General features: G+C 43.7%; 1 protein-coding gene across 1 annotated transcript; it reads left to right on the top strand.

Moving 5' to 3' along the window:
• Positions 1-41,037: 41,037 nt before the first annotated feature.
• Positions 41,038-63,052, top strand: LOC126203021 (larval cuticle protein 16/17-like). The gene is made up of 3 exons (XM_049937258.1): positions 41,038-41,185; positions 55,773-55,903; positions 61,653-63,052. Exons 1-3 carry the CDS (start codon positions 41,174-41,176, stop codon positions 61,954-61,956), a joined length of 447 nt encoding a protein of 148 aa, XP_049793215.1. The 5' UTR covers positions 41,038-41,173; the 3' UTR covers positions 61,957-63,052.
• The last annotated feature ends 9,037 nt before the right edge of the window (positions 63,053-72,089 follow it).

Here is a 72,089-nt window from a genome sequence, read left to right as displayed (position 1 = left end):
TTTGAACCTGAATATTGTTTTCAAGCCTTATCCTTTCTTCAAAATTTTAGCCCCCCCCCCTCCCCCGCCCCCCATCCCATTCTCCATTACCAAACTGACGATTACTTGGTGCTTAAAAATATGTTCTATCAAACACTCACTTATTTTAATCAGTTTGTGCCACAAATTTCTTTCTTCTCAATTCAGCTTCTCGATCTACCCAATTAATTTTCAACGTTCTTCTGTAGTGCAGAATTTCAGAAGCGTTTATTCTCTTCGTGTCTGAACTGCTTATCATCCACGATTCACGTTCGTGCATAGTTATAATCCCCAAAAATATCTTCAGAAAAGACTTAAATTTTCATTACATGTTGACAAATTCTTTTTTCCGGAAGGGCTTTCCTTGCTTTTGCCATTTCGCATTTTATATCCTTTCCACCACAACCATTGCCAGTTATTTTGTTGCCAAAATATCTGAGCTCATCGACTACTTACAGTGTTTCACTTGCTACTTTAATTCTATCAGCATCTGCCGATTTAATTTTCCTACGTTCCATTATCCTTGTTTAAATGTTGTTGACATTCTCTCGTAACCTCATTTTAAGACATTGTCCATTTCGTTTAACTGCTCATGCAAGTTGTTTGCCGTCCCTGAAAGAATTACCATATCATCGGCAAACCACAACGTTATTATTTCTATTCACCGAACTTTAATTCTCTTTTCAGATTCCTCCTTAGTTTTCTTTATCGATTTCTCAATGTGTAGACTGAATACCACTGGGGAGAGACTACAGCCCCGTCCAACTCCTTTGTCAAATATTGCTTGACTTTCACACCTCTCGACTCATAACTGCATTCGGTTTCTGTTCAAGTTGTAGATAAATTTTTGCTCTACAAACTTTAATCCTGCTACTTTTAGAAAAAAAATGAAATGAACTGATCGTGTGGCATTGATGGCCACATTTGGGGAAGTTCCACCTCCGGCTCAAGTTTTAGTTCAGGTGGCGTCACATTGGGGGACTCGCGAATCGGTGAAGATGAAATGATGGTGAGAACAGCACTAGCGGAGAAAATCTACAACATGGTCCGGCATTGAACACAGGCCCGTTGCATAGTAGGCAAACACGTTACTACTCAACTAAACAGGCGTATGCTACCTTCAGAGTTTCAAAAAGAATGTTCCAGTCAGTATTGTGAAAAGCTTTCTCTAAATCTACAAGCAGTTTTGCCTTTCTTCAGACCACCTTTTGGGATGAGTCTGTCAGCGAGGCCTCGGATGTTCCTGTGTTCCTCTCTTATCAATGCCGGATGTTAAAAACATATCCAGCTAAGGATTTTGACTCTTGTAATATACACTAAAAAAAGAAAAAAAGAGATGCACCACGAAGGAATCATCCGACGGGACGTAAATCGATAAATGTAATCGATAGCGTTTTTGGATGTTCTCCGGAGGGGTATCATGCCAAATTATGTCCAACTGGCGCTTTAGATCGTTAAAATCCCGAGCTAGTTGGAGGACCCTACCCAGAATGCTCCAAACATTCTCAATTGGGGAGAGATCCGGCGACATTGCTGGCCAAGGTAGGGTTTCGCAAGTATGAAGACAAGCAGTAGAAATTCTCGTCATGTGCGGGCGAGCGTTATCTTGCTGAAATGTAAGACCAGGATGGCCTACTATGAAGGGCAACAAAACGTGGCATAGAATATCGTCGACGTATCGCTGTGCTGTGAGGGTGCCGTGGATTCCAACTAAAGAGGTCCTGCTATGGAATTAAATGGTATCCCAGGCCATCATTCCTGGTTATCAGACCGTATGGCGGACCATAGTCATGTTGATATCCCATCACTATTCGGGGCGTCTCCAGACAGGTCTTTGCTAGTCATCGGGGCTCAGTTCGAGACGGAACATACCACTGCGTAGAGAGGTCAATGGTAGTCGGCGCAAGAGGTATCGTTCCCTCAACCTGCTTTCTGTGAGCCGCCTATTAATGGTCCTTGTGGTCACTGAAGCACCAGTTGCACGTTGTATCGATGATAATGAATTCGGGGCTCTGAATGCCTCTCTGGCGACTGCTCGGTCGTCACGTTCTGCTGTCTTTGTAGGTCGATCGCTTCCCCTTTCGCTATGTTTGGGTCATGGTTCACCCATTCTTGTCAACATCAGTGAATAGAGGCATCGCTCCTCTTCAAATGTCAATCCATTCTCCGATTACTCCAACTGGCTTCTATCAGCCCAACAACACATCCTCTCTGAAATGCTGATATCTGCGTATATTGTTCACGAGCCTGTGTGTGAGGTATAATTACTGTCCATCTGAGTACACATGCAATGAAATTCGCAAGAACTTCATGACCTTCCAAGATGCTGCTCCAGGCGGGTGTAAAATGAATGTTCGCAACGGAAAATGCTGAAACCGAACATCAAGATTTGGCCCTGGCTGACTATCCCCTGAAGCAGATCTTACGATATCTTAATTGTGATATTATTTCCTCCTTCTTGCTCTTTAACATATAAATTACAACCTAAACATAAATTAATGATTAAGAGAACTAGTAACTACTAAATGATAAATGTTGTTTCTCATTATACATTTATTGTAGATTATAAACCCCTGTACATTACAAATGTTTATATTTCCTAACTAATATTACTGTTCAATTGCCCAAATCTGCCCTTTTTTATGGCTACGATCTTTAATATAAATAACTCGAGGTGACTGAAATCGTCTATGTATGAAACACTAGAAGACACTACTTTCAAAGATGATCTACAGTGGTGTGCAACCTCAGTGGAAATAAAACTTACGTGATTACAGCTGATTAGCCTTATAGTCCTAATAAGCTGAAGCATTTAGCAATATCACCGTATGTACTGCGTCCGGTGCGTCGGAGTGATGCTTCTTGTACACGTCTGCGACGATGGAAGAACTCCAGGCACAAAATAAACTCTTCACTAGGACGGCAGAATGCGGTCCTCTGACTAGTATAATACTGTCCTTGTCCTCTCTGTGTTCTACAGACAAGAAACGTGAACTCCCAGCCACAAGGACTGAATTCAGATAACGTCTCTACATGAGTATGGACGGAAGAAGTGCTCTCAGACACTGAACGCTGTGTACTCAACGACGACTCCCTACCTGGAGGCGAAGTCCAGAATCGTATAAGTTCGCATCAGTACAGCGCCTAACCGTTCTAACTATAAAATCTCCTTAGAGCAGAGACAGCATCTGTACCAACAAATGTTGATACTGAGCGACCGTCAAACATGGGCGCTCAGAATGGAAGACACCATTCTCTCCACCGTTGGCTTCCCAGCAATCCTCGGCTTCCCTCCCTCGTAACTGCAGAAGGTGAATCACATTCTCGAAACCACGGGATATTCTCCCTCTCTACAGATTCTTCCGAACGCCGACCAACCATATTTCAGTCTTTTGTAGTCCAGCGCGAAACGTTTCCGAGGAAATACCAATCCCTGTTAATTAGGAATTCATACAATGGTACGCTTCTCAGAGTAAAAATCCTCGGAAATAACCCTGCCTGCGTGATTTCCGAGGTAACGCTTCCTTGTTCCTCTCTGCTGCGTCCAAAATTTTCCGGTTATCCTTTCCGGCCTACCTACAATACTGGCTAGCCGCCACTCTTTTGTGCCTCAGCTCTCAGGTGCCCCGACCGTCCGACTTGGGCTACTTCCTGTTTTTAGCAGGACCAGCACACCTGTGCGGGCTTTTCCACCCAGGGCCTGAGTTACGCCTGTCTTTTCATTTCCACTGGCGTTCCAACCTCTGCTGGTATATGCAATCATTCATTACGCCGTTTTGATAATAGAGACAATCCATCACCTTTCATGCAATAAGCACTAACAACTATTTACAAGGCGTACGTGACAAGGTCAGTCTCCTTTAAACATGCAAATAAACGATGTACAAACAATGAAATGATGCCTAATTCCGGTTGCAAATCACTGCAAATTATGTGGATGAGTGCTTATAAGGTGTGAAATTATAGTCACCTTACAAACTGGTATCGCCATTTTCCCTGTTTACTATCCTTACGGTGAAACTGCACTATAGCTTCACAGATTCATGCATCATCCGCCAATGTTTACAGTTTTGCATTTTCAGTCGATACCTGTGTGAATATCAATTTTTGACCAGTCTCCATAACTCCTTCATGATGTGTGATGCGTCGGGGGCTCTTTTTTATCTTAGGGAGTAATAGCTTCCTTCTGGGTGGCGCAACGAACAGATGCGGATTATTATACCGCTTGGCAGCATCGTTGGCAGATTGTAGGCGGACCACAGAGCGACGAGGTGGATGTCGTCAGTAGCGTCATTTCACGCCTATGGAAGGGGACACTCCAGGAGGGAGGAAGCATTAAACAGCAGTACAGGCAGGGCAGAGCAAGAGGTACTAGCCAGCACCAGCACCGCTTTCTTGCCTCAGAACTTCAAGACGACCATCCGTGGTTGAAGAATTCACGGCAACCTCTGGGTCACACGTCTCCATTGATACTGTATATTGTCGCTTTCAATATGTTGTTTGTAACCCGGGGACCCCTAATCCATTCATTCCAGCCAAAGGCCCTACTTGTCATGACGAATGTAGTGGCCTGTCGACTGATCGGTTCCAAAGACAGTGTACTGGTGCCCTGTTCTAGGTGAGTCTTGGATTAACGTGCAGTGATGTGCACACGTAGTATAGTTGGGAAAATACATCACTAAATCTGTACCTGCTTTTCGGGGTGTACCCTGTAGCCCCCTCTCTCCCTTCCGTTCCCCCAAAATTTAATAATGTGCTGTGTACAGCTACGGCATACAATGATATTGAAACTGAAAAAAAGGATACGAAAAGATAAGGCCAAAAAATGCAGAACAGATATTAGACAATTTTGTATATACAGGGTGGTCCATTGATAGTGACCAGGCCAAATATCTCACGAAATAAGCATCAAACGAAAAAACTACAAAGAACGAAACTCGTCTAGCTTGAAGGGAGAAACCAAATGTCGCTATGGTTGGCCCGCTAGATGGCGCTGCCATAGGTTAAACGGATACCAGCTGCGTTTTTTAAAATAGGTACCCCCATTTTTTATTACATATTCGTGTAGTACGTAAAGAAATATGAATGTTTGGAGTTGGGCCACATTTTTTTCTTTGTGATAGATGGCGCTGTAATAGTCACTAACGTATAAGTACGTGGTATCCAGTAACATTCCGCCAGTGCGGACGGTATTTGCTTCGTGATACATTACCCTTGTTAAAATGGATCGTTTACCAATTGCGGAAAAGGTCTATGTATGGATATTGTGATCAAAATGCCCAACGGGCGTGTGCTATGCATGCTGCTCGGTATCTGCACGACATCGTCCAAGTGTCCGGACCGTTCGCCGGATAGTTACGTTATTTAAGGAAAGAGGAAGTGTTCAGCCACATGTGAAATGTCAACTACGACCTGCAACAAATGATGATGCCCAAGTAGGTGTTTTAGCTGCTGTCGCGACTAATCCGCACTTCAGTAGCTGACAAACTGCGCGAGAATCGGGAATCTCAAAAACGTCGGTGTTGAGAATCCTACATCAACATCGATTGAACCCGTACCATATTTTTGGCCCCCATTTTATCGATGGCAATCTAAATGGTGCAATGTACGCTGATTTCCTACGTAATGTTCTAACGATGTTACTACAATAAGTTTCACTGCATGACAGAATGGCGATGTACTTCCAACATGATGAATGTCCGGCACATAGCTCGCGTGCGGTTGAAGCGGTATTGAATAGCATATTTCATGACAGGTGGATTGGTCGTCAAAGTACCATACCGTGACCACACGTTCACCGGATCTGACGTCCCCGGATTTCTTTCTGTGGGGAAAGTTAAAGGATATTTGCTATCGTGATCCACCGGCAACGCCTGACAACATGCGTCAGCGCATTGTCAACGCATGTGCGAACATTACGGAAGGCGAACTACTTGCTGTTGAGAGCAATGTCGTTACACGTATTGCCAAATGCGTTGAGGTTGACGGACATAATTTTGAGCATTTATTGCATTAATGTGGTATTTACAAGTAATCACGCTGTAATAGCATGCGTTCTCAGAAATGATAAGTTCACAAAGGTACATGTATCACATTGGAACAACCGAAATAAAATGTTCAGACGTACCTACGTTCTGTATTTTAGTTTAAAAAACCTACCTGTTACCAACTGTTCGTCTAAAATTGTGAGCCATATGTTTGTGACTATTACAGCGCCATCTATCACAAAGCGAAAAAAGGGATCCAACTAAAACATTCATATTTCTTTACGTAGTACACGAATATGTAATAAGAAATGGGGGTTCCTATTTAAAAAACCGCAGTTGATATCCGTTTGACCTATGGTAGCGCCATCTAGCGAACCAACCATAGCGCCATCCGGATTCCCCCTTCAAGCTAGACTAGTTTCGTTCTTTGTAGTTTTTTCGTTTGACGCTTATTTCGTGAGATATTTGGCCTGGTCACGATCAATGGACCACCCTGTAGTAGTTACATAGAGATCATAAGATAAGGAGGAAATAAGAAAAGATGAGGACAACATAAAACCCGCGAGAAGACTGATTACAACTGCGTTATTTATCGTACGTAATGATTGTAAGAGAATGCTAGACGTGAGAGATCGATACGTTTTGATGTATGGAGCCTTCACCAATTACATTCACTTGATCGGACGTGCTTCTACCCGCAGAGTTTCGGACGCATAGACAGAGTCAAAGTTGTGTGGAAATTGGTACTTGCAGCACACGCAACCCAACAACCGAAAATATTTCAGACTGCGCTATTAATTTGGGGCATCATTGAATTCCACAGATTGATGGCGTGAGAGAGTAACTTAGTATATTCAAGGGATATTTTTCAGTGTAACTGCTTGCAGGAAATCACTAAATTTCGATTAGCACCAGACGACGTAGGATTCGTGTTCGGAACGAGCGGATTCAATATATCTTCCCATATATATTTAGATTCTCCGCTCCGACCCTAAATCATTTTATTCCGGTGCCAGAGAGATGCCCGCACCAAGGTTGCGATTCTGTTCCTAAATCACCGAGCTAACTGACTCAACATTTACGTTTCTACCTTTCTTATTTCCACTGCTCTGGAATCTCGATCTTCTACAACATCTGTTTACCGACGCTGCACGTCTCATTTCGGCCTCCAGAAATTCTAGCTAAACGCGCTATCAAAATGCTAACAGGTCTCTCAAGCGATGGGCATTAATTAAGAGATTATAATACACTCCTCAGATTGACTAACATAAGGACAAGGACGCTTCGAGATGATACGAATAAAATATTTAAATAGCAAGCAGCAAACAACTCGTCGTCTTGAAGAAGGCAGCTGCCGGTTTATGATGGGGAACATCGAGTCATCAGTGTGACCTTCGGCGCCATGTAGAAACCGCTGATGTTACAGGAGCTGCCTCTGATGTGATTAGCCAACTGCCTGGTCTGCCTCAGAGTCGCGACGTGCTCTACGCCTTGACCCTAATCACTGGGCCCAGAGATTTCGATAGACGCTTCCCCTCCACACATCATTCCACCGACACTGTCGCTCTTCTGGCCATCCGAAAATGGACACGGGTTTTCATTGAGTATCTATTACCGCTCGATCGTACTTCGACTTTGGTGCTAATTCTTCGATTTGGGACATTGACTCACGTGTTGAGACAAGGTGAAAAGTCTCTGTTGGATTCCTTTCATGTTTAATTTCTTAAATCTGTTGTCATTTACGGCATAAATTCCTCTTCTAAATTTACTGTGGCGTTTCTGACTATCTGGGAGGAGACTGAGTAGTGGAACGTGTTACTTTTACACATAAACAAGAACGATCTGTCACACTACTACACTTTAAAACACAGTTTATATGTAATTCATGTCACACAGTCTCATACGGAACCTACATCCGCATTCTTTTATATACTGTATATGATAAGATACTGTCATCCCCCTTCCCTTCTGTGTGAGAGGATGAATGAGCAAATGTGTTTCTAGTTGCATGCTGGATGGTAGCAGACAAGCCTGTCTGCTAGAGAACAGTAGGACCAACGTCGGAACAAGTAGCTACGCTTTCTAAAAGCAGAGAGGTTTCTATGCTTAGTATGGTTCTGTCCGTCCGTTGTCATGTTGTTATAGGAAGCTGCCCCTCTGGCCACTTCCGTTTGTATTGGTGAGCCACCCTCAGGAAGCACGCTCGGTAGGAGCGCAGGGCAGTCGGTCCGTGGCGAGAGTCTGAAGTGGTAAGATCTCCGGCTAAGCACGTGTCTGCTAAGTCCGTAGGACAATGAATTTCTTAAGTTCAGCCTAACTGAAAATGTAATCACCTTTATTTCAGGTTTAGCTCTAAAATATCTAATGTTATCTTAAATTGCAGCGCAGTGTAATTCTCGTGTGAAGTTCAGATTATTTTTCGGTAGTTGCTTTGGCACTACTTTGTGAGTAAAGTGGAACCACGTGTTGATCAGTAACTCTAACTAAGATCAATCTTAAATGCGAATGCTTGTGTGATTATAACGTCTCGTCTTGACAATATTTTTCAATATAGCAACTTTTCTTTATGTTCAACCTACGTGGGGTGTACTTTGCGAGACCAGTACCACGTGCTTATACAATTGTTTGACCCATCAGGTTAACAGTAAGACGTTAGTAACCAGTTCGAGGTTTTTCTTTTGTAAATTGCTTTTCGATCTAATTTATTTTAATTATCAAAATTATTGTGGAGTTATACGCTTTGTGTAAACCAAGTAGACCACGTGAAGCATGTGGTGTAATCATCAAAGTAGCCCTCAGCTATTCTTTTTGGGAAGATTTCACAGAGAGTTAGTATGAATTTAGTATACCAGTGTGTGGTAATTACATGACGGACAGGATTGTGCTACGAACGTAATTTCTTTGGGTGAAAATTGAATCGGTTGGTTGTGGTTAATTTCCTCTTGCATATGTTTCAACGTTCTTCGTGTGTTATTTTATGAATGCAGTGTTGTATGCAGTCTCCCAATCTTGGCTCCATATTTGATGTGTTCCGTAAGATTACAATCTCACATTTTCACAATCCTAAATAAGGCACCAGCTGAGTTATGAATCGAGTTTAATATGCTGAAATTTCAATGATCAATCTTAAAATAAATTTCCAAATATAAAATGATTTCTTTCTTTTTATTTAAATTCTCTTTTATATATGTATATATATTACCGGTTGTTGTATGACTATTAAAAGATTATAATTAATGTCAGTCTGTTTGGGAATTTGGTAAACCTAGACTAGATACCTGGTGAAACAGTTGCGCAGTAATGCACGGTTAACTTCCCCAGACAGCTCACAGCTTTTAACCCACTTTTATGGTCTTGAATAGCAGCACCGCTTGCAGATCAAATTAATGCAACAACGTTACAAAGGTTCCGAAGCCAACCGCTAGTATCCATGCCTCGAAAGGCTGTTCTGACGACTGTAGGTAAAACTTTTTAACGAAAACGGGACTTTTGTAGTTAATAAATGTTGTATTCAGAGGTCAAGACATGTTTCAGAGTTAGCTATATGTATCTATACAGACTGAAGCGGCGAACGAAAGTATGTACCAAGGCTGGGATTCGAACCCGGATCTCTTGCTCACTAGGCAGATGTTAACGACTACGCCATCCTAGTACTGTGGTTTCGCACAGCTGCACGTACTGCCCGCATCTCGTGGTCGTGCGGTAGCGTTCTCGCTTCCCACGCCCGGGTTCCCGGGTTCGATTCCCGGCGGGGTCAGGGATTTTCTCTGCCTCGTGATGGCTGGGTGTTGTGTGATGTCCTTAGGTTAGTTAGGTTTAAGTAGTTCTAAGTTCTAGGAGACTGATGACCATAGATGTTAAGTCCCATAGTGCTCAGAGCCATTTTTTGAGCTGCACGTACTAGAACACCTCGTTCTTCAATCCTAATTCCCATTCACACCTCAGCCCACTTGGTATTCCCCCTAAACGCCAACAGCGTTGAAACTTGGGAAGGTCTCTCGAACTATATAGTTTCATTTAATATAGCTACATGGTTAACTGACAGTATTGCTCCCAGAGTGCGAGTGCGTCACAAAGAGTCTTCGGAACACACTGTTCAAAATGGCTCTGAGCACTATGGGACTTAACATCTATGGTCATCAGTCCCCTAGAACTTAGAACTGCTTAAACCTAACTAACCTAAGGACAGCACACAAAACCCAGTCATCACGAGGCAGAGAAAATCCCTGACCCCGCCGGGAATCGAACCCGGGAAGGAACACACTGTTAATTTATGCTGTAGTGCCATGAGTTCGGCTATAATAGCACTCCGTCTTCAGGCCACAAGTGACCCATCGGTACCATCCGACCGCCGTGTCATCCTTAGCTGAGGATAGGAGGGGCGTGTGGTCAGCACACCGCACTCCCGGTTGTTATGATGGTTTTCTGTGACCGGAGCCGCTACTATTCGGTCGAGTAGCTCCTCAATTGGCATCACGAGGCTGAGTGCACCCCTCGGCTATAATGGTTTCCCTAAAAATTATTAATTGTACACGTGATGTCTCTGTGCAGCTTATTCGTGTTTCAGTTCTTGCGGTATAGCATGTGTGAAAGAAAAATTACGAAAGCCTTATCTTTCGACTGAAAAACCGTCGAAAGGCCCCATACCTTAAAACTCTTGTCAATCCTGCACTTGCGTTTGTTTTGGTGCAGAGCAAGGTGCCGCAATAGTAAGACACTGGCAGACAACGGTTCAAGTCCCCGTCCGGTTTTCCTCGATTTCTTTAAATCATTCAACGTGAATTCTGGGACGGTTCCTTTGAAAGGGTGCGGCAGATTTATCTTCCCACACTCCCCAAATCCAAGTTTGTGCTCCATCTCCAAAGACTGCGAGGTCGACGAGACGTTAAAACCTTATCTTTCTTCCTTCGTTTATTTTGGTCGTCACTGAATATAGTCACGAAGAGCAATATTGAGCGATATCTTGAACTCTTTTACTCCAATCTGGAGCTCTTAGATAATGAACGCCGCTACCCTGCCACGAAAAAAATGCACAGCTCTAATGTTACAGGGCCAGTGCCACCCGAACGTATGGCGAGAGATGTTTTCACCGTAGATCTCGTCTTCCAGGGGCAGATATGGCCTTTGACCACAATTTATTTGTTATGAACTGTAGATTAACACTGAAGAAATTGCAAAATGGTAGTAAATTAATGAGTTGGGACCTGGAGAAGTTGAAAGTATTGAAGGAACCAGAGGTTGTGTGAGAGTGTCGGAGGGAGTATTAGGCAACGGTTGACAACAACAGGGGAAGGGAATAGAGTAGAACAGGAATGGGTAACCGTAAGAGATGAAATAGTGAAGGTAGCAGAGGACCAAATAAGTAGAAAGACAAATCCTGTTAGAAATTCCTAGATAACACAGGAGATCTTGAATTTAACTGATGGAAGGAGAAAATATAAAAAAAATCCGCAAATGAGGTAGACGAAAGGGAGTACAAACGTCTAAAAATGCGACTGAAAGGGAGTGCGGCATGGCTGAACAAGAGTAGCTATAGGACAACTGTAAGGATTTAGAAGCATATTTCACAAGGGAAAGATAGATACTACCTAAAGCAAAATTAAAGACGCCTTTGGAGACGAGAAACAACTGTATGAATATGAAGAGCTAGATGGAAAACCAGTCCTAAGAAAAGAGGGGAAAGCTGAAAGACTTAAGACGAAACAAGGCACCGGGAGTAGACAACATTCCGTTAGAGTTACTGATAACGTTGGGATAGCTAGCCAAAACAAAACTCTTCCATGTGGTGCGCAGGATGTATGAGACAGGCGAAATACCCTCGGACTTGAAGAACAACGTAATAATTCCAATACCAAACAAAGCAGTTGCAGACAGAAGTGAAAATTACCGAACCATCAGTTTAATAAGTCATGGTTGCAAAATACTAACACGAGTTCTGTACAGAAGAATGGAAGAACTGGTAGAATCTGACCTCGGTGAAAATCAGTTTGGCCTTTGGAGAAATGTACAAGCACACGAGGCAATACCGACCACACGACTTGTCTTAGACGACAGGTCAAGGAAAGACATATCAATGTTTGTAGCGTTTGTAGACTTTGAGAAAGATTTTGACAATGTTGACTGCAATACTGTCTTTGAAATTCTGAAGGTACGGTGGTAAAATACAGGAACCGAAAGACTGTTTACAACTTGTACAGAAACCAGTTGGCAGTTATGAGTCGAGGGGCATGAAGAGGGAACAGTGGCTGAGAAGGGAGGCAGGGTTGTAGCCTTTCCCCGATGTTATTAATATGTACATTGAGTAAGCAGTAAAGGGCACCAAGAAGAAATTTAGAAAACGACTTTGAAGAGCAGTTGAACGGAATGGACAGCGTCTTGAGAGGGTAAGATAAATATCAACAAAAGAAAAACAAGGATAATGGAATGTAGTCGAATTAGGTCAGGTGATGCTGAGGGAATTAGATAAGAAAAAGTGACACATTGAGCAGTAGAATAGTTTTGCTATTTGCGCAGCGAATAAATGATGATAGCCGAAGTAGAGAGGATACAATATGTAGACTAGTAGTCAACATATGTGCTTGAAGAAGAGAAATCTACTAACGTCTAAAATAGATTTAAGTGCTAGAAAGTCTTTTCTGAAATTATCTGTATAAAGTGTAGGAAAGTATGGACGTGAAACAGGGACGATAAACAGTTTAGAAAAGAGGAGAATAGAAGCTTTTGAAATTTGGTTCCACAGAAGAATGCTGAATATTAGATGGGTAGATCACGTGACCAATGGGGAGCTACTGAATAGAATTGGGGAGGAGAGCAGTTTGTGGCACAATTTGACTAGAAGAAGGGATCGGTTGTTAGGACACATTTTCAGACAGAAAGGGATCATCAATTTAGTATTGGTGGAACGTGTGGGGGGGTAAAAATAATGGAGGAAGACCAAGAGATGAGTACAGTAAGCAGATTCAGAGGGATGTAGGCTGCAGCCAGTCGATCAACTTAACATCTTACGCATCCAAGTTGCTGACGAGAATAATATACAGAAGAATGCAAAAAAAAGTTTGGCTTTAGGAAAGGTAAAGGCACCAGAGAGGCAGATCTGACGCTGAGATTGCTAATGGAAGCGAGGCTAAAGAAAAATTAGACACGGTCATAGAGTTTGTCGATCTGGAAAGAGCGTACGACATTGTAAAATGGGGCAAGTTGTTCAAAATTCTGAGGAAACTAGGGGTAAGCTATAGGGAGAGACGGGTAATGTAAAACATGTACAAGAGCCAAGAGGGAATAAGAGGACTGGAAGATCAACAACGAAGTGCTTGGACAAAAAAGGCTGTAAGATAGGGATGTAGTCTTTCGCCCTACTGTCAGTCTATATAGCGGAGAAACAATGATAGAAATAAAAGAGGTTCTACAGTGGAATTAAAATTCAAGTTGAAAGGATATGAGTGACGAAATTCGTTGATGACATTGCTGCCCTCAACGAAAGCGAAAAGAATAACAGGATCTGCTGAGTGGAATGAACAGTCTAATGAATACAGAATATGGATTGAGAGTAAATCGAAGAAAGACGAAAGTAATGAGAAGTATCCGAAATGGGAACAGCGAGAAACTTAACATCGGGATTGAAGCTCACGAAGGAAATTAAGGAATTCTGCCAGCTAGGCACCATAACAACCAATGAAAATCAGAGCAGCACTGGCAAGATGGAGATTCCTGGCCAAGAGAACTCTACTAGTATCTAACATAGGCCTTAATTTGAGGAGAAATTTCTGAGACTGTACGTTTGGAGCACAGCATTGTACGGTAGTGAAACATGGACTGCGGTAAAACCGGAGCAGAAGAGAATAGGTGAATATGAAATATGGTGCTAAAGACGAATGTTGAACATTAGGAGGACTGATAAGGTTAGGAATGAGGAGGTTCTGCGCAGAAGCGGAGAGGAATGGAATATTTGAAAACTACTGAGAAGGAGAAGACAGGATGATAGGACATCTGTTAAGACAGCAGAGAATAACTTCGATGGTACTAGAGGCAGCTGTAGAGGATAAAAACTGTAGAGCAATAACTGAGGACGTACTTTGCAGGTGCTACTCTGAGATGAAGAGAGGTTGGGACGGGAGAGGAAGCTGCGCGGGCTAGCAGCGTGGTCTGGGGCACCTTGCCACGGTTCGCGCAGCTACCCCCCCCCCCCCCCCCCTCCCCCCATTGGAGGTTCGAGTCCTCCCTCGGGCACGGGTGTGTGTGTGTTGCCCTTAGCGTAAGTTAGTTTAAATTATATTGTGAAGGGACCGATGACCCCAGCAGTTTGGTCTCATAGGAACTTACCACCAACACAAGAGAGGAATTCTTGGAGGGCCTCATCAGACCAGTCAGAAAACTGAAGACTCAAAAACAGGGTTGCAGTAGTTATTTGAAGACGAGGAGGCTGAGACTTGCTCAGGATACTCTACTCTGTCATGGAGAGCTACATCAAACAAGTGTTCGGACTGAAGATTACAAGAACAACATGACAGAGTGCATTGTCATGGCGATACAAGCAGTCGTTTCCGAACTTCCTCTATTGTACGCAATACATATTGCTATAGATGTGTTCATATCCTTCGTTATTTAACGTTTTATTAGGCGCAATAAACTACACCCTAATCACGAAAAACAAACACCCCAATACCGTAACATTACCTCCGCCGTACTATACTGCTGGCATTACACATGATGACAGGTAACGTTCGCCAGGCATTCGCCAAACGCAAGGGCTTCCTTCGGATTGCCGCTGAGTACAGCGTGATTCATCACTACAAATCACTCGTTTCTAATCATCTAATGCTAAGGGGTTATAGCACAAAAAACTTCGCCAAATAGTGACTGAAGGTGCGGTCATGAGGAGTTGCTCGACCATTGTACAATATTAACTCCCAACACACAGTCTTTGTGCTAGCCAGAACTTACGAATGAGTCCTTCCGCTGATTTCATGTAGTTTTTTCGGGCTACCCTCAACTATGCTAGACGGTCTCTCTCCGTCAGTGCATGAGCCCGGCCTGCTCTTGATTTAGCTGTGGTTGTTCCTTTACGTTTCCACTTCAGAGTCACATCACCAACAGTCGACTTGGGAAGCTTTAGAAGGGTTGAAATGTCCCTAATGGATTTGTTACTCAGATGACATCCAGAGACCAGTCCGTGTTCGAGGTCACTGAGTCTCGTGACCAATCCACTGTGTTGTTAATGCGTCTCTGCTGGCAGCACAAAACTCTCTGACTTCATTTATACTGGCACGTCCGCCTCTCGTTTCATCTGATGGTCAATTCCGCATTGCATAGTCGTGTCCGGATATTTTTGATCCCATAGTGTATTTGTTCTGGAATATTAGCGCTTCATTGTTTTTATCCTTCTTTGACGCAGTGGAGAGTTTCAGCAGAGTAGCAGTGGAAAACCATTTTAGCACAGTCATGTTTTTACGCTCCGCCCAAGGTAAAAACGGTAGAGCTGTAGCGCGGACTCGGGTAAATCATCGTGCAGGTGTGCTCTGAGCAGTGGAGGCAGCACGTATAGACGTGTGTCGACTCGGTTAGTTATTTGCATGTCTCGTGGGTCGTAATTGCAGCCTCTCACTATTGTGTGGAACGAGTCAATTTCAGGATTCTATAAGGTTTGTAACTTTAATAGTGATAAAATACATTTTTGAAAATTTTACTGTCCTTCAAAGTAGTGGCCAACATTAAACTGAGGTGACAAAAGTCGAGGTACATCTCTTAACATCGTGTCGACCTCCTTTTGCCCGGATTAGTGACATGGACTCAGTAAGTCGCTGGAAGTACGCTGCTATAGAAATATTGAGTTATACTGCCTCTATAGTCGTCCTTCTCCTTCTTCTTCTTCTTCTTCGCGGATGGATCACTTAGGACCACGCGTAATCAACATTTGTTGGCCTTTCTTTTGGCCCAGTATTCCTTCATAAACAACGAATGGGCTAGCTTTCGTTGAGTAGACCATGTATGTCTGTTAGTTTTTCTCTCTTCTTCCTCAAAACCCCGTGTGTTTGTGATTTTTCTGATTTCATTTCTATCATGTAGATTTGGAGACCCTAATTCTCTCAGGTCTTTTTCCGTCTGTTTGTACCAGTTCGGTCTTGTAGTTTTGTTCTTTAAAAATGTATGGATTTTGTGCGTTAACCTGTTTGAGTCCATTCTTTCTAAGTGCCCCATGAATTGGATTCTTCTCATGCGCATTGTGTTATTTTGGAGATATTTTTATATATTTCTGCAATGGGTTTTGGATAATGTACCCCATCTTCAGTTCTTGGTCCTAAGATTTTCCTCATTATCTTACGTTCTTTCACTTCTAATTCCTCTTTTAGTGTTCTGTGTTGAAGGTTTAGTGTCTCAAATGCGTAGAGAGCTTCGGGTCTAATTACTGTTGTATAGTGTCGTATTTTGCAGTTCCACGAGAGACTCTTTTTGTTGTAAATGTTTTTTGTTAACTGAAACGCCGTCTCCATTTTCTGGACTCTTGATCTGACAGATTTCTTTTCATTACAATTTTCTGCAATCCATTCACCTAAATATTTAAATTCTTTTACTCGAGAGATGTAGTTATTACCAATTTTGAGATCAGAAGGTGCATCCTTGATGTCAGTCATAAATTTTGTTTTTTCAAATGAAATTTGTAATCCTATTATAGCTGCCTGTTCTTGTAATAATTCTAGCTGTTTCTGTGCATCGGTAATGTCTTGTGCGATCAGTGCCATGTCATCAGCAAATGCTAAACAGTCTAATTCTATGTCTTGGTCCCAGTCTGTGTGCTGGTGCACCTGTTTTTCTCCATTCTCTAACAACTTTTTCAAGAGCACAATTGAAGAGCACTGGGGACAGTACATCCCCTTGTCGTACTCCTGTGTCTATTTCAAATTTTGTGCTCAATTCTCCCATAAATTTTACTTTGGATTTGGTCTCCGTGAGTGTTTCTTTTATGACGTTTGTTGTCTTTTGATCTAGTCCAAATTCTGTTAATACTTCAAAAAGGAATTCTCGGTCTATACTGTCATATGCTTTTTTAAAGTCGACAAACGTGATGACATAACTTTTGTTTGAAGTACTATGTAAATATTTCATTGAGTTGTTCAAGTTAAGGATTTGTTCTACGCATGATCGACCTTTTCTGAACCCACCTTGGTATTCGCCTAGTTTTGAATCCAGCTGAGGTTCTGCGCGGTTTAGTAGGGCTTTAGACAGAATTTTGTATGTTATTGACAATAAAGAAATTCAACGATAGTTGTTGGGGTCTGTTTTACTTCCTTTTTTGTACAGAGGATGTATGATTGCAGTCTTCCAATCTGTGGGGATTTTTTCAGTTTTCCATATTTCATGTATAATTTCTTTGAGTTTTGCAATAAGATTTTCTCCTGCATTTTTCTCATGTTTCATGAATTCTACTGTATTTACGCGGGAGATCATTACATGATCCATCTGATATTCACCTAGTAAAGGATTAGGTGAGATCCAAGTTTTCGTTTTCGAGGCTCTTTTCTTTAAAAATGTTGATTTGAAAAATAGGTCATCGTTTTTGCAGATTTCAATGAGTCGCATGCCATTCCGGTTTACCTACCCAGTATCGATATTTCTTTTCTTTACCGATTTCTGCATTGAAATCGCCCATAAGGATTTTGACATGGTTATTTGGGATTTTTTGGAGAATATTATCTAATTGGTTCCAGAATTCTTCTACTTCTTCTATTTCGTTTTTGTTAGTGATGTTAGTTGGTGCATGTCCGTTGATTAGGGTGTATATCTTATTAGCTGATTTTATTGTCATCGTGGAGAGCCGACCCGAGTAAGATTTGAAAGTTGCGACTGAATCAAGTATTGATGTATCTACTATAAATCCAGTTCCAAATTGTGGACAATTTGCCATGGCTCGTTTTTCCAGGTTTTCTTTGTATATCCTGTATCCATCCGAATCAAAAGGATTTTCATCTGTATATCGTGATTCCTGAAATGCAATAATTTTGATTTTACGTTCTCTGGATTTGTCCAGGATGTTTTTTAGTTTTCCCATTTTTAAGAGAGAATTTACATTAAATGTCATTAGCCAAATTCTAGATTTTGGTTTGATTTTGTTATTACGGGGTTTTGAGGTACTCCGATTTACCTCCATGCACACTTCTGTGGTCTCCCCAGAATCCGAATAGACCACTTGCGGTTTTTCAACCGTGGGATTTGACCCTCTGGGGTAATTTGTCTTTGAAGGTGCTGTATCCATGTTGATTTAATTGGACTGGGTATGTGACTGAAATTGAGATTTCACTCTGGTTAAGCTCAGAGTTCCACTTCTGAGTTTTAGATCAGCCGCCACTAACATGTGGAACAGACGCTGTAGGGTTACCGCCACTAACCTGTGGAACCGTCGTGCCCTTTATCCAAATAACCTTGGACGATAGCTTTTATAGTATCCTAAAAAGCAAGAAAAAGCAAGGTTGCCTCTTCCGCCAGTTCCGCCGTACCGATGATCTTCATCTCCGCCTTCACTGCCGTTGAGGTCTTCACCGTGTCCCTGTCAAGGGGCCCTCACGAGGTACTATCACCTGCGCCAGGTGGAGGTGTTACTCCTCCCCCTCCTCCTTTTTCAACCGGGCTTGGGACCGGCTATGGAGGAGTTCTACAGTCGTCCATAATTGAAAAAATGATGCCGGTGGCTGATTTCATGCACGAACTTACCACTTGATTATGTCCCATAAGTGTTCAATGGGATTCACTTCCGGCGATCTGGGTGGCCAAACCAGTCGCTCGAACTGTCCATAATGCCCTTAGAACCAATCGCGAAAAATTGTGGCATGGTGACATTTAAGACTGTCGTCCATTAAAGTCCATCACTGTTTGGGAACATGTCGTTCATGAACGGCTGCAAATGTTCTGCAAGTAATCGAACATAACCATTTCTAATCAATGACTAGTTCAGTTGGACCAGAGAACCCAGTCCATTTCATGTAAACACAGCCCACATCACTGTGGAGCCCCCTCCAGCTTGCACAGTCCCTTGTTGACAACTGGGGTCTTGGCTTCGTGGTGTCTGCGCCGCACTTGGACCCTACCGTCAGCTCTTACCTACTGAAATCGGGACTCATCTGGCCAGGCCACGGTTATCCAGCCGTAAGGGTGCAACCGATAAGGTGATGAGCCCAGGAGTGGCGCTGCAGACGATGTCGTGCTGTTAGCAAAGGCACTCGCGTCGCTCCTCTACTGCCTTAGTCCATAACGCCAAATTTCGCTGCACTGTCCTAGTGGGTACGTTCCACGTTGATTTCTGCGATTATTTCACGTAGTGGTGCTTGTCTGTTAGCACTGACAACACTACGCAAACGACGCTGTTCTCGGTTGTTAAGCGAAGGCCGTCGGCCAGGAAACTTTTTTTTTTCGATTTGTGGTAAGTTCCTATAGGACCACACTGCTGAGCTCATCGGTCCCTGGGCTTACACACAAACTAACTTACGCTTATGACAACACAGACACACACCCATGCCCGAGGGAGGACTCGAACATCTGACGGGGGGAAGCTGCGCGAACCAGGGACAGACCCCCTAGGCCGCGCGGCTGCCCCGCGCTGCCCGTCGGCCACTGCATTGTCCACAGTGCGAGGTAATGCCTGAAAGTTGGTATTCCCGGCACACTCTTGACACTGTGTATCGCGGAATATTGAATTCCCTAACGATTCCGAAGTGGAATGTCCCATGCGTCCAGCTCCAGCTACCATTTCGTTTTCGAAGTCTGTGAATTACCGTCGTGCGGTCTTAATCACGTCGGAAACCTTTTCACATGAATCGTCTGAGTACATGCGACAGCTCCACCAATGCACTGCCCTTTTGATACCTTATGTTCGCGATACTGCCGCCATCTGTGCATGTGTACATCGCTATCCCATGACTTCTGTCACCTCGGTGTCTTTTAAACTGTTGCCAGTGATGTGGAAGTCGTACAATAACATCAACAATGTCAGTTTGACAACCGCCAACTGAGCTATGAACGTGACCTTTCAGACTGCTGTTGGGATCTGCATCAACTGTGCTACTGAGGAGCAGTTAACTACCCACAGACCTGATCAAGAAGTGTGCACAACGGATTTTACGATAGATGAATGATAGCCCTCGGAAATGAGACCTGCGTCCTGGACTTAATAAAAACTCATTAAAGCTATGCTGCTGGGGAAAAGGATTCGCTAATTAAAAAGTTGGCGCTTGTTCAAAAATGGTTCAAATGGCTCTGAGCACTATGGGACTTAACTTCTGAGGTCATCAGTCCCCTAGAACTAATTAAACCTAACTAACCTAAGGACGTCACACACATCCATGCCCGAGGCAGGATTCGAACCTGCGACTGTAGCGGTTGCGCGGTTCCAGACTGTAGCGCCTAGAACCGCTCGGCCACTCCGGCCGGCTTGGTGCTTGTGAATGTGAGTTTATTACAATCACTCTCAGTGTCCTCATGTCAAACGTAACATTAATATTAATCTTAACTAGGCACACGACAAAAGGAAGAGTTAAAGAGGGCAGATAAATGAGACAGAACAAGCACTAGTCAACTTGTCAACGTTCTCGGAAAAGGAATCGTGATTTTCATAAATATCCTAACAACTTAATCTCTGGAAGCACGGTCTCTGGTGCCTACACAGTGATTGTAAGATCGCACCGAACGGAGAACGGAAAACAAACATCTAACTACTCCTGCTCGCCTTGTCACGGATGACGCCGCATGTGTTTATTTGAGTGACAAAAAACACCTAACTGCGCTCCGCCCTAATCAACCGATGCCGCCAGATAATCTCGCCGTAATCGACGTGTAGGGACGTGAGCTGCGTACGGTCCCGTTGGCTGCCACCATCACTTCTCAGGCAAGTCACACGGTTGCTCTCAGAGCAGAAGTTCCGCCCGCTGCTGCATCTCCGCTCTGGAGAGTCTAGCCTCCACTCGTAACCTTACGACCAAGTATTCTCCTCGCAGTCCTAGCTCTAAATGTTGTCTATGTATCCTCTGTCGCTGCTTTGAGCAGAGTCCGCGTCACAAAACAGGACCCTCCAATAAGGTAATTGTCAAGGCGCTCTCTCGTTTCCCACCATATAACCGGTGTAAAAAGTACCCTAATCGGAATAGAGGAGTTAGTAGGAGGGGTATTCCGTAAGTAATACACTTTTTTCTCGGCCAATTTAGGTTGAAAAAATGAGGAATGGGACATAGTGGAATATTCCGGCTTCAGCACCTATAGTTTCATGTAGTCCCAACAGGTGGCGACGCTGTACGTAGCCTCCAAAATAGCTTCCGTAAGGGAGGTGCGTTCCAAGCAGAGAGGTGTTGAGTTTCTTTTGGCGGAAAATCAGAGCATCTTAGATATTCACAGGCGTTTGCAGAATGTCTGCGGAGGCCTGGGACTGAAGGAAAGCACGGTGAATCGTTGGACGAGGCGTATGTCATTGTGGTGTGCGTACTGTAAGACCTTCCGTACACACACCATCAGATTATTTGACTTGTCGCACTAACGAAGTAGGCGAGTGTCAGAAGTACGTCTCGTGGTCTTATCATGGCGTGTTTATCTTCTGCCGTTAGGTCAGACGATAGAAATGCCACTTGCACGCTTAGAGTAGCAGATTGACCGTGACCAACTTTAAACAGAACTTGATTAATTTTCACCCACATTTATTAAAATAATAACAAGCATAAAAATTACTTAATTTGGTTCTGGATGCTATTTACAATTGACAATCTGAAGTTCCTGTGGTATTCGTACGTTAATCTTATTCTCACATATATCTCTGACACTTGACAAAAGTGTCTATACATTTATCTTCATGGCTATGTACAGGAATATGGTAATCTTATTAGGCGCAGACTGAAACTTGACCATATACTGGTGCAGACAAATGTAGAACTCGTACAGACTGATGCAGACAAATGCAGACTGACTAATCGGAGGTCTGTACACTCGTTATAATACCTCACGCGTTCATGTATCACTGCGCGAGTGTGATCCGCAAGGAGAAAAGGTTCTACGTTAGCAGCAATCTCACTGGCTGCGTTACATATTAATACGCGGATAGGCGGAAGCAGAATTTGGTCCGTCTCTATGGCAGCCCCATCTCGTAGTGCGGAGACGGACAAGCGCTGCGCCTGCGCTGTTGTGCTTCGCGGGGCGCGCTCTAGTGGGAAAGTTGTGTACGCGCTGACTACGCGGATCTATGTACACAACAGTGATCATCGCAACAAGATCGCGCAAACCTGTCCCGATCTCCCACGTGCCGGCCGATCGCACACAGCTGTGACTCCGGTAACGTTGAAACGAGCGGACACTCTCATTCGAGGTGAGCGACGGATCACAAACACTTCGTTGCTGGACTGGACGTCGTTGTTGGTAGGGCTGCCACACTCGTTCACCAGTTGGGATACTCAGAGGTGTACAACACTAGATTCCTCGCCTCCTAACGGAAGATCATTAAGAGCAACGAAGGATCATCTGTGAGCGTAAAGAGGCTGATAGTGACTATTTTTGTCGAACATCATCGCAGGTCATGAATCATGGGTTCATCACTTCGAACCGAAAACAAAACGGCAATCCATGGGGTGGCGCCACAGCATCTCTCCTCCGAAGGAAAAGTTCAAAGCCGGACACTCGGCCGTTAAAAATGGCGACTGTCTTCTGGGATTCAGAAGGGGTTAATCTGTTTGATGTCCCCCCTATCAATTTTGACAGGAAATTGAAGAAACGATTTCAGCGTGTTCATCGTCACAAGAATTCAAACGAACTTCTTCTTCTCCGTGACAACACAAGGCCTCACTCAAGTCTGCCCAGCCAAGAGGAGCTCACAAAACTTCATTCGACTATTCTGCCTCATCCATACTACAGCCGGGTTCTCGCACCTTTCGATTTCGATATGTATGGCCCACTGAAGGATGTACTCCGCGCGAAGCAGAACGCGGATGAAGGCAGCAAGACGGATTTGACGTCGACAAGTAGCGTTACAATGCGGGCAAGCACGCCCTCCCAGTAAGGTAGCGCGAGGCCGTCGCACTGAATGGAGATTATGTTGAAAAATAGGGTTTAGTAGGCAAACAGGTGGGGAATAACACGGTGTATTGGAATCTTGAATAAAACCAGCCTGCTTTCAGAAGAAAAAAAGTGTTCTGCTTTACTAAATGAACGCCCCTCACACGTAGCAAAAATAGCAAAAGACGGCTTGACCTTTACGATCACTGACACCGTTGTCGTAAGAAGCAACCAGTATAAATCAAGCAGTGGAAACAAGTCTGTGGTTGTGATTAGTGGAGTTTACGGAATAAAAGCGAGATTTGTCAGACTGGGAACGGACTGACGCCTCTCCAGTTCTGTTGACTGATCAAATGGAGCAATCCATCACCCGACGAATCTCTTAAACAGTTCTGAAGCGAACGATACGAAGTGTTTCCTTCATCTTAAGAATCAAGTCGACTAAACAAGAGTTTCAGTGGCGGAGTTGTAAAGAACTTCTCAGCCCCCATTGGTCGAATAAAGGAGCTATAATTTGCGCTCCATACTCCCGAACGTTGTCCTGGAAAATGATGGGTGGGTTATGCAGATAGCTTCGCAGCTTCTTTCTCAGAGCTGATCGCAACGTCTGTTCCAAAACTGAACAGTAATACTGCCGCTGGGAATGGAATGCGTTCTTACATGAGAATCGCCATAACATTCACATTGCTGGGGTTCTGACCAACTTTTGACAGTCGTGGTGACCCGTTGGTGTGCTCGATGTGGCTTGTGCGAATTGGCCTATCTTATCTATCATAATGATACCGTGTAAGAAAGCCTCTCTTTTTCGTTTACAGTTTTCCAAGTGGATATGAGCAGCGTCGTAAGGTAAACATTTGGGCATTTCTGTCAAATGATGCGGAACCGATCATGTTACAATTTATCTCATGCCCAGGCGTTTCTTCAGAATGTGAAATACAGTCGAAAGCTCTAACCGTGTCTCTTGGCACAGTTCGCAAATTGTTTGACGTCGATCACAGTCCAGTAACGCGGCAGCAGCCGACAGTTCTTCAGTGACACGGGGGCGACAGGGTGGACGAATGTCTCCCACATTATGGCGTTTATTGTTGAAATCTTTAATCCATCTTGCCATTTTTCTGTAAGGTTCAAAATGGTTCAAATGGCTCTGAGCACTATGGGACTTAACATTTGTGATCATCAGTCCCCTAGAACTTAGAACTACTTAAACTTAACTAACCTAAGGACATCACACACATCCATGCCCGAGGCAGGATTCGAACCTGCGACCGTAGCAGTCACGCGGTTCCGGACTGAGCGCCTAGAACCGCGAGACCACCGCGGCCGGCTTTCTGTAAGGCCATGCAGGTATCCCATAAGTCCTTGATGACACTTGATTGCAGTACTTACTCTGCCACATTCAATTTTTATCCAGCTCTGTTCTTATTCCAAAAACGTGACAGCACTACCTTACATTGTTTGCTAGATGAAGCTCTGTTCTCGATGTGCGGAGGTGGAATCCATTTGCGTTGAGGTAAGGTAGGTGTATGTCAATGAAGTGTAGTATAAGCGACGATATTTGATTCGTTCCTGTCGCCACTAACTGATTTGTTTCGTATACAAATTCGCAGTAACAGTTTCGTTTCTTATGTGTAACATCTCGTATAAGACATTTTCCGGCAGGCTTCAGAAATACATCAGTAAACTGCTGCATCATTATTCTGCTAAATTTTGATGTGTTCTGGAACAGTGGTGGGTCAGTCCCTTTATCCTCTGTAGATCTTCCTGCACTTCGCTGTTCATCTAGGCACCCATGAGACCTGTGGTATTCGGTCTACAACTTTGCTTCCACCATTTTGCAATAGATGGCAGCAGCGCCTAGCGGCGGTGCAGCTGGTAGGTCTTAAATGTCATACAGTAAACATAGGCATATTTAAACATAAGGCTATCAGAATTTTAGTCGATTTACGGTTGCATCATATAAAGTTATTCTCTACTGAATACGTCAAGACTACATGTCTACTCATGTGTGGGGAGTTTCAGTTTTAACATGAATAAATCTGCGGCTGAGGCTCAGAAAATGCTGAGTAAGATCCATGGTGAGGCAGCTATAAATAAAAGAGCGGGCAGAGAATGGTTTCAACGCTTCAAGTACGGTGATTTTGACGTCGAAAATCGACGTCATGGTGGAAGCGATTATTGCTTTTTAGCCGAGCACTGAAAGACAAACGGCCACAGTACAACAATAGACATGTCGCGAAACCCGTCAAAACATGCTTGGAAACCTTGAAATGGGAAGTCCTAAGCAACTCGCCGCATACTCCAGACATTACTCTCTCTGTCTGCTGCCTTTTTCGATCAATGGGACATGGCCAGGCTGACAAGCACATCTGACCGTATGAACAAGTGCAAAATTGGATCGAGTCACGGATCTCCTCAAAAGATGCCCTGTTCTTCCACCCAGGGATTGATATTCTGGCCTAAAGATGGTACAAAGTAGTGAATGCCAATACTTTGGATCGTAAAGTTATTGTAAGTATTTCACAATAACGCCTCGAACTTAAATGAAAAAATGCGGAAGAAACATTGTGGTTCTAATAGTAATCGAAGGCATCTTGAGAGTTGTGTACTATGTGAACAATATTATGGACGATGTGCATCCCTTCATGTTTGATATCTTCTTCGACGGCGGTGGCATCTGCCAGCAGAATAAATGAGTCACAAGGTCAGAGTCGCTAGAGGTTAGCCGTTAGTGGTTAGAGAAGCCAAGAATGATAGTGTACTCACATCGAAGTCTTGTCCGCCAAATTCGGCTGATTGATCCCGATGGAACTGTGCTGGGCTTCTACTCCGTGTCCACAAATCATCGGCCCGTACTTTACCCGAATTGTGTGACCCCTGCATAGGTGTCTGCAACTTCATACCTCCGGAAACCTATAAAGAAGTTATAGAATCCATGGAGAATCGATGTGGTGTTGCATCCCTAAGGTGGACATACTCACTGTTGACCAGGTGGTCAGAATGTTTTGGAACATCAGTGTGCCATTTTTAGCTTGTAACTACGATATAAGAGACAACTAGAAAATTTGTATTAATAGCGTCTTATAACGTATCTTCCACCAGTTCTGTTGCGTGTGGGTCTGCGGCCCTTTAGGGGGCTATCTCACGCTGCTAACCGTTTCTTTGAAGCGGCCACCTACGAGGAACCGTAGCCGGCCGCCCGCAAGAAGCCATCGGCATCGGCGTTCGGAAGGTCAGTACGCCCCCACCTCACCCCCACCGCCACGACCCTGATTTATCTTGGTGCGGAGCGTCTTCTCGAGTGCTTCCTTTTACTCTCTTTCTCGCAGATCCCAGACTTGCAGGGTGAGCCTAATTATAGTCCAAAGGCGTGCTCGGACAACCGGTTTAGGGTCAGTCCTTTCATGCCAGGAAGATTCTCTCTCTCTCTTACACACACACACACACACACACACACACACACACACACGCCCTGCCAGCAACAGGTTTCTTTGTCCCTGCACCGGATGTGCCGACACGCATATCATCGCAGTTTGCTCCCGTGTATTGTCCTGGTGCGCGGTGACTCAGAAGAGGTTGCCTTTTCTTAGGTTTCAATAACGAAACGCGTAACAATAGACATTTACAAGATGTTACAATTTAGCATGGTAACAACTGTTATTTCGAAAAAAACTTTGTTGACTGCGAAATACGTAGAAATAACGTATTTGGGACCTATATTGGTAAAAGTTAATTTGACTTCTTCTTGATGAGCGCCTCATCTCGATAAATTTTAAGAATGACATCATTTCACCACACTGTTGTCGGGCGTCGTGGTCGAGTGATGAAGCACCCGAGTAACGAAAGGTTGCGGGATCGAATCCCAGTCGGACCACGGAATATTTCACCCTTTCAGTGATGGGAGACTTAGCCAGAAACGACACGTGGTTCGAATCCTCTTTAAGCTGTCAGTACTCTTTCCCAGATGGCGTGACTGTGGTAGATTACGGACACGCAATTAGCCGAAGCGGCGTCCGATTGAAAGACCTGTATATGTGTGTTGCCCCACCCGGAATCACAGTTATACCAGACTTTTACTTTAAAATAGCACTACCAGTACTACTAGTTAGTTCCAAACTTTGTTCAGTCTCAAGTGCGTATAGCATAGCATGGTCGTAAACGTATATGATATCGCATAAGGTAAACACAATTACAAACATACAAAGTTGTGTGCAGTTCTGAACGGGAAATTTTGGAAATGTATGTCTACACGTGGGAGTATGCCTAGTTTCCTGAATACCTATTCAGAGGCTACACGCACTCACGTCTATGCTATGCGTAACTGTGCGTGGCCTGTGACTTTTGGGTTATATAATTTATGAGGATGATGTTTCCAATTATGCGCTTGAGAACGAGCAAAGCTCGAAACTAACTAGGTTCTTAAGAAAGTTGTTGTTGTTGTGGTCTTCAGTCCTGAGACTGGTTTGATGCAGCTCTCCATGCTGCTCTATCCTCTGCAAGCTTCTTCATCTCCCAGTACCTACTGCAACCTACATCCTTCTGAATCTGCTTCGTGTATTCATCTCTTGGTCTCTCTCTACAACTTTTACCCTCCACGCTGCCCTCCAATGCTAAATTTGTGATCCCTTGATGCCTCAAAACATGTCCTACCAACCGATCCCTTCTTCTAGTCAAGTTGTGCCACAAACTTCTACACCGAGCGAGGTGGCGCAGTGGTTAGCACACTGGACTCGCATTCGGGAGGACGACGGTTCAATCCCGTCTCCAGCCATCCTGATTTAGGTTTTCCGTGATTTCCCTAAATCGTTTCAGGCAAATGCCGGGATGGTTCCTTTGAAAAGGGCACGGCCGATTTCCTTCCCCATCCTTCCCTCACCCGATATTGCGCTCCGTCTCTAATGACCTCGTTGTCAGCGGGACGTTAAAAAACACTAACTAACCACAAACTTCTCTTCTCCCCAATCCTATTCAGTACCTCCTCATTATTTACGTGATCTACCCACCTTATCTTCAGCATTCTTCTGTAGCACCACATTTCGAAAGCTTCTATTCTCTTCTTGTCCAAACTAGTTATCGTCCATGTTTCACTTCCATACATGGCTACACTCCATACAAATACTTTCAGAAACGACTTCCTGACACTTAAACCTATACTCGATGTTAACCAACTTCTCTTCTTCAGAAACGCTTTCCTTGCCATTGCCAGTCTACTTTTTATATCCTCTCTACTTCGACCATCGTCAGTTATTTTACTCCCTAAATAGCAAAACTCCTTTACTACTTTAAGTGTCTCATTTCCTAATCTAATTCCCTCAGCATCACCCGATTTAATTTGACTACATTCTATTATCCTCGTTTTGCTTTTGTTGATGTTCATCTTATATCCTCCTTTCAAGACACTGTCCATTCCGTTCAACTGCTCTTCCAAGTCCTTTGCTGTCTCTGACAGAATTACAATATCATCAGCGAACCTCAAAGTTTTTACTTCTTCTCCATGAATTTTAATACCTACTCCGAATCTTTCTTTTGTTTCCTTTACTGCTTGCTCAATATACAGATTGAATAACGTCGGGGAGAGGCTACAACCCTGTCTCACTCCTTTCCCAACCACTGCTTCCCTTTCATGCCCCTCGACTCTTATAACTGCCATCTGGTTTCTGTACAAATTGTAAATAGTCTTTCGCTCCCTGTATTTTACCCCTGCCACCTTCAGAATTTGAAAGAGAGTATTCCAGTTAACATTGTCAAAAGCTTTCTCTAAGTCTACAAATGCTTGAAACGTAGGTTTGCCTTTTCTTAATCTTTCTTCTAAGATAAGTCGTAAGGTTAGTATTGCCTCACGTGTTCCAACATTTCTACGGAATCCAAACTGATCTTCAAAATGGTTCAAATGGCTCTGAGCACTATGGGACTCAACTGCTGAGGTCATTAGTCCCATAGAACTTAGAACTAGTTAAACCTAACTAACCTAAGGACATCACAAACATCCATGCCCGAGGCAGGATTCGAACCTGCGACCGTAGCGGTCTTGCGGTTCCAGACTGCAGCGCCTTTAACCGCACGGCCACTTCGGCCGGCAACTGATCTTCCCCGAGGTCCACTTCTACCAGTTTTTCCATTCGTCTGTAAAGAATTCGCGTTAGTATTTTGCAGCCGTGACTTATTAAACTGATAGTTCGGTAATTTTCACATCTGTCAACACCTGCTTTCTTTGGGATTGGAATTATTATATTCTTCTTGAAGTCTGAGGGTATTTCGCCTGTCTCATACATCTCGCTCACCAGATGGTAGAGTTTTGTCATGACTGGCTCTCCCAAGGCCATCAGTAGTTCTAATGGAATGTTGTCTACTCCCGGGGCCTTGTTTCGACTCAGGTCTTTCAGTGCTCTGTCAAACTCTTCACGCAGTATCTTATCTCCCATTTCGTCTTCCTCTACATCCTTTTCCATTTCCATAATATTGTCCTCAAGCACATCGCCCTTGTATAAACCCTCTATATACTCCTTCCACCTTTCTGCTTTCCCTTCTTTGCTTAGAACTGGGTTTCCATCTGAGCTCTTGATATTCATACAAGTGGTTCTCTTCTCTCCAAACGTCTCTTTAATTTTCCTGTAGGCAACATCTATCTTACCCCTAGTGAGACAAGCCTCTACATCCTTACATTTGTCCTCTAGTCATCCCTGCTTAGCCATTTTGCACTTCCTGTCGATCTCATTTTTGAGACGTTTGTATTCCTTTTTGCCTGCTTCATTTACTGCATTTTTATATTTTCTCCTTTCATCAATTAAATTCAATATTCTTCTGTTACCCAAGGATTTCTACTAGCCCTTGTCTTTTTACCTACTTGATCCTCTGCTGCCTTCACTACTTCATCCCTCACAGCTACCCATTCTTCTTCTACTGTATTTGTTTCCCCCATTCCTGTCAATTGTTCCCTTACGCTCTCCCTGAAACTCTGTACAACCTCTGGTTCTTTCAGTTTATCCAGGTCCCATCTCCTTAAATTCCCACCTTTTTGCAGTTTCTTCAGTTTCAATCTGCAGTTCATAACCAATAGATTGTGGTCAGAGTCCACATCTGCCATTGGAAATGTCTTACAGTTTAAAACCTGGTTCCTAAATCTCTGTCTTACCATTATATAATCTATCTGATACCTTTTAGTATCTCCAGGATTCTTCCAGGTATACAACCTTCTTTTATGATTCTTGAACCAAGTGTTAGCTATGATTAAGTCATGCTCTGTGCAAAATTCTACAAGGCGGCTTCCTCTTTCATTTCTTCCCCCCAATCCATATTCACCTACTATGTTTCCTTCACTCCCTTTTCCTACTGACGAATTCTAGTCACCCATGACTATTAAATTTTCGTCTCCCTTCACTACCTGAATAATTTCTTTTATCTCGTCATACATTTCATCTATTTCTTCATCATCTGCAGAGCTAGTTGGCATATAAACTTGTACTACTGTAGTAGGCATGGGCCACAATAATGCGTTCACTATGCTGTTTGTAGTAGCTAACCCGCACTCCTATTTTTTTTATTCATTATTAAACCTACTCCTGCATTACCCCTATTTGATTTTGTATTTATAACCCTGTAATCACCTGACCAAAAGTCTTGTTCCTCCTGCCACTGAACTTCACTAATTCCCACTACATCTAACTTCAACCTTTCCATTTCCCTTTTTAAATTTTCTAACCTACCTGCCCGATTAAGGGATCTGACATTCCACGCTCCGATCCGCAGAACGCCAGTTTTCTTTCTCCTGATGACGACGTCCTCTTGAGTAGTCCCCGCCCGGAGATCCGAATGGGGGACTATTTTACCTCCGGAATATTTTACCCAAGAGGACGCCATCATCATTTAATCATACAGTAAAGCTCCATTTCCTCGGGAAAAATTACGGCTTTAGTTTCCCCTTGCTTTCAGCCGTTCGCAGTACCAGCACAGCAAGGCCGTTTTGGTTAATGTTACAAGGCCAGATCAGTCACTCATCCAGACTGTTGCCCCTGCAACTACTGAAAAGGCTGCTGCCCCTCTTCAGGAACCACATGTTTGTCTGGCCTCTCAACAGATACCCCTCCGTTGTGGTTGCACCTACGGTACGGCCATTTGTATCGCTGAGGCACGCAAGCATCCCCACCAACGGCAAGGTCCATGGTTCATGGGGGGCTTAAGAAAGTACTATTTTAAAATAACTGTTGACATTCTTCAAAACTTAATGTTCTATTGCGCCATCTAAATCTCCCCTTTGACTACCATACGGAATGAGATGGAGGATAGCTAATGAAGCAATATTTACTTCCTCCATTTTTCTTTTCCATTAATAAATGTTTCTTCGAAGGAAGGACTATCAATATAATTCTCTATAAGCCTGTAATTCCCAGATGTTGTCATCACTAGAGACGCTTTGTGGAGAAAGTAATACGTACGCTGTAAGATTAGTTTTGGAACTTCCGCTTTCCAAATTTTAAGAGTAACCTTTCCATGAAGCAATACACCTTTCTTGCAGCATCTCCACTGGCGACTACTGAACATTTATACATCCAAATTTTGCAAACCACAATGAAGCGAATGACAGGGGGTATAATCCCGTTGTACTATTCGCTTGGGCTTTTTCCTGTTACATTCACGGACAGAGCGCGGTAACAATGATTGCTTAAACGCCTCTTGTGCGCTGTAATTAATATAATGCTTTCTTCGTGATTCCTATGGGAGCGATACTTAGGGGGTTGCAGTGTATTCCTAGAAACCTCATTTAAAGTTGTTCCTCTTTTGGCAGCAGGCTTCCCGGGTAAGTTGCACCTGTCTTCAAGTGTCTGCCAGTTCTGTTTTTTCAGCATCTGCATACGCCCTTTCTACATCTTCAATTTCCCTTGATAGCCTATTTTCTGTTGGTCATACAGACTTAAGTAATTATCTAAGATGGGTCGCACGTGTGTTTATCTGATATCATCTATGGAAACACAGGGAAACATAAACGAGGAAGCCGGAAGGTGATTTTCACTACACGTCTCCCGAATACATAGCCAGTACGTTCATCAACTTCGTTCGATGACAACTCAGAGTCGTTTTAAGGAAGACAAATTACGTTTAATGTGTTATTGATTATCATTTTATAAAATACTTGCTAATAAATTAGTTCTAAAATTAATTTCAGTGTTCTAGAAACACCCCATATCCCGTCTCACGTTACTAAAATTTTAAGCAATTTCATATGTATCGTTGATAATCACTCGAGTGTTTAACACCACGTGGTAGCGTGATTAGATTACTGCTACTCCAGACATAGGAGTTTGAAACTCTTGAAACCGCTATGCAGATTAACTGATTAACGAGCTCTTCCTGCGACTACAGGGGCGTTTATAAAGTGACGATGCCTCTGCACTGATGTGTAACCGGTCACGACTTTTTAATAGAATTACTTTATCAGCCATTACGGAAGATTTTATTCGCCATTTTTTAAAGTCCGCTATTGTTGTGGGCAGTGTACGACCTAGACTATTAGCTTTCGTTTATCTGGACTATTAGTTTAGTTCGCTGAAATGTTGTAGGGGTTAGTCATCCATCAAAGCCCAAGTGTCATTAAAGAACTGAACCTTAGTTATAATTTAGCAGGCGGGTTAGCGAAATAATTTATAAATAAATAAACTGCATGGATAAATCCGGTAGCATAAACAGCGTTAACCAAATAGGATAATTATCGTTTAAATGGAATAAATAATTATTTGATTCACACATTTGCGAATGCTCAGGCTAAATCAACTAAACTACTATCAGTTTTTCTAAGTCCAATGAAATCCGAGCTGATGTGAGTCAGACAAACGAAAAATTTTCATCTCGACTACATCTGCACTAACTACGACAATATTTGATACTGAAATCAGTGGCGGGCTCACTTCACAATCGAAGCCTTTGCGGATTCGTGTTTACTGGAACCGCCTTGCTTCCATTATCGTATACTTTCACGTATGTCACTTTTCAATATTAATTGTGATACACCCAGTATATACTACAACTATTTCAGTCTGTTTATAAATTCATCATCTGAAGAGGCGGACGAGAGAGTAACGCATTGTTGATGCTGATTCCTCTGTGAAATTTACTTTGTGTTTTTCGACTTAAATAGTCTACGTGCAGATTATAATTACTTTCCCACTCGATAAAGACGATAACGTAAAGAAGTTTACTTAATCTTCTCTGATCTGCCATATGTGTGCAATCATTTCTGCGTAAATCTTTTGCTCTAAATACAAAACCCGTTTTTAAAGAAACATTTAGTAAAAAACTTCTTCTTCACGGATGTGACGTTAAAATTTAAGTGGACAGGCTAAAGTATACGGAACACCTTCATCAAGGGACAGATTACTGGTTCATGGACCGAGTCACCCAGGTACGGTTAAGTTTGTGTACCGACTTACAGCTTTCTTGAAATGTGGATAAACGAGAGATAATATAATAAAGAGGAAGATCTCTGCAATATCAGCTTATATATTCTACGTACAATTCATGTCATATTGCATATTTGTTTTTTAGTTAATGACGTGTTGCGTAGGAAAGATTATGGTGTGGTGTTTTTTTTTTTTTTTTTTTTTTGTCATCAGTCTACTGACTGGTTTGATGCGGCCCGCCGCGAATTCATTTCCTGTGCTAACCTCTTCATCTCAGAGTAGCACTTGCAGCCTGCGTCCTCAATTATTTGCTTGACGTATTCCAATCTCTGTCTTCCTCTACAGTTTTCGCCCCCTACAGCTCCCTCTAGTACCATGGAAGTCATTCCCTCATGTCTTAGCAGATGTCCTATCATCCTGTCCCTTCTCCTTATCAGTGTTTTCCACATATTCCTTTCCTCTCCGATTCTGCGTAGAACCTCCTCATTCCTTACCTTATCAGTCCACCTAATGTTCAACATTCGTCTATAGCACCATATCTCAAATGCTTCGATGCTCTTCTGTTCCGGTTTTCCCACAGTCCATGTTTTACTACCATACAATGCTGTACTCCAGACGTACATCCTCAGAAATTTCTTCCTCAAATTAAGGCCGGTATTTGATATTAGTAGACTTCTCTTGGCCAGAAATGCCTTTTTTGCCATAGCGAGTCTGCTTTTGATGTCCTCCTTGCTCCGTCCGTCATTGGTTATTTTACTGCCTAGGTAGCAGAATTCCTTAACTTCATTGACTTCATGACCATCAATCCTGATGTCAAGTTTCTCGCTGTTCTCATTTCTACTACTTCTCATTACCATCGTCTTTCTCCGACTTACTCTCAAACCATACTGTGTACTCGTTAGACTGTTCATTCCGTTCAGCAGATCATTTAATTCTTCTTCACTTTCACTCAGGATAGCAATGTCATCAGCGAATCGTATCATTGATATCCTTTCACCTTGTATTTTAATTTCACTCCTGAACCTTTCTTTTATTTCCATCATTGCTTCCTCGATGTACAGATTGAAGAGTAGGGGCGAAAGGCTACAGCCTTGTCTTACACCCTTCTTAATACGAGCACTTAGTTCTTGATCGTCCACTCTTATTATTCCCTCTTGGTTGTTGTACATATTGTATATGATCCGTCTCTCCCTATAGCTTACCCCTACTTTTTTCAGAATCTCGAACAGCTTGCACCATTTGATATTGTCGAACGCTTTTTCCAGGTCGACAAATGCTATGAAAGTGTCTTGATTTTTCTTTAGCCTTGCTTCCATTATTAGCCGTAACGTCAGAATTGCCTCTCTCGTCCCTTTACTTTTCCTAAAGCCAAACTGATCGTCACCTAGCGCATTCTCAATTTTCTTTTCCATTCTTCTGTATATTATTCTTGTAAGCAGCTTCGATGCATGAGCTGTTAAGCTGATTGTGCGATAATTCTCTCACTTGTCAGCTCTTGCCTTCTTCTGAATTGTGTGGATGATGCTTTTCCGAAAGTCAGATGGTATGTCGCCAGACTCATATATTCTACACACCAACGTGAATAGTCGTTTTGTTGCCACTTCCCCCAATGATTAAACATCAAATATCACATAAAATAAAATAAAAATATCAGAGTTAATACCAAGGAACTGAAGGTGAGCCTTCAATTATTTGTAAAGCTAGTTAATGGAACAATAATTTTTTTTCAAATAGTGGTTTCCAGCGAATGGCGGCGACATTAATTCAAAGCATATACTTCGTACATCACCAGGTTTTTTGATGCACGACTAGCGAAACTCATCACCTACTTCTAATCTAATACCATCATCATCGTCTAATTTAATTCGGGTACATTCCACTACCCTTTCTTTATTTCTAATGATACTCATTTTATAACCTCTTTTCAATACACTGTGCGTTCAATTCAAATGCTCTTGCACCTCCTTTGTGTCTCTCACAGAATTAGAATGTCCTCGATATACTTCAAAGTTTTCGTTTGTTCTCCTTGAACTCTAATTCCCTTTCCAAATTTTTCCTTTGCGTCGTTTATAACTCTCTAAATATACAGATTGAATAAGATCGGGGACAGGTTGCAAGCCTGTCTCACTATCTTCTCTACTACTGTTTCCTTTTCATTTCCCTTGCCGCTTGAAACTGCAGTCTGGTTTCTTTACGAATTGTAAATAACGTTTCGCTCCCCGTATTTTACCCATGCTACCTTCAGAATTTCAAAGAGAATATTTGAGTCACATTGTCAAAAGTTAGTCTCTGCATTATGCAATACAGTGTTCTAGCAATTTTCACTTCTACAACTTGTTTCCGTCATAATGTAACCATCCTTGGGCCAGTAAGAATGTGTTTGCCTCTGCTGCCATCGACGGGGTTTTAGATTGATTCCGTATGTCTGAATTTCCACAAGGGTTCTGTCACCGTCCCTCGCAAGAGACTTCTATTCAAATTGCGTGCCTGTGAAGTATCGCTTCAGTTGTGCGACTGGATCCATCATTTCCTCTAAGAAGGGTTACGTATTACCGACGGAAAATCATCGAGTAAAACAGATGTGATATCTGGCTTTTCCCTTAGGCCCTCTGCTGTTCCTAATCCACACAAACGATTTAGGAGATAATGTGAGCAGCCCTCTTAGATGTTTTCCTGTACTTTACCGTATAGTACATCCATCAAAAGATCAAAACCAATTGGACTTATATATAAGAAACTATCAGCCTCGATTGCGGTAATGAAACCAACCTTTACCTAGGTTTCAGCCCAAGTAATTGAGCCTTCTTCAGAAAATATACCTGATTCTATAATATGTCTACGAGGGCATGGTCTGGAAATAAACCTAAAAGAGTCTGAATAGGCATAGTCACATTATAAAAATGCGGCACATTTATTTGTAGACCATGTCCTCGTAGACATATTATAGAATCAGCTATATCTTCTGAAGAAGGCTCAATTACTTGGGCTGAAACCTAGGTAAAGGTTGGTTTCATTACCGCAATCGAGGCTGATAGTTTCTTATATACTAGATTATCACGATTGCTGACGAAATGCAATGTTGAAAGTACAACAACTGGAAATAAACCTAAAAGAGCCTGAATAGGCGTAGTCACATTATAAAAATGCGGCACATTTATTTGTAGACCATGTCCTCGTAGACATATTATAGAATCAGCTATATCTTCTGAAGAAGATTCAATTACTTGGGCTGATACCTAGGTAAAGGTTGGTTTCATTACCGCAATCGAGGCTGATAGTTTCTTATATACTAGATTATCACTATTGCTGACGAGCTGCAATGTTGAAAGTACTACAACTGGACTTAGATACGATATCTGAATGGTGCGAAAAGTGGAAAATGTCTCTCAGTGAGGGAAAGTGTGAGGTCATCCAAATGAGTACAAAAGCCGGCCGGGGTGGCCGAGCGGTTCTAGGTGCTACAGTCTGGAACCGCGCAACTGCTACGTTCGCAGGTTCGAATCCTGCCTCGGGCATGGATGTGTGTGATGTCCTTAGGTTAGTTAGGTTTAACTAGTTCTACGTTCCAGGGTCTGATGGCCTCAGAAGTTAAATCCCATAGTGCTCAGAGCCATTTGAACCATTTTTTGAGTACAAAAATAGATCCGTAAAATTTCAGTTACGATATAAATCACACAAACCTAAAGGCTGTCAGTTCGACCAAATACCTAGGCATTACAATTAGGAACAACTTAAGTTTTATAATGTTGTGGGGAAGTAAACCAAAGACTACGTTTTATTGGTAGAACACTTAGAAGATGCAACAGATCTACTAAAGAGACTGCAACTCTACGCTTGTTTGTCCTCTGCTGGAGTACTGCTGTGCTGTATGGGATCATTACCTTATGGGATTGACGGAGGACATTGTAAATGTGAAAGGGGGGAAGATCGTTTTGTATTATGGCGAAATAGGGGAGAGAATGTGACAGATATGATAAGCGAGTTGAGATGGCAATCATTAAAACAATGGCGATTTTCGTTACGACGAGATCTTTGCATGAAATTTCAATCACCAGCTTTCTCCCCTGAATGTGAAAATATGACCATCACAATATAATATGAGGAATCAAAGCTCGTACAAAAAGACTTGAGTGTGTAGTTTTCCTACGCACTGTTAGAGAGTGGATCGGCAGAGAAATAGTGTGAAGGTGATTGGAAAATCCCTCTGCCAGGGGCTTAAGTGTCAATTGCACAGTAGTTACGTGGATATAGATGTAGACATCCCACAACTGCAATAACTGATCAAAATATCGAAATGCTCCATTTTGTTACAGCAGTTATGGAATGCACGGCCAAGTATGTACTGTGACTGAAATCGACTGTCAAAACAGAATTAATTGCAGCTGTGTGTTGCATTATGCAGTTTCTACCCTTTTTTTTAAGCTGTTCAACATCGCCCGCACAGGGCATTGTCGAAATCTTTCTTCGAATCTAGAAATCCTAGAAACGTACGTTTGCCTTTGTTCAGCCTAACTTCTAGGGTAATAGGCGGCATTAGTATTGTCTCCCCTGTTACTACATTTCTCTGTCTACATCTACATCTACATTTACATGGATACTCTGCAAATCACATTTATGTGCCTGGCAGAGGGTTTATCGAACCACCTTCACAATTCTCTATTATTCCAATCTCGAATAGCGCACGGAAAGAATGAACACCTATATCTTTCCGTACGAGGTCTGATTTCCCTTATTTTATCGTGGTGATCGTTCCGCCCTATGTAGGTCGGTGTCAACAAAATATTTTCGCATTCGGAGGAGAATGTTGGTGATTGGAATTTCGTGAGAAGATTGCCTCGCAACGAAAAACGCCTTTCTTTTAATGATTTCCAGCCCAAATCCTGTATCATTGCTGTGAAACTCTCTCCCATATTTCGCGATAATACAAAACGTGCTGCCTTTCTTTGAAGTTTTTCGATGTACTCCGTCAGTCGTACCTGGTAAGGACCCCACACAGCGCAGCAGTATTCTAAAAGAGGACGGCCAAGCGTAGTGTAGGCAGTCTCCTTAGTAGGTCTGTTACATTTTCTAAGTGTCCTGCCAATAAAACGCAGCCTTTGGTTAGCCTTCCCCACAACATTTTCAATGTGTTCTTTCCAATTTAAGTTGTTCATAGTTGTAATACCTAGGTATTTAGTTGAATTTACGGCTTCTAGATTAGACTGATTCATCGTGTAACCGAAGTTTAACGAGTTCCTTTTAGCACTCATGTGGATGACCTCACACTTTTCGTTATTTAGGGTCAACTGCCACTTTTCGCACCAATCAGATATTTTTTCTAAATCGTTTTTCAGTTTGTTTTGAACTTCAGATGACTTTATTAGTTGATAAACGACAGCGTCATCTGCAAACAACCGAAGACGGTTGCTCAGATTGTCTCACAAATCGTTTATATAGATAAGGAAGAGCAAAGGGCCTATAACACTACCTTGGGGAACGCCTGAAATCACTTCTGTTTTACTCGATTACTTCCCGTCAATTATTATGAACTGTGACCTCTCTGAGAGGATATCGCAAATCCAGTCACATAACTGAGACGATATTCCATAAGCACGCAATTTTACTACGAGCCGCTTGTGTGGTACAGTGTCAAAAGCCTTCCGGAAATCCAGGAATCCGGAATCGATCTGAAATCCCTTGTCAATAGGACTCAGCACTTCATGTGACTAAAGAGCTAGTTGTGTTTCACAGGAACGATGTTTTCTAAACCTATGTTGACTGTGTGTCAATAGACCGTTTCCTTCGAAGTCATTCATAATGTTCGAACACAATAGATGTTCTAAAATCCTGCTGCATATCGACGTTAACGATATGGGCCTGTAATTTAGTGGATTACTCCTACTACCTTTCTTGAATATTGATGTGACCTGTACAACTTTCCAATCTTTGGGTGCCGATCTTTCGTCTAGCGAACGGTTGTATATGATTGTTAAGTATGGAGCTAATGCCTCAGCATACTCCGAAAGGAACCTAATTGGTATACAGCCTGGACCAGAAGACTTGCTTTTATTAAGCGATTTGAGTTGCTTCACTACTCTGACGGTATTTACTTCTACGTTGCTCATGTTGGCAGCTGTTCCCGATTCGAATTCTGGAATATTTACTTCGTCTTCTTTTGTCAAGGCATTTCGAAAGGCTGTGTTTAGTAAATCTGGTTTGACAGCACTGTCTTCGAGAGTATCTCCATTGTTATCGCGCAGAGAAGGCATTGATTTGAAACTTCCTGGCAGATTAAAACTGTGAGCCGGACCGAGACTCGAACTCGGGACCTTTGCCTTTCGCGGGCAAGTGCTCTACCAACTGAGCTATCCAAGCACGACTCACGCCCCGTCCTCACAGCTTTACTACTGCCAGTACCTCGTCTCCTACCTTCCAAACTTAACAGAAGCTCTCCTGCGAACCTTGCAGAACTAGCACTCCTGAAAGCCGGCACGGTAGCTCAGCGTGTTCGGTCAGAGGGATACGTGCCCTCTGTAACAAAAAACTGAGTTAATCGATCATCAACGAACATAAACGGATGTCTTACGGCGTCCTCCCCGAGCAGATGCAACGAACAAATGCGAACAAAAATGCCGCCACGGTAGCTCAGCGTGTTCGGTCAGAGGGTTAGCTACCCTCTGTAATAAAAAAAACTGAGTGAATGGATCAATAACGAACTTCAACGGGCGTCAGGTGACGTCCGCCACGAACAATTGAAACGAAAAATAACGAACAAAATGAGATTTGCCCGCGAAAGGCAAAGGTCCCGAGTTCGAGTCTCGGTCCGGCACACAGTTTTAATCTGCCATGATATTTCATATCAACGCACACTCCGCTGCAAAGTGAAAATCCCATTCTGAAGGCATCGATTGTTTCTTGCCGCTAACATACTTCACATACGATCAGGATCTCTTTGGATTTTCTGCCAGCTTTCGAGACAAAGTTTCGTTGTGGAAACTGATATAGGCGTCTCGCATTGAACTCCGCGCTAAGTTTCGAGCTTCAGTAAAGGATCGCCAATCTTGGGGTTTTTGCGTCTGTTTAAATTTGGCATGTTTGTTTCGTTGTTTCTGCAACAGTGTTTTAACCCGTTTTGTGTACCAAGGAGGATCAGCTCCTTCGTTTGTTAGTTTATTTGGTATAAACCTGTCATTTCGACAGCGGCATTGTGAGCGAGGAGATTGATTGCGCAGATCTAAAGGTTACAGCAGAGCTGTCGCCGGTAGAAAGCCGACTGCACGTTGGCTTTTATCTCGAAAGAATGGTGATAATTGAGAAGTCAACAGAGGACGTCGTGGGTGGCGGAGCTCTTCCGCGTCGCGGGACGCACGACACCTCCTCGTCTGCCGCTGGTCAGTGACGGCAGGTCTTTTACGTAAGCGCGGGAGACCTCGCTCCCTGGGAGCCGGCGCCCGCCGTATGTTTGGGCTGGGGGTGGAGAGCCGTACCCCTCCTCCGGCACAGCCCCGCGGCCTGGGTGTGGACGCCGTCAGAGTCGGGAGCAGGGCGCGCGTGCCGGCCAGACAGTGGGCACCCTCCCCCCTCCACCCACCTCTGTCGCGCTGCCCCCCTCCAGCGCTCCCTGGAGACGACGCTGGAAGACGCCCTGCCGACCGGTGAAGAGCGGCGCCAAAAAAAGCCAGCCCGCCGTATATAAGGCCGGTGGACAGCGGCGTACTGCAGACGCACTTGCCGCGTGTCCTCAGCAGATCAGCAGCAGCAGTAGCAGCAGCAGCAGCAACAGCGACCATGCAGTCCTTGGTGAGTAGTCACGTAACAAGCTGCCTCATCTCCAGTGTAGACGCCGGCTGGTGGTCTAGCGGTTAAGATCGCTGCCTGGGTTCGAGTCGCGGCTTGGTCGGAAATTTTCTTCTCTCGGTGACTGGGTTTTTGTGTTGTCCTCGTCATTTCATCTCGTCGTAATAGACGCACAAGTCGCCGAAGCGGCGTCAGAAAGACTTGCACCAGGCGGGCGAACCAACCCAGACGGGGTCTCTCGATCCATAACGCCATACGATAGTTTCATTCCATTTTCTCACAATGTAGTTCCCTCTAGTTTAGTACGAGTGCAGACTCCACCCTGCATATTTTTCCGACGACATAGACCATCATACATTCAGTTGGCACTCTATCTAGGACATATATACTCCTCCAGCGAATGTATTTTCTGTCCTGCTCCATTCGCATCTTGAGCGAAGGAAAAGTTGGTGTCAAAATTAATAGTTTCCGCTTGTTTCTAGAGCGCCGCTGCACCGTATTTGTGTGCTGAATTAATGAATACCCGCTCCAGTTGCAACATTTCTGTCCAAGACCAGTTTCGTCTTTTATATGGAAGCTGTTATCCAGTGTATCACAAAATAGCGTTGTAGCGAAGCCCACTTCTCTGGTCCGGTAGGAATGGCTACAGTATAAAAGCCAAAACCGTCTCTGAACTCAAATAAAGCAGCAGCTGTAGCGGATATTCATTATCTTAACTTCATAATCCCTCAGCGAGATACACGATGACGACAGTATCCTTCTAATACAGCTTCTCCGAATTTACTCGACGGGTTACTGCGAGAAGTATGACTTCTTCCAAGGGTTACCATGAAAGTTGCCCGATCATTTCTGTTGCACTATCATAGTAGCTGTACCGACCTGTTACGATCCCAACATCACGGTTTTGAATCCGTTTCATGTCTGCTGACATGCCTGTTTGATAATCCATAAACACTGGAACAATATTTAAAAAGCGTAATAGTTTGTCGCCGCTTGATGATACTTCTTTACTACGACTGATTTCTGTGCTCAGACCATCATCAGGTATTATACGACGTTTAGACCAGCTTAACATGACGATATAAAAAAAAAACCTATGGCGTCAAATAGAATAAAATTCGTCATGTGTAACTGTTGTCGAGTAGTAAAACATAGAGTCCGGCACCAGTATTTTATGCAGAGGCAGTCTACAAACTCTTCATATATAGAACAAAGTCTACAACTTTTTTTATTAACACTGTAACGTATGATGCATTTTATGCTGTTTGATCCATAGCTTTTATATCGCTATGTAATCCGTTTTAAAACAGGTGAGATGTCGCAGTGGTTAGCATACTGGAGTCGCATTCTGCAGGACGACGGTTCACACTCGCATGTGGCCATTCTAATTTAGATTTTCCGTCATGTCCCTAAATCGCTCCAGGCAAATGCCGGGATGATAACTTTGAAAGGGAACGACTGATTTCCATTTCCTTAAAAAACAGTCCGAGCTTGTGCTCCGTCTCTAATGACCTCGATGTCGACGGGACGTTAAACTGTGCTCTTCCTTCCTTCCTTCCTTCCTTTCGCCGTTTCAATATCTTAAGCCACTGGAACCGGTTTTAATAAATACTGGAACAGAACTCTAGCGTTGCTCGCACTAGGGTCTTCTATGCGATTCTTGCACAGAGGCACTGCACCTTCGCAGAATTTTCCTAAATGATTTTGCTTGGTCATCTCATTTCATACCAGTTCTTGCTATTACACCCAAATACTTATGTGATGTAACTTGCTCAGTCTGCCACCTGATGGTACGATGTGAGCCTCGAATCGCATCGCATTAGTACTGTTAAGAAAAAAAGTCAACAAACGGCCACTCTTTGCTTTATATTGACGACAGCTTTTCGTTTTAGATCTCTCGCACGAATTTTCTTATATCCCTTTTTAACGCAACAGTATACTTTCCTCCAGCGTGGCGGAAGACACTGTTTCTCCCTCCACATCCGAATATTCACCTGGGAAGTAATTTATTCTGGTAACGCTATGTTTAACGCCATCGATGTATTTCTTGTTGGTTGAGATTGCTACGCTTTCAGCATTACGAAACTCAAATGGTTCAAATAGCTCTAAGCAATATGGTCATCAGTCACTGAGGTCATCAGTCCCCTAGACTTAGAACAACTTAAACCTATTTAAAGTAAGGACAGCACACACATCCATGCCCGAGGCAGGATTCGAACCAGCGACCGTAGCAGCAGGGCGCTTTCGGACTGAAGCGCCTAGAACCGCTTGGCCACAGCGGCCGGCCATTACGAAGCATGATTAAAAATGGACAGGGTGTATTTCTCAGATCACGGAGGAACTACAGGGGTTTCTTTACCCAGGGCTTATTTCACCTCTGGCAATGATTTGGTGATGTGAAAAATGCCAAGTTCCACCCTCGTTATAAGTCTGCATTGAATTGTATTTCCCCCCTATAACTACCTAGGTGAGTGAGTTCAAAGCTCGGAGGATCCGTGCCTGCAACACACTGCCTTGAAGGTTAAAGACAGTTATACTACATGCTACTCTTCCTAACCGTGGGAGCGTTTTCGTCTGCGAACGTGCCTCATTTCCAGCTCCATATGTTCTGATCTAATATCTAACAGCTTTCCCCTTCTGCGACTTCTTGTATCCTCAACATGAATAACAAGAGTGGCTCTGAGCACTATGGGACTTAACTTCTGAGGTCATCAGTCCCCTAGAACTTAGAACTACTAAAACCTAACTAACCTGAGGACATAACACACATCCATGCCGGAGGCAGGATTCGAACCTGCGACCGTAGAAGTCGCGCGGTTCCAGACTGAAGCACCTAGAAACGCTCGGGCACTTCGGCCGGCCAATAATTAGAATACATAAGCCGTTATGCACTATTGTCTAATCTTCCTCCACCAAACGATGGCCAAGTAGTCGTTGGGCATGTTACGGAAAGAGCAAGGTTCAAATAGGCACCATGCCATCCTGGATTAAACCGCGACAGTATCTTCTGTATTATTCAATGTAGCTCCAGTGTAGACGCCCAGTCACTCTGAATGCTGGAGGTTTTACTTGGATCCAGTAGTAAATCCTTTGACATTAAACTCCGCGGCAAGAGTAACCACAGCACAGCACTTCGCTTAATTTTTGAGTCCTCTGCGTGTGCAGTTACTGTCGCACGCGGACATACCGGAGTGGGATGGTGGCGTTACGTTGTGGTTAGCCACAGCACGAGAGAGAGAGCCGCAAGCTCTCTGCTGAGTCAGCGCAAGCCTCTCCAATGAGTAGCAGCGAGTAGCACACGTCTCGTACTCTGCAGTCCTACTCCGCATCCGTTGCAAGGTCTTGTTCAAATGAATAACTTCTCGTGTACGGGCAAGGAACATCTTCATTATAAGGCCACCTCTCTTTTAAATAGCATTCTGTATTTTTTATTCAGCACACAGCTTACCTTCCACAAGACTTGTCCAAAAAAGGAACCAATGCGTACCATTCATGTAATCTTGACATCATTTATAAAGGTTCACAAAACTGACTTTGGTTCTCCTGTATCAGCACGGATTTACGTAACTCGTCGACTTCCTCGAGATGACAGTAAACAATTGGAAACCCAAGAAAAATGCACTCCTATCATTCAGTAAAACTTTTGTGGTAGAAACTTTGTGTGAGTGCAATGCAGACCATCGAAGAGAAGGAAGAAACTCTGCTCATCTGTGGAGGACGTAAGTTTGCAGAACTGTACTGACCGGCGTGGTTTTTCCTTGAGTTTACTTTTTTGCTGTCGTATCCAGCAGGTGGACGGATTGTGTTACCCCAGATACATATACTGTGTGCTAGTAAAGTGGTTTTCTGTTATGTTTTTAATAACATCGTGTTTACGTGCATGGTACAGTGTAATACGTTTTTGAACAGGTCTTGAGGAGAGATTACTAGATAAAAAAATAGGGTGTTATTTAAAAGGAGCTATTAATATCTTAGTAACGAACGAAGTTACGAGAAAGACTATCATGTTGGTTAATGTCCCCGTGGGAGCTAAACAAAATCTGCTTAATCCCTTTTTTAATTAGCTTCTGGGTAAAGTTATTTAGGTTGTTCAAGATAAATGGGACAACAGAAATCGTGTAGCACCACCTATCCTGTATCGATGAATATACACAATATGAGACCAGTTCCTCCGATTCTTCTTTCATGTCGATGGAAGTTACAGGGCAGTCAGCTCCAAAGTCTTGGGGATAGACTTTTTCTTTTATTTTTGTTGTATTTATTGATTGTCATTTTACACGCTATCGATTTCGAAGTTAGGTCAGGTACTTTGATAGGACTGAAGAACCAGCCAAGTTAGGCAGGGTTGTGCTTTCTCTGACTGCCTCAGAGTCTGCATGCACCAGCTTCCCTTGAAAATCGATATAACTATGGAACTGTAGGGAACGCTAAAACAGATAGTGCATACAGTGCGACGCGACAGATAGTGTGAAAAAGAAAACATTATCAGCCCGACAGGATGGAATGCTTTCTGGAAAAAGCAAGCCTGTACGTCGTTCTCCATTGGGAAGTATCTTGGGAAGCGAAAATAGCGGCACTTGCGGAGTTACAGAGGACCGCAACTACTCACGGTCTGGGCAAAAGCCAGTCGCTCGCTTTGATATTTGCAGGCGATGCAGTTGGGGACGGGGCAAGTTGCAGGAACTGGAATACTGGGAGAAGCAGGAAGAGTTACCGTTAATGGTAGCGTCGTACAAAGAATAAGTTACGCTCAGTAGGCCAAAAACCAAGTAGAAACTGATTCCAGGAAATAGGAGCACTCACCCGATAGTTACACCATCGCAGATCAGTCATTAGAATCAATCAAAACCTCAGCTCGTGGCAACCATCAGGAGCGTTTCACAATAAATAAGCCACATAAACCTGGCATGGAGGGATGAGATGCGTTTAAAGAGGCCCAAGCAAGTCTAAAATGAAAGTCTCTAATGTACGTTTTTACTTAACATTTATCAATCTGAGACCGTTACAGATTTGGATTGTCGGAAGAGATCGGAAAGTCTCACATAAGGGGTATGGAATGTTCCACAGTATGGGATACACTACTAAAAGAAGCTGTGCATTGTGGAAAAACTTACTTTCAAAATTACCATTGCATAGGTTCCAGAACAAGTCCAGTACAATATATTTTTCTTCCCTATTCATCTCTCATGACCGCAATGACAGTAAAATTGTATAGGTGAACTTTTACGCAAGTGTACCGTAGTCGTTCTTCCATTGCATCATCCACAGGTGTAATGGTGAGATAAATTGGTACATCACGCACACATCGCCCACGCTATCAGTCTGTAGCTTTCAGATCGGTCAGGAACTGTAGGCCAGTATCTTTCCCCACCTCTTCGATCGCATACCAATAGCTAACATTCATTCCATTCGATACGTCAATCTGAACTCCACCTGCTACACTCATTTACGAACGCCCATCATTCTGATGGACAGAAAATGGGCCCGCATCTCGTGGTCGTGCGGTAGCGTTCTCGCTTCCCACGCCCGGGTTCCCGGGTTCGATTCCCGGCGGGGTCAGGGATTTTCTCTGCCTCGTGATGGCTGGGTGTTGTGTGCTGTCCTTAGGTTAGTTAGGTTTAAGTAGTTCTAAGTTCTAGGGGACTGATGACCATAGATGTTAAGTCCCATAGTGCTCAGACCCATTTGAACCATTTTTGAACAGAAAATGGAAACGCGGCGCGCCGGCAAGTAGATGGATATACCATGCCACAACCGATCTCAGCGAAGTTTGCGGACGGATTCCTCCACGGACGACCTTGAACTGGTGGCGGGGGTGGATTCCGAGCCAACAGTCTCTGTGCCCGCACACCGGGGGCCTCACGCACTGCGAATGTAAACACTTACGACGGGCGAAGTATCGCCCTGAAAGTGAAGTGGCCGAAGAGGCGGACTTATCCTTCTCCGCGCGTTCCCAGTATGCGTCCGGAATCTGAAGTGCTTGTTTTCGTGAAAATATGTATGCGCATGCCTAACAGAACACGGAATCCGTGGATGCCGCTTACCGATTCATCTCTGAAAAGGTCAGTTTTGAAACGACTGATGCCTGTTGAACATCACAATAATCCGTCGTCTATATCTGAAACATAATTTTCGTAGAGTTACAACAGATTTCGTCCTGAGTGATGTAGACATTACTGTATGACCTCAAATTGTATATTACCTTTGAGAAACCACCAAAGTTATCTAACCACGGTAAATACTGCAGTTCCGTCGTTAGGCTCAAATACCAGTCCAGCTGTCATGAGTCTAGTTTTCTAAGATCCCTACAAGGCGAATGTCGATATCTTTCCTTAAAGTAGACGACATGCATTTCCTTCAAACATCGTCGTTTTGTATTCCGCCTCTATTTCGACGCTAACAAAGCTTACAGTTGTAATTCTTTTCTTTTTGGCGCCGTTATAAGAGAAGAGTTCCCTGTCTAGCGACTCCTTTCAACTGCCACGCCACAGAAACGATTAGTTCGTTTATTAAAAATGGCAGATAGGGAAATATTTGAAAGTTAAATAAAGAAAAAAAGAGAAAGACTGTAAGAAATCTTTCGTAGTCCGATTGACCCAAATCTCTAACAGCTGCTACGTTGCCGGAGCCATTTTCACCGACGATATTCTGTGTTAATTATCAGATAGATAAAAATAGATGTCAAGTTTTTTCTTTTCATGCTGCGTCTTCTAGCTGGTTTTGAGCTGACGATCACGTTTCCCTTCCTATGCCAATTTCTTGGTTCCTAATGTACCATTAATAGCGGAAGCGTTCGGCTCAACATACTCGTTATGAATATTAAGAGTTATAGACTGTCTGCTTACGTAAAACAGTTCTTGCAACTGGAATTTGTTATAGTCCTGGACTCTGTTCACCATTTAGAAATTTAGCGTCCTCGGTGGAGGAAATGAAGATACGAATTTTAATCGGTTGGAAGAGCTCCAAGACGTCGGTTGTTTAGTCGCCTAGTTATAAAGGCACAGTGGATCATATCCTGAGCAAAATGAGTTTTGCGTTAATATGTGGAGAGTTAATGGTGTGGGAGAGGGACTGCTGCCAACAAATAGCTAACTGGAACAGAATAAAGGGTGCCACGGAGCTTAGAGGATTTTGTCATACGAAAGGATCACAATCAAGAGCACTACGTGCTCTCACTCCAGGAGACATTGCCAAGGAGTTAGGAATTTCACCCAGGATATCGACGCAGTATCTATTAATAAGGAATTTTGCAACAGTTCCTGTCTTCCACTGGTCACTTGTGGTGAAACTTTCTCCCGCCGTCTGGATCTTGGGCTACCCCGAAATAGAATGCCAGCGCACAAGCACATGTTAGTTCAAATATGGTTCAAATGGCTCTGAGCACTATGGGACTTAACATCTGTGGTCATCAGTCCGCTAGAACTTAGAACTACTTAAACCTAAATAAACCTAAGGACATCACACACATCCATGCCCGAGGCAGGATTCGAACCTTCGACCGTAGCGGTCACGCGGTTCCAGGCTGCACATGTTAGTGAAAGCGTTTACGGAGGCGGGCTGTAGAGATATCATTAAGAATACAACTCATCAAAACGAAGAAGAATAGGGAAGGAAATCGGCATTGGTTTTATTTAAATACTTGTCTCAAAATTTTTATGAATGCCACCAAAAAGATTCTAAATTTTTATTATGCTGCAACTAGTGGTAGCAACTTCTTGGTGGAGCACAACCAAAATAAAGTTACCCCATCATTTGCGTTAGATGATTTAGGGAAACCACTTGGATCCTACAAGAGGATGACGGAACAGGGATATGTACTCCTGTCTATGTACAAGCTTCTGTGCCACTTCGCACAGTTTTATGCAGTAGAGTGACAAGTATTTAGTTCTGGCAAGTGTGAGTAACACGGCGAGTTCAGTGATCGGCTCGCACGATACTTGCATTGCCGGGTTACGATCCGGAACATCGCGCTGGCGCTTAGCCCAAACGGGTGTCGGTACTGCGTACTGATCTGAATCTGTTAGCCGTAGTTCAGGGGATTGGGGGGGGGGGGGGGAGGGGGGGGAGGAGGGAGAAATCTACGCGTTAGCATCTTGCTTTCTCGGAACGCAATAGCAAACGACTTTACATAAAGAACCTATAAGAGAATTGTTGAGGGCGAAAAGAACGCTTTACTTCTGGCAATAACAGAATGACGAGCACTTCCAGTTATACGGGCACTGGCAGAAAATATGACAGATTTAGAGCTTTTCCCTAGGGACATGCATGTTCAGAGAGTTCATCCAGAAAAAAAAAATCACTGAATTTCGTTTTATTGCTCGAACTATGGAAAATTAATGTAGTAAGGCCACTCTATTTGCAAACGTCGACGACGCGGAAGCTGAGGTAAACTTCGAGTAGATATTTATTCTTTATGAGACATTATAAGCATTTTTCATATTGATATGTTCTCTCTGTTTCTTACTAATAGATTTAATTATTATGTAATTGATATTGCTTAAATTGTCTTTTCAGGCTGACGCAAACTTTCTTAAGTGTCTGGTGTACATTAATGCACACGAATTCTCAGGTCTGTTGCCAGTAGTATCACTTGGACTGTCATTTCATTTCTGCCGCATTTTATTTTATTTTTAAATCTAGCAATATAGTAAATTAAACTCTCCATGTGGCGCTAATCTTCTTTACCGCTACGTAACAACTATACCCAGCATCCCGTAAATGCGCTTAGCATTTTCTTATCTTTCTCTGTTCGTACATACCTTACTTCTCTTTCCAGAGGCAATTTAGCTATTCGCGGATGCCCACGCGTGTCACAGCTGCAACTCCTCCCGTTTTCCGTTTTCCTTTTACATTTTAGATTTGTTCTGGCCGCTCTTCGTAATTTTCGTGCGATACCTCATTGCAATTGTTAGCTGTTTTCTCTTTCTCATTTTTACTGTCATATACATTTCATTTCCACACACTCTAATGTTTCAGAGAAATATTTTCAGACACTATTTCCTTAGTTATGTATCAGTTTTAATGTAAGTTAACTTTCATTACGGAACAAAGCTTTTTTCGCCTGGTTCAGATTATGATTTCCCCCTTACCACGGGAGTTTTTTACAGTGTTGTTTATTTGGTAGCAGAATTTTTTTCATACTTCTCTGCATATACCAAATCATTTAAATAAGTATCGCCATGCCCTATTTCAGGAGAACATGCTTTTGTGAATTAAAGTATTTCAGCATTCAGTTACTATGCCCAGTGGGCGGGTCAAGTAGTACTTCCTCCAATAAAGTGTCATTTATTTTCGGTATTCGCTTTCATTACTTTCGCCAGGGAAGTAGAGATACGGAAAAGCTCCGCCATAACAAAAACGCTAGGTTAACGATGCATGGGAGGGGAGGAAGAAAGATTATGCTATCATGTCCCGTCAACGTCGGGCTCGTTAGAGTTCGTAAATAAATTCGGAGCATCAGACTAAAATTCAGTCAAACAAGAATAAACAAAAACACGAATGCGGCGTACTCTACGTTCGGTACGTTAATCATAGCGCCGATTGAAAACAGTCTGAGACTTATCCACAGTTAGCAGGTTCGTCTGCTGGCAACCAATGTTTGAATGCTAGTCTGACCTATGTGTCAAAGCAAGAGGTCCTTGAACTTGGGTGCGACGTTTGTAAGAGCACGCGCGACGGTGCGTGAGTTGCGTGGGAAGCGCAGGTGGGCGGCGGCCGCGCTTTCAGGAATGTGCGTCGGTACACTCCAGTCAGATTAAGTCCTGTCACCGGTGGAGGACACGTTGCTCCACAAAACTCTCCGATCAGGAAGGAAGAGTTGCTTTTTCAATGGCTAAGGATTCTGTAAGCGTCTTCTGATTTCTGGGTGTTACCGTATCCAGAAACTATCTAATTTTTAGGTACACTTGTAACTCAAGGATATGATACTGGACAGCCGTGAGGAGGGATGGAAAAAAGTAGTTTATAAAATTACCTGTATGCCTTTCGCGAGCAAATGCTCTACCGTCGGGGCAATCCAGGCTCGACTCACAATCTCCACACACTGTGGAAGGCACGAGAGCGATACTTGTGGAAGATGAGCTATAGAGATCGGTCGTGAGAATAGATAGCTCAGTCGCTAGAGCATTTGCTCACGAATGGCGAAGACTGCCGGTTTGAGTCCCGGTCCGGTACACAATTGTAATCTGCCAGGATACTGCAGACAAGCGCACACACTCTTCTGCAGAATGGAAAGTCATTCTGGGAACAATCCCCCAGGTTGTGACTGTGCCGTTCCTTCGCAATATCCTTTCTTCCAAGAATGATAGTGCAGAAAGTCAGACACGAGAGCTTCAGCGAATCTGGAAGGTAACGGATGAGATACAGGCGCAAATGACGCTATCTGGATAACTGCCAGTAGAGCATTGGAGAGCTCCTTTAGCTTTTTAGGTGGCACCAGGAAAGTGATCAGACTGTCTTTCAAGCAGGATGACACTTTTCTCTGGACGCTTGTGCAATCTTAAATTTTGCTATGTCTCTTCTGAATCCTTTCCTGACGAATGATTAAGTTCTACTTACAAGGCAAAAGGCAACAGTTTCCTCCTGCTACTAGTACGGAAGAGCAAGTAAAACGATACTGGGGAGAAAAACTACGATACTGCAATTTTCGGAACTTGCTGCTGCAACTGCAGGTCGTACCATCTTCATGTTGGTTTTACGTAATTCCCCACATCACTTACGGTGATCAGTGGAGTATCTCGAAAGTTTTTCATGAAATCCTCTCCAAGTGTTTGTCATCTGTAAAATCAAGCAGCTGACAATGTTTTTACGCCGTAGGTCTAAGGAAGAAAAGTAGTAGCACTGTTATTCAAATTGGTAACGGTCAGCAAACCAAAATTGCAGTCTCACAGTGGACTACGAGATGAAAGAGCAAGATGTCAACCCGACAACATTTAGGACAGTAATCTCCTACGCATGATTAGCGAGAAGAATTCAATGTAGTAGAGGAGCGACTACACGCGGAAGGAATGTTGGAGTCTTTTGAACCTCCTCCGCGGCGCACTTAACAAAGAGCGTGCAGTATGTGCTCTGTTATTAACAGAGCGCCTGGGAGACGTGACTGCTACGCACGTTTTGTCAGTTTGTCAGACACGCAGCTGTTTGTCAGTCGGCGCAGTAGATGCCGGGCCATTGTCGATGCTGGGTGGAAGCCTTCACGTACCTGCCAAATAAGGACAGCTCATTCAAGGAGCCGCTAGCAGCTCGAAATATCCATATGAATAGCCGCTATCCTTGTTAGGGCCTCTTGTGTTTCGGTCGTCCTTTTCACCTGCGTCATTTCCCATCACATAGTTATTTTCTTTTCTTCCACATCAGACTAGGTGAAAACAAAGCTTGTACCCATATCAAGCCTCATTTATACGATTCGCAAACATTTACAAAATGTTTGCACTGCACTCTTTAACACGAGATGATACTAGTCGCGGACAGATCGGGTACAGAAATTCCGTCCCCGGTGTGGTGAGGGAGGGGGGGGGGGGAGAACGGGGGGGGGGGGGAGAGGGGGATGACGTGGCCCGAAGAACAGCGTCTGGCAACTCTTTACCACCAGAATTACCAAATCCAATAATTAATCATTCCAGCCGCATGAAATTACGGGACAAAGGCTAGAAAAACGAATAATAATAATAATAGTAATAATAAGATTCTTAGATTCCTTTTTTAACTGGTCAGCTAGGCCACCAATCATCTCATCATTTCTCATTTCTACATACCTACAACATCCAACATCCTCTTAATTTTTGTCTGCCCTTACAGTTTTCCTCCTCTATTCCTCTCTGACTCCTAGTCAAACTATTTCCACTGTTCCTTGTCACTTTCTGATAACAACATTGTTACATACTACTTTTTCTTTCACATTTCCACTATTACCTTTTCATTTCGCACGCTATACTCCCATTGAAGTTTTAAATCTCTTTTTCTCCGAAGCGTATTTCAAACGTTTCCAGTTTAGTCTCCTCCCGTTTTCCTACGGTACTCGCTCCCTTTCCATACACAACTGCTCTCCGGACACAGGTTTAAAATCATTTTTCTCAGTCTCTTATCAATGTTTCACAACAGCAGAGAGATTTGTTAAAAAAAAAGACATTTTCGCCGATTTAGTTCTAGTGCCTCTCTACGCCCGGCTCTCAGCGTCTGTTCAAAGGGAAAGGTGTGGAGGCGACACAGAACTCCACCCACTCTCCCTTCCTTTCGTTTCAACACGACACTGCGCAAATACTCATTAGTATTCGTCCATACGATACGGTGCCGCACTTGACACACTGTGAGAAGAGAAGCGAGGCAGCATCTCATTCTTTCAGTATGCCTGTTTCGAGGTTCGAAATAATGACGAAGCACCTAGCGCCATTCACAGCAAAGTAAATAGTAATCGAAGACGCTATGTAGCTGAACCAGAAGTTCGGAAGCCCTTTCACGGTTTCCAAAGACGAAGCTGCTGTGAAACACTGGCAATCCTTCAAATGTCGTGATAGTAGCTCCTGCCTCTCACACCACAAGCGTTACCTTAATCTTTACATGTTTGCCATGTGCTCAAAACCACTCCTGTAACCAGCTTTAGACACTAGCAAATAAGCACTCTGGACCGTGCTGAATATGTATTCGTTTACAAACAAAGACTTCCTACAATCTCTTATTAACACACGCTGGGAGCCACATTCAAGAAGCGAGGTCTGAGCTCATCTCCGTAAATGACGTAATCACTCTCACCTTGTCGGCGCGACTCAGAAGGCATACCTCAGGAGTTGGTGAGGCAGATGACTACGGAGATAAAACTTAATTGCTTTACAAACTAGCGGTTGTTAGCGGGACGACGCCGGAAGGTGCTAGCTGTTCATTAACGGTAACAGTTCGTAGTCATGTAGGGCACGATGTCCTAGTTAGCTTCTCCGGTGCTAGAATGCAACTCAGTTCGAATGCTTGACTACTGATCTTAGTTTGACGAATCCATTGCCACTATACGTAGTTACTTCAGAGGTAATACGATACATTTCGACTTATGTGTACTGCACTGCTCCACGGTGTACCTTACGTTTGATTTCGGTTTATATCCAAAACCTAAAATTTCCGCAGATGTACTATATCATTTGACAGTTGCTTATATTTGCGACGTCAGTGAATGTTTACCGTTCTTAACAGTAATTTCCTTAACGGCACAATGCTTCAAATAAATAAACTTTTCTGTAATTTATTTAGATGCTGTGTTTCATTTTTGTTTTTGACGGAGAACAAGTTATTAAACTTGCAATAAGTACTCAAATGGCTTCGTAAAGTTAGTTAATCTGGGAGGAAAGGGAAATATCACACATTAGGCTTTGCTTATCTTTCAATAATAGTTTACTACTATCAGAATGGCTCAAATTTAGTGGATAAGATTCTATTACTACATTATCAATCTGTATGTCACACCAAGCAAATAGCGATCTGGATTCTTATGTCCATTGCTCACATTAAGCTATCATAAGTGGTTGTTTAATAATTTATAGTTTGGTTGCTGAGCTGGTTTTTCAGTTACAAATCTAGAGTTTAGGAGGTTCGGTTTCCACCGTGACCTAAGATTTCGTTCCGTTAGTTATTGTTGTTTCGCGTATCTTACAAATGCCGTTCCACATTAAAATTTGGGTCCTCCCGTAACTGATTGGGCTTATGCATAGGAAGAAGGCAAGTTCATAGCGACTTCGATAAGCTCGTAATTAGTAAAGCAGAGAGTTGAATAAACGAAAAACTGGAGTAGTAATTTCACAAAGTAACTTTATTCTGAATATGTTTCTTTAATACAGGGAGACAGATTCACGCTTGGAACCGACTACAAAGCCTTTTGGGATAAAAAGAAAATTGACAACTGAGCTATACCAGCACATGTCAGGTCTAAATTCTGCGTATCAACGACCAGAACATCACCACTGGTCTCCCACACCAATGAGTTTCTTGTTAACGCCCTTGCACACAATCAAGGTTCGAGTCCCACTTCAACAGACGATTTCAGTACGTCAAAAAAATGGTTCAAATGGCTCTGAGCACTTTGGGACTTAACTTCTAAGGTCATCAGTCCCCTAGAACTCAGAACTACTTAAACCTAACTAACCTAAGGACATCACACACATCCATGCCCGAGGCAGGATTCGAACCTGCGACCGTAGTGGTCATGCGGTTCCAGACTGTAGCGCGTAAAACCGCTCGGCCACCCCGGCCGGCTCAGTACGTCAGGGAGCCTGTTTCATAGTACGTACTCTGCAGAGTGAAAAATTAGTTCTGAGTACGCGCCCATCACTTCTTAGGTACGTTTTATCTAGCAGTAAAATTTCTTTAGCTTCTGTTTCCGGATTATTTCTATGCTGGGGAGAGTTATCTTACCCACCAGGCTTTCCAAGAGTTGTGTACTAAGTTCTCTAAACAGACTAGTTCCGAACTGCACAGCTGCTTGCAGCAGAATCACGAAGCAACGCTAGTCACAGTAACAAATTTTCTTTCGTGATACTTGATTAACGCATTAAATTCGTTTCCATGTTTGAGAACTCGTTGTTAAGCTTTATGTGTCTTGCGTGTGTTTCAGGTGGTTTGTGTCCTGGCTTTGGCGACGGCGGTGTTCTGCGCGCCGCAGCAGGTGCAGGGGCCCACCACGCCACCGGTGCCGATCCTGAGGTCCGCGCTCGACACCAACCACGACGGAAACTACGCCTTCAGGTTTGTCGCAGCAACCTAACCAAAACAGAACCATATTTTGGAAGGCAGGTGCATAACATTTAGTATGCTTATCCTCTGTCCGCCACCGTAATTGAGCGGTCAGTGCGGCTGACTGCCATGATTGGGTCCCGGTTTCAATTCACGGTGCTGCCAGGAATGTTTCCTCAGTGGGAGGAATGGTACGGAGTCCTCTTGTGGCCAACTGGTGAGCTGATCGAGCGATCTGTAACGTTTCTACGGTCAAGAAACCCGACAACGATCAGGAGAACTGCGTGCTGGCCACATACAACTCCACACAGCATGACGCCATTGGTAGGCGATGACCTGGCGGTGTGTCAGGCCAAATTGGTCCGTGTAAGGACTGAACGCAGCCAACGGCCTTGACGCAGTGGTTCCCATCAGATCACCGAAGTTAAGCGCTGTCGGGCTGGGCTATCACTTGGATGGGTGACCATCCGGTCTGCCGAGCGCTGTTGGCAAGCGGGGTCCACTCAGCCCTTGTGAGACAAACTGAGGAGCTACTTGATTGAGAAGTAGAGGCTCCGGTCTCGTAAACCGACATACGGCTGGGAGAGCGGTTTGCTGACCACATGCCCCTCCATATTCGCATCCAGTGACGCCTGTGGGCTGAGGATGACACGGCGGCCGGTCGATACCTTTGGGCTTTCATGGCCTGTGCGGGAGGAGGAAGGACTAAACGCGGAACTTTGCCTTATGTTACCTGCAAATATTCTCTGCAGTACCACATGAAAAGAACAGCGTGTCACTTGCGTCCTCTGAAAGAGAAAGTTTCACGCAATATGCCAGCTACATGACAGCCATTTAATTCTACATCCATTAATTGTGAAAGGTGCATATTGCTACTTCCGATCACAATTTGTAAGTATAGTTCTTAATCTACCACGGCTATATATTGTTACAGTCCACAGGAAAAATGCTGTTTGAAAAAAAAATTAAAAATCTAGCTCATTTGAAAGATGCGCCAGTGATCCAAAACTTTACGAACATTACCCACCATGAGAGTAAACGCCAACTGGTGGTGTTGTGGGCACTTGACGTGTCAAGAAAAATATATAGGTGGAGCGGAGACGAACGGCGAATCGTTGTAGTGACGATACGGACCACAACTGGCGAAATCCACTGACATATTAAGCTGTTTTGACAAAGGCAGTGCAAAAACTTTAGTAAGTGCTCCCCAGTAGTCCCCCTAAGCATTCATTTGTTGACACAACGACTTCGTCAAACACATTTGCAATGGATGGAGGATCATTTGGAACGTGTTGACTAGTCAGACGAAATAATTCTTGTAGTTACAGCAGATCGATGGTCACGGTCACGTCCGGACACCCCGTCATCCAGGCAAACGGCTGCCCGAAATATCCAGCGAGCCACAGATGGAGGCAATATTATGCTATAGGGGTTTCCAAGGAACTTGCGGTAGTAATAGAAGGACCATGGCAGTTATGGATTATGTGCACATTTTTTGGATCACTTGTATCTCTTCTTGCTTTATATTTTCCCCGAAGGCAATGACATCTTCCAAGGTACATGTGATCATGCAAGGAGGCCACGATTATGCTGTAGTTGTTTGTGGGGGATAACAGCAAACTCATTTTCATATAATGGCCACCTAATTCGCCTGATCTGAAGTCGATGGTACGCATGTGGGACGGTATCTGCCGCCAATTCCCAGCCAATCAATGGTCAGTAATTCACTGAAATTGCGAGTTCTTAAGGCCTCCCGATCTATAGAACGTACGCTGCCTATCTGGCCCTTACATGGAAGAAGCAGAAGATCCCTTCGCTTGAAAATTTATTTTTAAGGGAAAAAAGAAATACGAATTTACGAGAACACAGCTTCTCGTGTACTGACGTACCATTACCGAGCGATGTGAACTCGCGTTCGGGAGGACGACGGTTCAGACCCGCATCCGACCATTGTGATTTTGGTTTTCCCTGATTTCCCTCAATCACTTCAGCCAAATGCCGGGATGGTTCCTTTGAAAGAGCGCGGCAGACTTCCATCCCTAACCCGATGAGACCGATGATCTCGGTGTTTGGTCCCCTCCCGCAAATCAACAAACCAGCCAACGTACCATATTAATTGATTTGGCATGACGCACTGAAGTTTTTAACTAACGTGACGCTGTCCTGTTACAAAGTATAGAGTTTCAGATTCTGTTTTCTAAAAGGTGGGAACATTGATATGATCCGATTCGACAAATGAGAATTCGTAGCCAATATTAGGTAAAATGATGGTTCTATAAAGATGGAAGAGAATGTGTTTCCATAGATATCCTAAAAGATGACCACGAAAAGTATATCATTTTAGGTGAGTATTGCCGCCATATTCGCTGATCGTAATAGGTATGCTTAGAAATGAGAATGCTGAAGATTTATAAAGACGACTTCAGTCAGGCACAAATACAAAATCCTAGACGCTGTTAAATGTTACTTTTTCTAGTTTACATAAAAATAATAAAAAGGCTATTGGGACCAAACGGGACGGGGGGGGGGCTAAATATCTCAGGCTGGAATATAGGAAGTGGAGGAAATTTACATGCATACATAATGACCATAAAGCGATTTCAATTCATGAGCCGCCTACATAATGGTAAAGTGATAAATGTCACGCTGAGGTCTATAGAGCTGATTTAAAATGACTGCATACATCAGTGAAACGACGGACCCGTGTATTGCATGCTAAACCTTACGCCCCACCAGTAAGCGCCTCCAGTGGAGGGTGACGAGCTGAGTGTCCTTAGCTTTTGCAGATGCAAGTGTATTGGTGTTCTCGTCCCATTTACGAGACCATTGAAAGCGACAGCAGGGTTAACGAACTTGAGCATCACTGAGGAATGAACCGGAGCAAACCGGTCGTCCTTGTGAGAAGGCGCCTGGCTTTTTTTTTTTCTTTTTAATCTTAGCTCTCGGAATCTAGATCTGCACTTCGAGATAACTCGGCTCAGGATTCCTAAACAGGTTTCTCAGGTTGCGAAAGGACACGTTTTTCATTTTTATGCAGATTCCGGCGGCGGCAGGTTGATTACCTAGCCCTTGTAGGTTGAATGACCATAGACATCGCTGTTTACAAGCGACGGTCGACGTTCGTGGTATCTCGTGACATGCAGTAATTACTGACGATTCCCGAACCAGTTAAGCGTGCGATGTATGGCATTCTCACTTCTGGAGACTTTTTTTCGTAAGGGCGTTGCTGAAAGTGGTATCCACTTCTCTTCTTACCCCAAGCGGGCAAAACAATAAGAACATACATTCTTTTCAACGTATTCTCAGTTCCTGATATTATTACATGTTAGGCAATTGCCGACGCTACGACAATTTATTTTATTACACTTGACTCACATGGGGCAGTGTTCTCATTTTTTGCTACCACTTTTAAAATGTTTTTATACCAATTGCAGGTATAGCTACTTGTCCCAACGCAAGCTCAAAAGACTCCCCCTGACAGACAATGAAATCCGTCTCCCTTATTGATCCATCATATCAGCTACAGCTTTTTCCCATTTATCCCACTACACGTCAGACCTCCCCCCTCTCTCTCCAACTTCTCTCATCCCTTCTATTCTCAATACTACGGCCCTGTCCAGCAATTAAAGCCCTGCTCTCCACCCCAACTTCATCTCTACAGATACTACCCAACGGAACCTATATTAATATTCACATCCTTCACTCCTACAGAACACTTAACGTTTCCACTCCAGTAAACCTTTCTTTTCCCCAGCGCAGGTCCTTCAAGTGCGGTGCTCGTTCGCTGTGCTCGTTTATAAAGAACAGCACAGTTCCTGCAACGTGTTTCAAATACGTATTTTAGGTTTTTATCTTAACCTTTTAGTCTTCCAGTTTTTATTTGAATAATAAAGATGGTATATAAATACTGTAAAAATCCATCTTTTTACAGACTTTTCAAAAAACTTGCAAATTTTTTCATCTTTCAATCAGACTGGTTTCGTTTGCTGCATCTACATCTATACACATACTCCGCAAGCCACCGTATGGTGGGTGGTACCTTGTACCATTGCTGGTCATTTTCTTTTCAACTCCACTTGAATATAGAGCGAAGGCAAAACGACTGTCTATATGCCTCGTATGAGTCCTAATTTCTCTTACCTTATTTTCATTGCTCTTTCGCGAAATGTGCGTCAGCGGCAATAGAATGGTTCTGCAGTCAGCCTCGAACGACTCTTCTCTAAATTTCCTGAATAGTTCTCCTCGGAAACAATGTTGCCTTTCCTCCAGTGATTCTCATTTGAGTTCACGAAGCGTCTCCGTAATACTTGCATGTTGTTCTAAACTACCTTTAACAAATCTAGCAGCCAGCCTCTGAATTGCTACGATGTCTTTCTTTAATCCGACTTGGTGAGTAATCAATAATGAGTCGCACTAGTGTCCTATAGATGAAACACACTTCCCTAAAATTTTCCCAACAACCCGAAGCCGAACATTCGCCTTCGCTACTACAGTTCTTACATACTCATTCTATTTCATACTGCATTGCAACGTTACGCATTGATGTTTAATCGAAGCGACTGTGTCAAGCACCACGCTACTAATACTGTATTCGAACATTATGGTTTGTGTTTCCTAGTCATCATTAACTTACATTTTTCTACATATGGAGGTAGCTGTCATTCATCATATCAACTAGAAATTGTATCCTCCTACAATCACGCAACGGCGTCACCTTACAGTACGCCACTATATCATCAGCAAACAGCTGCAAACTGCTGCTTATCCTGTCCTCAGGATCATTTATCTACATATAGAATAACAGCGCTCCTATCACACTTCCCTTTTTTCTGAGGAGCAATTGCCATCGAAGACAACATACTGGGTTCTGCTACTTAGTTTTTGGCTGAACGACAGAATTTTGCACCACTGGCAGAAAGGGCGAGGAGGATTAAATCTTTCTTTTTCGTTCTTTTGCTACTGCCTTTATCCCGCATTGAGCGCAGGGTCGGCAGGGTTAAGTACGGATTTGGCATGGGGAATTTTAAGGGGTGGCCGGATGCCCTTCCTGCCGCCACCCCATACCCCCGGGATGGAATGAGTGTACCCCAGCTGTCTGCGTCTACTGTAAATCGTGAAATAATGTGAACGTGTTTCAAATGTCTGCGAGTCGTGTAACTGAGACGGGACGGGGGGACCATCCCGGTATTCACCTAGCAGTATGTGGAAAACCGCCTAAAAACTACATCCAGGCTGGCCGGCACACCGGCCATCGTCGTTAATCCGCCGGGCGGATTCGATACGGGGCCGGCGCGCCTACCCGAGTCCAGGAAGCAGAGCGTTAGCGCTCTCGGCTATCATGGCGGGTGTCGAGGAGGATTAAATTACAGTTAAAAAAAAAGTTTGCTTGCGATATGGCTAGTCTGATAGCTTGCTGGCCCGTCCTTATGCACGACAATTACCACATTAAAACTACAAAATACCCGAAATTGTCCAGTGGTGGCAAGTAGAAAGTTGAAAGCAGAAATGTTTTCAAAAGTTTTGTGCATCTGATGTACCTGTCAGAGAGGAAAATAATATCAAAAGATGTTGGAGTAATTACGTCAGTTTCTCAGCAAATGGCAGAGAGGTTAAAATCTTCATCTGCTCATTGTGATTCAGTTTTTCTATGAATTCCCAAAACTTCAAACGACAACGTCGATAGGATGTTATATCTTGCATTTCTTCGTAAGTATTCAATGTTCGTCACTGATTTTTTTAAAATGTTTTTTTGTATCCACAGCTTTGAGACTGGCAACTCGATCGTGCGCGAGGAGCAGAGCGAGGTCCTGAACCCGGGCCAACCGAACCAGCAGCGCGTGGTGCGCGGCCGCTACTCGTACGTCGACCCCGAGGGCCGCGACGTGGTCGTCTCGTACATCGTCGGTGAGGACGGCGGCTTCCGCGCCGAGGGCAACGTGCTGCCCAAGGAGCCCGAGATCCCAGAGGCCATCCAGATCGCGCTGGCCCGCAACGCCGCCGAGGAGGCGCAGCTCAACGAGCAGCAGCGCGCCGAGGTCGCATCCGGCCGATACGTCCTCCAGTAGGATCACCACCAGCCGCCGACCGCCACGATCCCAGCTGCTCTGACGACCCCCGCACTCGTATATCGGCAGCTCCCCATTGGACCTCAGCTACCTTTGCCGTCTGCAGTAGTGTGCCGCACAGTGGTTGCACGTATCCTGCAGACAGTCCAGTAGCAACGCGTCCTTTGGAGCTGCCGACGTACAACTGTTCTGAGCCACCACGGAGGAACCCCAATACGACAACCATCGCTGCTCGTCACGCGCAGGGGTCGACAAGCTGCCAGAGGGTTGTGCAACCAGAATCCCCACATATATCGCTGCCGACTTTTAGAGCACTGTGCCCAGTAAAACGCTATATATCAATCCACAACAAAAAGCGCGTCTCGAGACCAGAGTCTTCCCCGTGTGAAGTACAACACGGGACATCCCTAGAGTGATAGCGTCAAGAGAAAACCTACAGGCAAAAGTTTGTAGTGGTAGTATGCCTTCAATGAAGGCGTCCATATACGTCAGAGATTGGTTAGCGGCGCTAAGACTGTTCGAGATAGAATCTTGTCAGTTTCGAAGCTGCCAATCTTGAGTTTATGTGCAATATTTTCTGTCCGTTTTCTCTTTACAGGATACTACAACACCAAGAATAAAAATTTCTAGATACACCGGGAAGATAAGCTTTTTGTTGTGGTGGCAAACCCCACCTTTGTAGATTACGAAACGTTAGTAGCTCCCCCACTGCCACGCATTTACTGGACACAGCGCTCTCGACTCCGATGCACACTTCACACTTAACAGTACGCACACAACTGTTGCAGGCTCTCGTCTACAGTACTATTGTACATACAGTGTTTCCGCAACCATTTGGCTCGAGACGAAAGACACAAAAACGAACCTGTAGAACTAGAGCACACACTTTCGTTGTTTCGTTATGTAGTTCTGCGCCTCACCAGTATGCCCGTTGCTGTTAAGATCGTGCCATTGCTTCGTGGTCCAAACAGAATCGCTGCTCGCAGCATTGTGGCCTGAATGACTCGTCTAATTACTAACGATGTATACCTTTATACAAAAAGTTTGTCATCATCTGTATGTAAAAATTTGTAAGCAATAAAAATATTTAAGTCAAGGCACTGTCTTCTTTTACTATCAATTTCAATTTACCTTCCACCCCTGTTTCAAGAAAGGATATTATCGATGGCAGCTGTAAAAAAATGTCAGCAATCTCGTAAGGCTTTTTCCTTGTTACATATTTTGCAGACTTTTCACATCAAAATGACAGAGACAAGAAACTAGTCTCATAATGATGCATAATTATCACAACTCAGTGGAGAGGAGCATCTTGTCGAAAAAGGATAGCTGAGTGATACTCAACAAGTTGAGGAACAGCAAAGAATTTCGCTATCGTAAATGTACTAGAAATGCCTTCAAGAAGAAAAGAATTGACTGACAGTTTTGTAGTGTAAAAGCGCGCATGAAATAGTCTTTGGACTGCTACACCCTAGTCTGTCACGTTGGTATGAGTCTCTGAGCCTCACATCTGAATGTTTTGTAGACTGGCTACAGTGCTGACATAAGAGATCGGCTCGTCAAGGAAAGGGACACATTTGAAATTGCCATTATAGCTATTAAAGTATAGGTCTTACTTAAAATCAGGTAATGAATAAATTATCAATGATCGTTGATCATGATGTCGCTGGAACGGAAGACTATTTTTATTTATATTTATTGGCATTTCGTTAACACATGGTCTTTTTAATCTCTATTACAAGTAATTTAACACACAAAAGACATTATCATTCATTAATGTTAGATTACAATCATAAGTTATTGTAGCAAGGCAAACTTTTTATCATAACATAACGAATATATTGAAATGAAATTGGTACAAATAACCACCAAGTAAAGCTGAACTCCATCTACGTTCTCATCGCTCGCTCGAAATACTTCGAGTCTTGTAATGCATCCTAACCTAATAAACTACACTATATCTAATCTGTTCGGTACCATCCGATTTATACATGATTGTACACTTTTAAAACTTTCGTAAGTCCTTGTCGATCATCGCTGCTGTAATTCTAATACTAAATTCTACACCTACTCATAACAACACTATACAGAAGACCAAATAACTGCTGTAAACATGTGAATAGAAAGTAACATAAAGGTCAAGCGAGTAAGATACAGATTTCTACTCTGAAAACTCTCTGAGCAGTTGCATCTGCTGCTAACCACAATTGTCGGTCTCTTAGGTTACACAAATCATCCGAAGCTGCTCCATTCTAACATCCGCCATATGTGAAAAAAAAGCAGGTGATAAAATGGATGCTGATATGAAAATTCTGCCTTCCGAAATTTGCTCTTCGGAGAAGAACGCAGTTAGTACTTTTGACTGTAGCGCGGATGCCAAAATGAGAGCTATATAAAAGCCAAAGACTGAACTGAAAAAGATCTGGAGACGCTCGATAGATGAAAAGCCGATAGACCTAACAGAATGTCAGTTAGATTATTTATAGAACATGCGGAAGAACTGGCTACTCTTTTAGCAACAGTCATTCAAGGTCGCTGAAACTACAACGCATTTCGCGTTACGGAAAGGTGATCAAGAGGTTACAGTCCTTAAGAAGGGTCACAGAATAAAGCCGCCGAACGAAATATGTGCTTTACTGGCGTTAGTTTCCTGTAGGATTATGTAACACTTTATGTTTCCACGTGATGACTGTTTTACCGACTCAAGAACAGAGCTGTGAGAACCAATACTCATTCATCGCCAAGCATTTTCATGCTGTATCTGATTGCACTAGATCTACAGCTGAGAAATTCCTTTTGTATATCAGAGAAATCCATCCGGCAGCTACAGATGACCACTTCCGAATCTTTGCGGCTCCATTATCAATGCTCCTTGCAAGGCGTTAAAATTGTCTTCACAGTACATATAAGAATTACTAATATATGCTATGATAAGACAAGGCATTATGAAAACTAAACTAAACTCCGTCCTAACAGGTCTCGAGGTCCCAACAGTACCGACCAACCGCCATTCCATTCTCAGCCGTTAGGCGAAGGCATTATGACGATATGTTTAATAGCGCGTTGGTCGATTTTGAAACTCAGTAAAGCTGGGGTTCTTCGTGGCACGGATTCGAAAAGTTCTTCGTAGGTTCTGGAAGATGGTTGGTTGGTTTAAAGGGGGGGGGGGGGGGAGGAGGGACCAAACTGCTACGTCATCGGTCCCAGTTCTGGAAGTATGTGGCACCAGACGCCTTCTTCCCGTAAATTTTGGGTCTGTGGTTTTAGGAAGCGGAACAGGAGCCCCATAGATGTGTTCCATCGACGTCATATCAACCGAAATTGATAGTCAAGACATCAGTACTTGGGCACGATTATGGCTTTGTGACACATACAATTTTCCTGCTGGAAGGTGTCATGGTCGTTGGGGAAGACATCAAGCATGAAGGAATGAAGGTAGTCCGAAACGAAGTTCACGCAGCGCACAGCTGTCAAGGTGTTTTCGATTGTCATCATATGTTCCATGGATGCCCAGGTGAATGTTCCATGTAGCATAATTCTGCGTCCACCGGCCTGTGTCCGTGACGCTATGCAAGTTTCGAGCAGCCGTTGGGCTGAATGATGGCGTATGCAGACATGACCATTCCGTGTAACAAGTAATAAGTGCTTCATTCAACCAGGCAACACTGGTCCATTGATCTACAGTCCACACTCAGTGTTCCCCGGGCCACTACACTCGTATGGGCAAAAATATGGAAACACTAAAAACACAACACAGTACCACGACTAAGGCGGAGTAGGAAAACCGTTGGTATCCAAAACAGCTTCCAGTCTTCACAAAGTGGATCCAAGGCCTTGTACGATTTTCAAGGCAGTGTAAAACCATTCTTCCTGCGAAACAGTGGCGAGTTCAGTTACAACGATGGAGGTGGATATCAACCTTTTTTCCAAAGTGGCCCACGAAGGATCAATAATAATGAGATCTGGTAACTGTGGCGGCCAAGCGAGACAGCATATTTCATCCTCGTTCTCACTAAGCCAGTACTGGACAGCGCTAGAGCTATGTGACAGGGGCCCTGTCGTCTTGGGATGCAGCAGAACCGTTGGGGAACAAACTTTTGGACCATATGGACCTGATCAGCGAAATCGCCACATAACCTTTGGCAGTAAAGAGACTGTGCAGAGCAACTGTGGAGCACCCGGAATACTACTATATCATCACCGAAGCCCGACATGTCTCACTCTTGGAAGCAATCTGCATCTTGGGCTTGGGACGGCGTACGCCAGACTTAAACTCAATTGTAAGTAAGGAACAGTGTGAAACAAGAATCATCGGACCAAATTATTCCCTTCCACCATTGCTCCATAGTGCATTTTATGACTTCGGCACCACATTGGCCGGCCGCTGTGGCCGAGTGGTTCTGGACCCTTCAGTTTGGAACCGCGTGACCGCTACGGTCGCAGGTCCGAATCCTGCCTCGGGCATGGATGTGTGTGATGTCCTTAGTTAAGTTAGGTTTAAGTAGTTCTAAGTTCCAGGGGACTGATGAGCTCAAATATTAAGTACCATAGTGCTCAGAGACATTTGAACCGGCATCACATTTTTCCTGTTACTGTCATTTGCATCACTGATGAGAGGCATTAGAATTACAGCTTGTTCTGCAATTTTTAGCTTATTGAACTCCCCTCGTGTTGTTTCAGTGCTGACAGGATATGCGAAGTTCACTTCTGCAATGACTTCTGCAGCTGTCATATTTTTCGTGACATTCCTCTAAAACGACCTTCTTTCACAGTCACTAAACACGCGTTGACGTCCGCGTTGTGACTTAGCGGATGACGTTTTTATGATTTCCCTGAATAGAGCATGAATCTTTGATAAGGTTGCTCTTGAAACACCAAACACTTCGGCTCCCTTGGTTGCGCCAACACCCACCATACGAGCTCCAACAATTTGACCTCTTTGTAATTCACTTAGCTCCGGCATAGTGCACTCACAGCTAAACGGAACACTGCTCTGACTATGAGTGGCTCTTGTAACACACAAGTGCGGTTCGTAGTCAGATACGGTAACGCCACCTGCGAGCTTGGGTAGCATCTACATTTTTGTTTAAACATGCCTTTCCCGATGTGTTTCCATATTTTCGTCCAGCCCCTGTAACTGACGATGTCTAACACGTTTGTGTCGTCCTTTGCGGAGCCGCATATTCAACGATGTGCGCAAAACGGTGTACCCTGAAAAACTTTCGGCTGCACTAGCATCGTACAAGCTCGTGCTGAAAAGTACGCCTCCGAATTTTTTATGAGAAAACTCTTAAAGCGTTTTGAATAGAATAAAGGTTATTAACATTTATTCTTCATGTCAATGTATTTGGAGCCGCCTGCAGCAAGAGGGTCCGAATTGCACCGTGTAACATGGCGATGTGTAACGTAACAATGTCGGTCCGCGAGGAAAGCTTTCTGTAGTTAAGTTTCGTATTCGAACAGTTGTTTTGCATGTGAAGCATTCTCTCCCTCAGTGTAACAATGCCAGGCCACACCCGAGTGCTGCGACATCTACAACAATCCGACGGCGCTTTGGGTTCACTGTAATCGATCATCCTTTATACAGTCCCGACTTGGTCCCAATCGTTTTTAATTTGATTCCATAACTTAAAGAGCACCTTTGAGTGCTTCAATTTGACAGTGATGAAGTGGTGCAGGCAAACGTGAGATTGTGCCTCCATAATTGATCCCTCACGGGGAGAAATGTGTTCGTCTCCGGGAGAAATGTGTATATAGAGACGAGCCTGCCCGACTAGCCATGCGGTCTAACGCACTGCATCCCGAACTGGAAGGCGTGCCGGTCCCCGGTTCGAATCCGTCCGGCGGATTAGTGTCGAGGTCCGGTGTGCCGGCCAACCGGTGGTTGATTTTTAAGGCGGTTTTCCGTCTGCCTCGGCAATGCGGACTGATTCCCCTTATTCCGCCTCAGTTACACTATGTCGGCGATAGTTGCGCAAACACTGTGTCCACGTACGCGTACGCCAAAATTACCCTACCACGCAAACGTTGGGGTTACACTCGTCTTGGATGAGGCATTCTACTGGGGGCTGAACCGCACAAAAACCCTGGGTTCGGTGTGGGGCGGCGGTGGGGTGAGTGGACCGCTGTAGCCTGTTGTGGTGTTGTGTACCACTGAGGGCTACGGCGGGGACGAAACCTCTCCGTCGTTCCTAGGTCCCCAGTTCAGTACAATACAATACAATGTAGAGACGAAGATAAGGACGTAGAATGTTAGTAAAGTTTATTTTACTTAACAAGCTTTAAGAGTTGTCTTACACTGAAGCGTCAACGAAACAGCTAAAGGTAAGCGTGTTCAAATACAGAGATATGTAAACAGGCAGAATCCGGCACTGCGGTCGGCAACGCCTTTACAAGACAACAAGTGACTGGCCCAGTTGTTAGATCGGTTACTGCTGCCGCAATGGCAGGTTATCAAGAATTAAGTGAGTTTGAACGTGGTGTTACAGTCGGCGCACGAACGATGGGATACAGCGTCTCAGAAGTAGCGATGAAGTGGGAATTTTCCAGCACGACCATTTCACGAGTATACCGTGAATATCACGAATACAGTAAAACATCGCTGCGGCCGAAATAAGATCCTGCAAGAACGAGACGAACGACGACTGAAGAGAATCGTTCAACGTGACAGAAGTGCAACCGTTGCGCAAAATTGCTGCAGATTTCCATACTTGGCCATCAACAAGTGTCAGCGTTCGAAACATTCAGGAAAACATCATGGGCTATCGGAGCCGAAAGATCACTTGATGACTGCACGACACAAAGCTTTACGCCTCGCCTGGGCCCTTCAACACCGAAATTGGGCTGTTGCCTGGTCGGTCGAACCCCCGTTTCAAATTGTATCGAGCGGATGGACGTGTACGGATATGGAGACAACCTCATGGAACCATGGACCCAGCATGTCAGCAGGGACTATTCAAACTGATGAAGGCTCTGTAATGGTGTGAGGCGTGTGGAGTTGGAGTGATGTGGGACCCCTGCGTCGGACTTGTGCAATTCCAGCAGGACAATGCTACACCGGAAACGTCCAGAATTGCCACAGAGGAACACTCTTTTGAGTTTAAACACTTCCCCTAGCCACCAGTCTCCCCAGGTATGAACATTGTTGTGCAAGTCTGGGATGCCTTGCAACATGCTGTTCAGAAGATATCTCGACACCGTCACACTCTTACGGGCTTAGGGACAACGCTGCAGGATTCATGGCGTCAATTCCCTCTAGCACTATTTCAGAAATTAGTCGAGTCCATGCCACGTGGTGTGGGACACTTCTGGGTGCTCGCGGTCCTACATGGTATTAGACAGGTGTATCAGTTTCTGTGGCTCTTCAGTGTATAAAAGATTCGTAGGCATTACTTTTCAGCAGGTCCTCGCATAAGAAGACGGCAGCTACGGAACTGAGTTGAATGTCGCACTCGCGAACCCTGTCAGCTACAAAACAAGACGAAGGGAGCTCCATAAGCAGGGGGAGGTTGAATTGCAAAACTACTCATCAGTTATGCAACTGCCCGCAATAGTAAAAGATGGCGCCGCAGTCATATAACCTGCATTATGTTGTTATGGAAGAAGGCCATTTGGTCGGATAAGTCTTCGATCACGCTGTTAACAATTTATGGCTGAAATTAAGACCGAAAAGTGAAAGATACCGGGGCTTCGGTGATGAACTGGGTAGCCATGTTGTAGTATTCCAAGAGCCCCACGGTTATTCTACAAGGTGTCGTTACTGCCTGGGACTACACATCACCACCTATTCTGCTTTACTGAGTGGACAAGCCTTCGAACTCCACTTTTTGTGATGATAAGTGGACGTCCACCTTTTCGCCTACTCGTGGTTCCACCGTGATCCAGCCACTTCACAAACGTTCTCACGACTGCAGAACGCGGACAACTGACCAGCCTCTCCTAGCTGTTAGTTCTCTGCCGTTTGCCAGAGTCGCTTATGAGAGTAGAGCTCCCAGTTTGCGGATCATATGGTCGCTAGAATGATTCCCCATTGATCTCTGCCTCGATTACACGCTTTGCTCACCGCAATACCACCAAGTGGGATTCAGTCTCACCGACGACAGTAGTAAAAATATTTAGGCTAATCAGCGTAAATACAGATAGAGAGTATTGTCAGTCACAGTTCTATATGTGAACCGGTGCCAAAGGCTTTGAAAGTTGCCTCTTCATTATTTTAAAAACTTATTGTGTTATCTACAATAATATGAATTGCCTAAAAATTACGTTTGATTCTTAATAGATGTACAGCGGTAAGTGAGTGCTAAGTGATTCTAAGAGCAAAACTGCCCCTGTCAGTTTCAGTTACGCGAACTCCTTTTGTGCGTAGTTCCCGGTTCGTACATGGAGAAACAGAGACTATGGCTTATTACTTGTCATATAGTAGGAAGACGCATCTGAAATCGGAGGAATTACGGTGGAACAACGCAAACAGTACCAAAATAAAAACCGAAATTTCTAATGGAAATGGCGCTTGCTTCTCTAGATTAACGTGTTCGTACACGATGAGACACAGACAGAGAGAGAGAGAGACGGAGAGAGAGAGAGAGAGAGAGATGGTCACCGTCATCTGTCTCTCTCCTTTATAACACATTCTTTTACTACCGTTATCTGAAAAGTGGAAATGCTGGAGCATTTTCACGTGGACAAACTCTTTCTGCTGCTGACACTCCATCGAAAAATAGCCACAGAAACAAGCTGTAGGGCAGGTATTCGAGGTATCACACTGCACGTTTTGCTGACAGTCACTCGTTGATCTTAGCGTTCTCCGCAGTTTGAAGGCTGGTTCCATGTAGCTCTCCACGCTACTCTACGTTGAGCGAGTCTCATCTCTAAGTAAGATTCAGGTACATGTTTTTAGATGTTTTACGGGAGATATAGGAAAGACGTTTACGAGAAGGGTGCGAAGTTTTTCTAACATAATGTTACGTTTTTATATCAGATGTTTTATTTTCGTGCAGAATTCTGCCTATTGTAGTTGCTTATGTTACATCTGATTTATGAATTTTTTGTTTTTACTTTTGTCCTTTACTTCCTAACTTTATTTGTTAATCTTTTTAGTGATTTACTATCACAGTTTCCTTCCTGTTAGAAGAGTGTTGGGTAATAGTGCGTAGCCGATAATCGTACGCATACAGTAGATGGATCTTGAGATAAGCATGACTGCTTCCGACTGTAGTTGACCTGTTCTGAGTCCTGTACGTAACAACCAGGAATAAGAACACAGGAGCCATTTGAGCTATGGAATGCGTGATTGTGAGAAAAGAATAGAGGCTTGTTTCTTGTAATTTTTCCTCAGACAGAAAATAAGAAGGTAAGCTTACTGTTATTACTGATAATACTCTTATCTGAGTATATTGTTAAAACCTGTAATTCACTGTATCACTCCACGGATGTGATGTCTACATGTAGCAGTTTAACTTATGAATCTGATCGAGTTAGTAGGATGGCAGTCTGGGTAACAGTACGCTGAAAGACAAGAGGTGCGCTCCTTCGTGGAAAAGAATTCAGAAGAAGCTGAAATAAAGCGATATCGGACGTTTCCAGAATTTCTGAACTACATCAGGACCTCTACTCTGAGAACCAATGTCTGCAGAGGTTAAGTCTCAAGGTACGAGTTATTTGGGTTTTTCACATATGAGGTGTGCGAAGAATGACTTTTTACGTGCCTCCCTACGGGAACGATGCGTAGGGGGTTGTAGTGTATTCCTAGAGTCGTGATATTGGCGAGGACGATGATTACGATAACTAGCTTACTGGCGCATTGAAATCACTACCTACAAGCATAGAGAACTTACTGAGATATATTTTATCTGTGGAGAAATAGGTGAAGACAAAGTATTGTGGTACATATGTGTTGGTTGGTCTGTGTTTATGATGGTTGTGTACCCAAAAAAGGAATGAAACCTGAAAATGAAACTATATTACACATTCCATGTTGCTATTTCAATACATTTCCCTATTCTAATATCCTAACAGAAGTTCGTAAATAATTTAATTACTGATTATTTTCATTCAAGTATCTATACTAATAATAAAACTGCAAAACAACTATGTCAGACTGTTTGCTTGTTTGAACACGCTAATCTCCAAAACTGCTA

Source organism: Schistocerca nitens, chromosome 9 (genome assembly GCF_023898315.1).
Source record: "Schistocerca nitens isolate TAMUIC-IGC-003100 chromosome 9, iqSchNite1.1, whole genome shotgun sequence".
NCBI classification, from domain to species: domain Eukaryota; kingdom Metazoa; phylum Arthropoda; class Insecta; order Orthoptera; family Acrididae; genus Schistocerca; species Schistocerca nitens.
Note: the sequence above shows the minus strand (reverse complement) of the source record. Positions and strands in the feature narration are given on the sequence as shown.

Bases quoted from the DNA above. Each gene is read 5' to 3' on its own strand.
- LOC126203021 (XM_049937258.1), top strand. The intron at 55,904-61,652 runs GTTTGTCGCAGC...TTGTATCCACAG, and splicing joins GACGGAAACTACGCCTTCAG to CTTTGAGACTGGCAACTCGA.